The 52,492-nt window shown below is 42.2% G+C and overlaps 4 protein-coding genes and 1 pseudogene across 6 annotated transcripts; 1 reads left to right on the top strand and 4 right to left on the bottom strand.

Moving 5' to 3' along the window:
* Window positions 1–4,330: 4,330 nt before the first annotated feature.
* LOC133925777 (uncharacterized) lies at window positions 4,331–6,469 on the bottom strand. Its single transcript, XM_062371528.1, has 3 exons — window positions 5,742–6,469; window positions 5,350–5,406; window positions 4,331–4,685 (listed from the first exon to the last, which is right to left on the bottom strand). The coding sequence occupies exons 1-3, from the start codon at window positions 6,269–6,271 to the stop codon at window positions 4,676–4,678; spliced, it is 597 nt and encodes a 198-aa protein (XP_062227512.1). The 5' UTR covers window positions 6,272–6,469; the 3' UTR covers window positions 4,331–4,675.
* Window positions 6,470–14,848: 8,379 nt separating this feature from the next.
* Window positions 14,849–20,977, bottom strand: LOC133927532 (transcription factor DIVARICATA-like; annotated as a pseudogene).
* Window positions 20,978–25,747: 4,770 nt separating this feature from the next.
* LOC133925778 (uncharacterized) lies at window positions 25,748–27,800 on the bottom strand. Its single transcript, XM_062371529.1, has one exon. It carries the CDS (start codon window positions 27,776–27,778, stop codon window positions 26,054–26,056), a length of 1,725 nt encoding a protein of 574 aa, XP_062227513.1. The 5' UTR covers window positions 27,779–27,800; the 3' UTR covers window positions 25,748–26,053.
* Window positions 27,801–34,067: 6,267 nt separating this feature from the next.
* On the bottom strand, window positions 34,068–35,956 carry LOC133927533 (uncharacterized). Its single transcript, XM_062374005.1, has 2 exons — window positions 35,484–35,956; window positions 34,068–34,560 (listed from the first exon to the last, which is right to left on the bottom strand). The coding sequence occupies exons 1-2, from the start codon at window positions 35,954–35,956 to the stop codon at window positions 34,068–34,070; spliced, it is 966 nt and encodes a 321-aa protein (XP_062229989.1).
* Window positions 35,957–37,247: 1,291 nt separating this feature from the next.
* LOC133926338 (sulfiredoxin, chloroplastic/mitochondrial-like) lies at window positions 37,248–39,869 on the top strand. Of its 3 annotated transcripts, none has more exons than XM_062372228.1 (5): window positions 37,248–37,481; window positions 38,060–38,252; window positions 39,202–39,251; window positions 39,349–39,442; window positions 39,522–39,869. In XM_062372228.1, exons 1-5 carry the CDS (start codon window positions 37,322–37,324, stop codon window positions 39,535–39,537), a joined length of 513 nt encoding a protein of 170 aa, XP_062228212.1. In that variant the 5' UTR covers window positions 37,248–37,321; the 3' UTR covers window positions 39,538–39,869. The 3 variants fall into 3 exon arrangements, with proteins under 3 accessions (XP_062228212.1, XP_062228215.1, XP_062228214.1); XM_062372231.1 differs by having other exon boundaries at window positions 38,060–38,226; window positions 39,218–39,251; XM_062372230.1 differs by having other exon boundaries at window positions 38,066–38,252.
* Window positions 39,870–52,492: the final 12,623 nt, after the last annotated feature.

A 52,492-nucleotide genomic window follows, 5' to 3' on the forward strand; every position in this document is an offset into this window, starting at 1 on the left:
CACCTTCGGCCATACAAAGCCTCAAAAGGAGCCATCCGAATACTAGCTTGATAGCTATTGTTATAAGCAAACTCTGCTAAAGCTAGATGGTCTTCCCAACTACCTTTCCAAGATAAGACACAAGCACGGAGCATGTCCTCCAAAGTCTGAATGGTCCGCTCTGACTGACCATCCGTCTGAGGGTGGAAGGCTGTGCTAAGAGAAAGTTTCGTGCCCAAGGCACTTTGCAAACTCTGCCAAAACTGAGATACAAATTTAGAATCCAGATCTGAAATGATCGATTTTGGCACACCATGCAACCTTACTATTTCCCTGATATATAAGGGAGCCAAATCATGCGCCGAACTGGTTGTCTTCATTGGAATGAAATGTGCAGATTTTGTAAGCCTATCCACGACAACCCAAATAACATCTCTGCCTCGAGGTGAACGAGGCAACCCAACAATGAAGTCCATAGTGATATGTTCCCATTTCCATTCTGGAATTTCTAAGGGTTGCATTAATCCTGCAGGTCTTTTATGTTCAGCCTTTACTTGTTGGCAGACCCCACAAGCTGCAACATACTTAGCAATATCCACTTTCATCCTTTTCCACCAAAAATTTTGCTTCAGGTCTCGATACATTTTGGTTTCACCTGGATGAATAGTATAAGGAGCCCGGTGAGCTTCTCTCAGTATATCCATTTTCACCTCTGCCTTCTGTGGTACACAGAGACGGCCTTTAAAACGTATTGCACCTTGCTCATCCATACTAAACTCTTTTGATTTTCCTGCTGAAATTCTCTTTCGAACTTCTGAAAGAAGACGATCATGCTGTTGAGCTTCACGTACACGTTCAGGTATAGCAGATTGGATAATCATTTGAGTTTCTTGCTGCACAGTGCCAGCAAAGCAAAAAGATATTCCCATCCGATCCAACTCTGAATGTAAAGACATTATTGCTTTAGGTACACCTGTTCTGCTAAGGGCGTCAGCTACCACATTAGCCTTTCCAGGATGATACTGAATTGTCAGATCATAATTTTTGATTAATTCTAACCATCTCCGCTGTCTCAAGTTCAGATCTCTTTGAGTGAAAATATACTTGAGACTCTTATGATCAGTGAAAATATCACATGACTCCCCATACAAGTAATGCCTCCAACTCTTCAAGGCAAAACCACTGCAGCCAATTCTAAATCATGAGTGGGTAATTCTGTTCATGAGTCTTCAATTGTCTGGAAGCATATGCAATTACCCGACCTTCTTGCATAAGCACACAACCAAGTCCAATCCGAGAAGCATCAGTGTATACTGTGAAACGCTTACCACTCTCGGGCAAAGCCAAAATAGGAGCATTCACCAACTTATTCTTTAAGGTTTGGAAATTGACCTCACAATCATCCGTCCATACAAATGGAATACCCTTTTGAGTAAGTCTAGTCATAGGCTTTGCTATAATGGAGAAGTCTTGTACGAAGCGCCGGTAATAGCCAGCTAGTCCAAGAAAACTTCGAATCTCTGTCACATTAGATGGTCTTTGCCATTCTATTACTGCAGCAACATTCTTTGGGTCCACAGTAATACCATGCTGATTAATAACATGCCCAAGAAATCCGACTTCTTCGAGCCAAAAGGCACATTTCTTTAGCTTCGCATAAAATTTATTCTTCCGAAGAGCCTCCAACACCAGACTGAGATGCACCTCATGTTCCTCTTTTGACTTGGAATAAATCAATATATCATCGATGAAAACCACCACAAAGACATCCAGATATTCATGGAGCATCCGGTTCATGGCTTCCATAAAAACAGCAGGGGCATTCGTTAGTCCAAAAGACATAACTACATATTCAAAATGCCCATACCTTGTATTGAAAGCCGTCTTCTCAATATCCTCATCTCGGATTCGCAATTGATGATAACCCGATTGCAAATCGATCTTCGAAAATATCATAGCACCCCTCAACTGATCAAAAAGATCATCAATACGAGGTAGAGGATATTTGTTCTTGATTGTCACTTGATTAAGCACCCGATAATCCATACAAAGTCTTTTTGTGCCATCTTTCTTTTCCACAAATAAAACAGGGGCAGCCCAAGGCGACGTACTCGGTCTGATAAATCCCTTAGCAAGGAGTTCATCCAATTGCTTCTTCAATTCCATTTGTTCCATTGGAGCCATTCGGTATGGAGTCTTATAAATGGGTTGTGTACCTGGAATCAACTCAATACGGAAGACTGTTTCTCGTTCAGGAGGCAATCCTGGAAGCTCACTAGGGAACACATCCGGATAACGACACACTACTGGGATATCTTCCACACGTAGAGTGACATCCTGCCCTTCAACCAATGACCAAAGAACACCAGATTTCCACATCCTTCGGTTAGGGAAGATCCGGCACAACATGGAAAGCGTATATGGCAAGGCCTTCCCTTGGAAAACAATCTCCACTCCTGATGGAGCTCGCAAGGTGATGATTCTCAAAGAACAAGAGATAATGGTTTGGTACTGGGCAAGCCAATCCATACCAAGAATAACGTCGAAGGACTCTAGATTAATCATCACCAAGTTAGCTGTGAATTCCTCGTCTCCAATATTTATAACACACCCCGGGCAGACATAAGAACTGGATATAAGACCACTGGGGGAGTTAACTACCACAGATTGCCCAATTTGTTGTACTGATAGTCTCGCTCGTTTAACGAAGTCTACCGAGACAAATGAAAAGCTAGCTCCAGAATCAAATAAAACATGTGCATCAAAAGAGTCCACGGGTAAGATACCTGTCACCACGTCATTATGACCTCCAGTCTCAGCACCAGGTAAAGTATATAACCCAGAAGGTGCCTGAGATAAAGAGGTTCCTGCCACGTGGGAAGAAGATGCCCCAACCACCGGTGGTGTCGGTGTAGAAGTCCCCTGAGAAAACACAGGCTGATGTGTCCAGTAAGGCCCAGTGGGAACTGTAGAAGGGAGATAATACTGCATCGGTGGAGCCATCGGGCCAGTGATGACCGTAGGAGCAGGAGTAACAGCCAAAACATGTGCTGATCCCTTCGATGAAGAAGAAACCCCAGATGAAGAAGATACTGGTTCCCACCTGATGCGACTGTTTGGGTTTCTGCGACACACCACATCTTTGTGGCCGGGACGACCACATACTGAACAACTCCCTCTCCAAGAACATTCACTCTGCATATGTGAGTCACCACACTTGAAACACACCAAACCAAAACCGGGTTTAACCACTGTACGGAACTGGGTACTGGTGCCTGGAGAATGCATCTGAGAGGATCCACCACGGTATGGTTGGTGACGTTGCTGTCCCTTGTACTTCTTATGGATGGGACCACCAAAACGACTCCTCTTCTCTTCTGGCCCTTTATGCTGATCTGCTCCCGAGGTCTTGCGAATATCATCAGTGTAAGATTGCTGCAGCTCAACACCAGAAGCCTGCTCAACCATAGAACGAAAATCTGTAACAGGAAAAGCACCAAGCACATGACGAATAAAAGGCTTCAAACCCTGCCTGAATCGTCTGGCCTTCTCCGCATCATCGTGGGCTACATGAGGTACAAAGCGCACAATTTGATTAAAACCCACTTCATATTCTGCCACTGATTTCTGACCTTGCGTATAGTTGTTTAAATCAATTTGCATCTTATCCAGAAAAGTGGCTGGATAGAATCTCCTCTCAAATTGTCTGACAAACTCGGACCAGGTAAGATCTCCATGGGCAACAGTCCTGGCTGACTGTACACCTCTCCACCAGATCTGGGCTTCTCCCTTCATCAACTGTACCACATATCTGACCTTGTCTCGAGGCAGCACATCAAAAGCATCCAGCTGCATCTCTATATAAGCAAGCCAATCAGCAGCCTGAATTGGAGTCCCTGATCCATCAAAAGAGTCCAATTTCATACTGACCCATTCACGGAGCGACACACCACTAGTAGCACCCCCTTTAGGCATCTCACGTGCCACAGCTCTAACAGCAGCAGGAGTATTTGGAACAACCTGCCTCAAAGCTCTTAGCTCTTCTTGTATTTCCTTCATAGTGGTCATCAGCTCCGCTTGACTGATACTTCCTGTCTGTGAGGATTCACCCTCAGCAGCCGATAACTGAGCATCACCACGACCTGGGGCTGCTGTACGACTACGACCCGCCTCGGTACCTCGACCACGACCTCGCACCTTCAGCGGCATAGCTACAAACATCACAACGGATAAGTAAGCATGCACTAACTGCAAACATACTTCCAATAAATAAACTAAAGGGAATATAGCGGAACAAGGCATATGAAAAGATATGCAACCCCTTTCCCATCCTACATGTGCATGTGTGTCAGGTTCGTCATTCCATTACCTAGGATCTAAAGCCTAGGCTCTGATACCAAGCTGTAACACCCTACTTCCAACTGAGCCTAATTATTTGAAAATAGGAAATTTTGGCAGCATTTCCTCTATAGAGCGGTATAACTGACCATAAGAAACAAAGCTCAGGCAGTCAAAACAGATATAACCAACATTTATATATCACATTCACGACGCTACCAGCGTCTCACCACAACATATACCAAAACAAACGGCAACTCATCAACAAAGCTCAACTCAAACACCGGGAGACTATCGGCTTTGTGATGAGGGCGTGCGTGCAACTACCAAAAACCATCCCCGACAAGCACGTCAGCAACTAAACATACCTGTAAAAGATTTAACAGGGGGTGAGAAAAACTCAGCAAGTAACAGCTATGTATATAAACACATCTCACTTCATTTTGAAGGTATTTGGAAATACACATCCTTCTCACATCAACAAGCCAAAAACTCATGGTTTTAAAGAGGTTTTCACTTTCAGAATATTTGTCGAGAAAACAACGACAAACTCCAACCCGTTCTTTCACACAAAATGGCATTCAAACCCCAGAATTCTGTATTCTCCAGATTTCGAAAACAAAGAAATGTATGAATGCCATGATGCAACTCCATTTGAGAGCTGGACGATGCCAACATCTCATGCAACTCCATGTACCGGTACGAATCACGCACGATGGCAATGATCGGCCTTTATCACCATATGAAGTGCATAAATGCATATGTATGCATGTGAATTGACGTCAATTCTTTATTCCTTTTTGAATAGCTCAAGATGAAAACCACAACTGATTCATGAAAACAAACTGATTTCATGAAGATAAAGGTATAGTCCAGATTAATAAGAAAAGCATTGATTTAAATAATCAAAAGCAACGACATCCATAATTTAAATGGATTTAAAAATAAAACCATATACTTCAATTTCTGTTTGCAAAAGAAGTAAGACATGGATATAAACATAGCATAGAACCACACCCCCAAGTTACTTGCCTTTTACCAAAAGCGACGAATCCAAAGCAAATCACGGCCGCCCAGAAGAGGTACCACCTGTACAGGTATGTGATTAGCACTAAAACACATTTGAAGCACATAAAATAATGAAGCATCAACCCTACATCGAAAAACGTCGCATCTACGCCGACATTTCGGACAACTGAACAGAGAGTTGTATCACATGAAATGATACACTATTTCCAATTTAGGGTTGAACTAAAATCCTCATTACTTGGATTTCACTTCGAAGAACTGAATACTGCAACTCGGATGTCGTATCTTCGAGTCAACCACGATTATCAAAATGAATCGAACTATCGATCACATGAAAAGATACGACACGAATTAACTGATTGATTTAATCCAACCACAAACGGCCAGAAAATTACCGAAAAATTCGCCTTCGAAAGTTTGACGACAAATCCGACGAAATTCCGAAAATTTCTAACTTTTTCCCCCTTTTTCCTCTTTTCTTTTTTTTTTCTTCCTTTTCTTTTCTTCTCTTTTCTTTCCTTTTCTTTTTCTTCCTTCTTCCTGGCTTCTTCCTCTGCCTGGCGCTGGCCGCTTCGGCCGGCTGGGCTCTGGCCGCCCGGCAGAACAGAGAGAGAGAGGGGGAGGCAGCCGGCGGCGGGGCCGGTGGTGGCCGGCGGCAGCAGCGTCGGCCGGCGGCGGCGGGCGCACGACGGACGGCGAGCTGCGGCGGAGGGCTGCGGCGGCGCCGAAGCAGGCGGCCGGCGCGGCAACAGGAGCTGGCGCACGGTGGCCGGCGACGGGCTGCGACAGCAGGGAGCGGCGGGTCGGCCGGCAGCTGGGCTCGGCGGCGACCGGCGCGCGAGAGAGAGAGAGAGTTCGAGAGAGAGAGAGCAGAGAGACGCACGGCTCGAAGTGTCTGGATGGATCGGGTTGAGGACCGATCCATCCAGCACTTATCCTCTTTTTTTTTTTTTTTTTTTCCAAAACAACGAACGGTCTAGATTTATTGGGCTCGCTACGGGTCCCTGAGTGCCCGGAACGGACATATGAATAGCAAAATGGGTTCGTCTCGACGAGATGAACGCAACCACGGTCTCCGATCGGTCATCCGAGCGACGGATTAAAAGGTCAAAATTTTGGTCAACTTCTCTCTCTTTTTTTTTTCAAACTTCAGTATTACAATTGCATTTTGCCATATTGTATCATCCCACGAAATAGCAAAGTTTAGAGTTTAACTGATGATACGACGATAATTGGCTTGAAAGGATGGGATATCCCATGCTACTGGAATTTCCCTTTTACAAACAGACCCTACACGTATTGGGCCAAAGACAAAGTCTACGGGAGAGATTCTATGGGGAAAAGTTTATATTGCCATTCTTTAATTATTGTTCGAGTCTATTTATCTTTTGTAATTGTAAAACTAGATATCTTACCTCTAACTATTTAAATTGGTGTAATTTACCTTCTTTAAGTGGTTTTGATGATGATTTCGTCCTATGTGGTGACAACTCAGCATGTCTTGTAACGTTTCGTTGACACGGCATCGATCTTGATGACTCAGCAGCTGGTTAAATGAGCCCATTCCCCATTCGACCAGTCAAGTGAGCGGTAGCGATCTCGACCGCGATTGAGAAGATGACACGAACGGCGACATTGTGTGGGGTGCGGAGGGTGAGGTACGATGAGAAGATTGGATCCTCGAACTAATGGTGGAGCGGATTTGAAGGAATCTTCCAATGTTAGCAATTGTGCACTATCGATTTGATGATATTTTTATCTAGCTCCATGTGTGGTTCTCTCGGATCTGGTGCTGTGGAAGATTAGTTTAGTGAGGCTATAGTAGTTTAGGTGTATTACTCAGTTTCTTATGTGCAATGCTGTGGATATGGTGCTTTATTTATGGTTAGGCAACTATTGTTGGTGTTGGAGATTCAATTATGCAGTTAGTTTATTAAGCTAGAAAGTGATGGTTTGTTTTGATTTGCATGTAGGTGAGTCGAGCATGTCAGTCATGGATGTTGTAGGAACGCTTGCAGTAAGGTTTCACTTCAATGGAGAGTTCGTGAATCATGGAAAGGACCTCCATTACTGCGGAGGGAATGAGGCAATGCCATATATAGATAGAGATAATGTGTCCCTTCCTGATATAGTTAGACATCTGCACGACTATTGTAAAGTCATGAAGGGTACCTTATTGCATTGGTTGTTCCCAGGGAAAGAACTTGCAGCTGGACTACGAGCATTGGTTGATGATAAGGTCTATCAGTATATGGCAGACTGCATTATTGAAGGGGGGGGGGGTGGCAGAAGTGTATGCTGAGGACCCAGCAATACAGGAGGTGTCAGATGATGAGGATGAAGCAGGGGATGAAGGTAGTGATTATGAACAAGAGATTGAATAAATTGCCGATGATGAGTCAGAGGAGAATGATGATTTGCAAGTGGGAGTAGTGCATGAACAAAACTAGCTTGCAGCTAGATCTGAATCAAAGGAAGAGATAGACATGCAGATAAAGAGGATGAGGGAGTTTTACAGTAGCCCAAGTAAAAAGGGAAAGGAAGTTGTACAAGGTACTGGCCAAGTTGCAAAGAAGAGAAAGGAAGTTGTACAGACTAGTGACCAAGCAGCAGAGATTGGAAATGAAGTTGTTGAGTCTAGCAGTGATAGTGATTTCTTGCCTGGAGATTCATGTCCATCAGAAGAGGATGGGGAAGCAGAAGAGATACATAAGAACTTCAAATAATTCAAAAAAGGCTAAAGAATGGTCAAGTTACTAGACTAGATGATGTGATTCTGGATGGCCCAAGGGGTAAGTCAACCTAGCATGTTGACATTGAAGAAGATGGGTATGAAATCTTATATGATGATAGTGATGATGAAGAGTCAGTAGAAGAAATGGGTAGTGATGGGGAGATAAGCACAAGAACTAGCAAGTATCCAAGGTACAAGAAGCATGATGGTGTTCTAAGATTTGAATTAGGGATGAAGTTCAGTGGCAAGAAGCAATTCAAGAAAGTTCAGTGGCAAGGAGGGTGAGGGCAAAGTGTGACTGACAGACTTATCCTTGGGTGTGCCTGTTGTCAACCAACTCAAGGACTGACAGTTGGCAAATCTCAACCTTTGTCAATTTCCATACTTGCCCCCCCCCCCCAGAAGAGATAACAAGCCGGTTACTACCTCGAGGATAGCAACAAAGTATGAGAAGTTCATAATAGTGAACCCTCAATGGAGTATACTACATACGAAGACAACTATACAAGAATAAATGTTGGCTGATGTATCCATCTCCAAGCTGAAGAGAGCCAAGTCCATTGTGATGAAAAAAAGCAATGGATGCAACTAAAGGCCAATATCAGAGGTTGTATGACTACTAGCTTGAGCTTCTGAGGAATAACCCTAGGAGCACTATCGTTGTGAATAAGGAACCTGATGTGGATCCACCTGTTTTCCAAAGGATGTACATATGTCTAGATGCTTGCAAGAAAGATTTCATTGCTGGATGTAGAAAAGTAGTAGATTTTGATGGGTGTTTCTTTAAAGGAGCAACAAATGGGGAGTTACTGTGTACTTTAGGGAGGGATGTCAATAATGAAATATACCCAATTGCATGGGAAGTTGTGGACAAGGAGAAACTTGACTCATGGGATTGGTTCTGTGACCTCTTATTCAGGAACATAAATATTGGTGATGGAAGAGACTGGGTGTTCATATCAGACCAATAAAAGGTTAGGTTCACATATGCACTTTAACTTGTACCTTTTCTTGGGTATGAATCCACCTCAACCATCTTTTAACACTAGTTGGGCTTGTTTGCAGGGTCTTTTAGCTGCTATTTAGAAATGGGTTCCTGAAGCTAAGAACAAGAACTGTGCTAGGCACATATATGCCAACTGGAAAAAGCATTTCATGAACAAGGAGTATCAAAAGAAGTTCTGGAAGTGTGCTAAGGTTCCATACATTATGCTGTTCAACTTGGCTAGAGAAAAGTTGGCCCAAGATACACGTGAAGGAGCTCAAGGCATTTTGAACACTCATTCTCAGCAATGGAGCAGGGCTTACTTTAGGTTAGGATCTAACTGTGACTTAATAGATAATAACTTGTGTGAATCATTCACAAATGGATTATAGAGGCTAGGTTCTTCCCTATCATTACTATGCTTGAGACCATTAGAAGAAAAGTAATGGTGAGGATCCAACAACACAAGTCTAAGTCAGATAGGTGGATAATACCAATTTGCCCAAACATATTGAAGAAGTTGAATACTTATATAGCTGAATCAGGTTTTTGTCATGCCATTTGTAATGGGATTGAGCAGTATGATGTTAAACACCATGCCAATAGATTCACATTCAACTTACATAAGAAAAGAGTGTTCTTGTAGATATTGGCAACTATCAGGGTTGCCATGCTCTCATACAATCTCATGCATTTTCTGCAAGACCAATACAATAGATGATTATATTGCCAAGTGCTATTCAGTGGAAGAGTTTAGACAAACTTATAGTCACTACCTACTCCCAGTTGAGGGCATGGACAACTGGCCAGTCTCTGATAGAGAGCCACTTAAGGCTCCTGGATATGGAAGGATACCTGGAAGGCCTAAGACAGAGAGGAGAAGGGAACCTAATGAGCCACCAAAAGCCACCAAAATATCTAGGGTTGGTACAATCATTAGATACAGGAACTACAAATGTATTGGTCACAATAGATCTACATGTGATAAGAGGAATGGAGAAGGATCATCTGCTACACTTGGTTCTCAGTCCGTTGCAACTCCAGATGCCATGGTAGTGCTGTCAAACACACACCAAAGATCCACAAACACAAGGAAAAGGAAGGCATCTACACTGGGACTTCAAAACAAAAAATATTTTTCCTTGTTTACTTCATCTGTAGAACTTGTCATGACAATTTGGTAAACTTACATTTTTTTTAGGCACCAATGAAGTCATAGAAGATAATAAAGAGTTGTGCCAATGCAAGAGTGGAAACATGCCTTAGTGGTTCAGCTACTATGGACTTGCATGCTGATGTGCCACTGTCTCAAGCTTCTTCAAGTGTCTCAATCAAGATCAATGCTGGGACAGCTAGTGCTCAAATTTTAGCACATGAACCTGCTAGGACCAAGAAAACACAAAAAAGGCTAAGCCTGGACCACTCCTCCACCTTCCTCCATAGGAGTCTACTAAATTGTGATATCACTGGTGGCAGGAAACCTATCTTATCTATTTAATGCTAGGATTTGTGAAATGTGATGTAATGTCATACTATTTGGGCTGCTTGTGTGTGGTATTGTGATTTGAGATTTATTGCCTGTGTGTGGTATTGTGAACTTTGATGTAATGCAAGACTATTTGGCCAACTATATGTGATATAATGCCAAACCTTTGGCTTATTTGTTATGTTATAAAACTACTTCTAGTGCACAATGGTTCAGTTCTGCTTCACATTGATACATTTATTTCAAATTTTCTCTTTTGTAACACATACATACAATTGCTTCAAAATGAAAAAAGACAACTAAAACATATGCATAATGGTTCAATTCTCATAGCATAATAGTCATTATAGTGGCATATATATGATAAACATACATTCATTCCACTTTTGATAGACATCCATACATTCTTAGTTCCCAAATAACATGACTACTACCACGAGGACACATGCCACAAACACAACAATACACACAACTCTCTCCTTCTCTAACCTATTCATCCTGGACCTTAGTACAATATTTTCTGCTTCCTTCTCGTAGGCCATCTTCCTCAGAGATGCCAACTCTTCCCTGAATGCAATAATCTCCCTTCTCCGCTCTTCCAGTTTCAAAGCTCCATCCGCAATCGCAAATGCTAGTTCTTCTTTCTCCCTCTTCAGTGACCTTACCGCATCGCGCAAATCAACAAGAAATTGCCTCAGGAACTTGGTCGTCCACCCTTCATACCAAGCAAAGAAATTGCAGCCACCCACCTGCGATTGCAACCCCATCTTTCAATCTCCAAACAAAGTTCTAGGAAATGAACCAAAATTTAATAAGAAAAGGAATGCACTCACCCGAGCACGAAGGCATTTCAGGTACCGCTGCCCGGGGTTGTCGTCGCTCCACGAGATCCACCTCGCCACCTTCGCATTGCAGAAGCACATCACGGGTGGTGATTGTCCAATTGACCCTCCCTGTACAGGATAGGAGAAGAAGAGGTCCCACCCTTGAAGCTCCGCTGGGAAGAAGCTGCTGCTCCTCGAACTTGCCATGCTCTCAATTGCTCTCCACAGTTCTGTTGAGGTCATTGCCACTCTCTCCACAGCTCCATCTAGGTCACCACCGCTCTACCTAATAGTCTCGATCTAGTGTTTGGCGAATGGGGAACAAAGTCCTCAACGTCGACGGGCCCATTTAACTCAGCTACTGAGTCATCAAGGTCGATGCCGCGTTAGCGAAACGCTGCGAATAACGTAGGTTGAGTTGTCACCACGTAGGACAAAACCACCATAAAAAATAGTTAAGGAGGTAAATTGCACCGGTTTGAATAGATGGAAGAGATGGGATATCTGGTTTTACGGTTACCAAATAGACTCGAGCAATAGGTGAGGGAGGCAATATGAACTTTTTCCTTCTATGGGAGAGGGTCCTAGTCTAGTCTCCATCTCTAGAGGCCCTAGTTGAGATGATGGACATGACATGCCTCTATTTGCCTCAAAACGGAGCCTATCTTGGCCACCCACCCAATGAGTGTGTAGCCCATGACGGGGTGTGTTTTTTCTTTCCAGTTTTCCATTACTCATTATGTATTGTTTAATCTAGATTCTAGATTTATTTTCGAGAAAGTGCAATGCACATATTTCATTAAGAGAAGGAGAACAAACACTTACATGACCAATACAACGTCTAGATGGAGAAGACCATCATAGGCGCAAAATAAAGAAAAGACTTATACTAAAAAACTAAAGCGACCCTAGATTCTAGATCTATAGTCTTTGCTTTTTATATGCACTCAACATAAAACACTTGATGCACCGATTTATGGAATCCAATCCAACACGTGTTCAACCATTTTATGTGATTTGTTGGGATAGGTTGTTTTAATTGTTCAACATGGATATTTCATTCAGTAAATTGCATATAACAATATAGTTTAAATGGTTTTTATACCAAACACTTGGTTCTAAAGATAAATTCTTTTGACACGAAAGATCCCAATTCCACCACTAAGGGTGTGTTTGGTTGTGTGCATAAGCCCCCAACCAGACCAGTGTAATGCAACAACTCAGTGTTTGGTTGCCTGCATAGGAGTCCTAGTTAGGCCAGCTCAATGCAATAGAGGCATGTAAGCCAGGTCAAGGGGGAACGCCAAAAATGAGCGTGCTAGCTGAGTCAGGCTCCGTGGATGCGCCCCCCGCATGCCAAAAAGAATCACACCACCTCCTGTGTGATTTCCTCCCCAAATCCAGACCCTGCGCCCATGCCTGGCGATTAGGGGTGGAAATGGATGGCAGAAAATCCGAATTATTCGATTCCGTATCCGTTAAAATGCGAATATGGATATCCGTATTCGTATTCGTTTCTGAAATGGATACTAAAATGGATATATCCGAATTCGTTTTCGAGATTCGGATTCAAATGTGAATATCCGAATTCGAGATATATCCGATTCGTATCCGTATCCGCCAACCAGGGAACTAAATTTTGCTAAAGTTTTAGAAATTTCAGATATGAACGAAATTCCAACCCAATCAAATTGGAACAATTTCAGTCAAATTTCATCAAATTTCAGTTAAATTTGATCAAAAAATTAAATTTTCAACATGAATTTTGAACAAAATTTGTAAAATTCCGGCCCAATCAAAGTAGAACAAATTTCATTCGAATTTTATCAAATTTCAGTCAAATTTTTTCAAAAATTTAAATTTCGAACCTGAATTTCGAAGATCGAGTAGATATCCGAATGCGGATTCGTATTCGAACTATCCGATTCGTATTCGTATTCGAAGATATCCGGATCCGTATTCGTATTCAGATTAAAATGTGATAAATCGTACTATCCGAATTCGATTCCATGCGTATCCGATCCGTTTCCATCCCTACTGGCGATGGCCTCACCGGTCTTCTTGGTCGTCGTGCAGTGTCCCTGCCCGCCTACACCTACAAGCCCTCAAACCTTCTTGATCCACATCCCCCTAGCTTCCTCAGGCATCCTTCAATTCTGGAGTCAGTGGTTAATGATCCCTTGTCCCTTGACACCCTCCGCCTAGATTCGGTTGGCTCTGCTAGCTAGATCTACAAGAAGGTGGTTACAGTGCCAACAAGAACACTCGGCTGCAGTTCAAGTTCACTCTGTTGGATGTCTAATTTCTTTGATTAGATTTCGATTGCTCAGTTGCCTGCAGCATGCAAAAATGGAGCTAATATGACTCGTAGTAATCATTGTGACTCTTTGAGATTTATTCTTTGTGATATTTGTTTGCATTATGAAACTTGGTTTCTTATGGATGCGAAAGCAATGGTTCAACTCCTCAAACAGTACGTTTTGTGATATGCTGGGGTAAGGTCACCACAGCTTGTAAGGGGTGAGTAAATATGGAGTACATGTAACTAACCAAACATAATCCTATCCAAGCCTGTTTCAACAAAAACAAGTAACCAAACACACCCACCTTGTATCAATTGAGCCTAGCTAAGCCCAGCCTGCAGGTTGCCTAGTACAGACGAGGCTAGAGTTATCCAACAACCAAACACCCTAAATTATCCGTGTATGCCTCTAAGGGGCGTTCGTCCACGAGCTCAGCCGGTGGATCATAAAATTGAGTTCCACACTAAATCATCCACTTGCGATAGTGCAACAAATCAAAATACTTAGGATCCAGGAACATATATCTGCCCATTGGGTTGGTAAACCATACATATAAACACATTTTCATCAGAGACGTCCAGTGAAAATCATGATCTTCTGCTTCTTATGAGCTTCCTATACATCTTTGGCAATCCAGTCCGATAACGAAAGAATCAAGCATACATTACAGTAAAACATACATGGCCGGTAATGAGAATTAATACGTACTTGCTATAACTATATATATGCCCATTGTGATGTTCATACAGACATAATCAATTTATAAACCGAAGGTTACAAAACCAAGCACCACACAATATATAAAACACGGACACATAGATATTACGAACACATCGGCAACAGTTCACTGCAATATATGTTCATTGCAACGAAATTATTCACTCCCCAGTAATAACACTTAACCCAACGCGAGCTAGGTCGCCGTACATCTTTGGATGCTGAACCACACAAACTAGTACATGTCGTTCATCCATTGCTGAGGAAGAAAAGCTCCCTCCTGCTGATCGTCACCAGTCCAGGCCATCTGGCTCCCTGCCTCCGTCATTACCGGAGCTGCAGCAGAAGCCCCCATGCGCTGATCACCATTATTCACCAGTCCCCAGGCCGCCTGGCTGCTGCTCGCCTGGTCGGCGCGGTACAGGAAGGGCGACCAGACCTGGGCCAAGTTGTTCATGGCGGCGCACTGGGTCGAACTCTGACCGCCGGCGCCGAGGCCGCAGCTCGGGTTGTAGCCGCCGCCGGCATAGGAGAGCGTCTCCCAGCCGGAAGAGTTCTGCGCCCAGGGCTCGGCGTCGTAGAGGCCGACGTCGTTGATGCTGTAGCGCTGCCTCCGATCCTGGCGGCGTTCTCCAGCCTACGGAAGTACTTCTGCGCGTGGCTGGAGACCTGCACCGGCGTCCTGGTTTTGACAAAGTACATGGAGACGTTCTTCCAGTCGCCACGGCCGTACACGCGCAGACCGCGGAGGAACAACCTGCAGTGAGACCATACACCATAGGGTTCAGAACGAACAAGTTATTTTTTTTTATCTCCTCGGCTGTTCGAAAAAAAATTCTCTCCATTGCTGTTGAACTTATCCCACATTATTGATTTGAAAATAAATAAATAATTTTTTCTACTACTAGATTTATTTCTTGTTTCAAAAAACAGCTTTGCCAATTTACAATCGCGTGAAAGTTTCTTATATCTTAATCATCTAAAAATTATTTATCGCTTCAAACTTATTTATTTATTGATTCTACGACATAACTATCTATTTATAGCAAAAAAAAGATGCATAAAAAACGTTTTGAAATAACCGTCATCACACTCATGATGAAAAATAAATAAATGGATAACTGTGGATATAACACTTTGCTACACTACTATAAAACACCATATATGTGCCGGTTCAACAGTAACCGATACTATTGATGTATCAATACTGGTTCTTAAACTCCCGTGCGTGAACAACCACTGAGGAGTTAAGAACCAACACTGATAGACACTATCAGTGCCAGTTCCAACCACGAACCGACACTGATAGTGTCTATCAATGCCGATTCCAACCACGAACTAACACTGATAGCGTCTATCAGTGTCGGTTCCATATACCAATCGACATTGAGGTGGCTCTACAGTATAAAGCCACCTTCTCCCCCAAGCGCGACCAGAGCCACCGCAAGCTCACCAAAACAACATCGTTCGCCATTTTTACCATCTCTACAGTTGAAGGAATCAAGATTTGGAGGAGTCAAGTGCTCTAAGGTTAATATGATGTTCTATATTTCTTTTTTAGATAGATTTACTTGGTAGATTGCTCTAGGGTTGATGCTTGGTGCTTGTTCTACGGTTTTGGATTTAGAGATGCAATTGAGATCTAATTTAGGAAAAGTTTGCAACTTTGTCATTGTTAGATGTATAGAGATGATCTACATTTAATTCTTAGTTGAATTTAGTTGCTATATTACTCTAGATTTGAATTTAGATGGTTGTTCTTTGATGTTGAATTTTGGAATTAGCAAGAGCTCCATTATGATATAAATTAGAGAAAGATCGATATTTTATCATTGTAGATGATTTAAGGAGTAGATTAATAGTCACATGTAAATAGATGTGGGTGCATACATTAAAATCTATGGACAATTGCAAATTTGTCACTACTAGAACCGTTATCGCCATTAAAAAATTAAAAAAAACCCACTAGAACTGTCATTCGAGTGGCATCCTTGCAAAGAATAAAAAATTAGGGAGGTATTTGCAAATGCCCCTAAAATCTAGCTCCAATTTTTTAGTATGAGGTTTGCGTATATTTTCAAAGTCTTGAATTTAAATAATAATTTAGTGGATTTTCTCTGTTCATTAATTAACATAGTCAATTTAACATAATTGATAGAATATTATGTTGTAGAGATGGCACATCCACCCACGGGTTGCAATCGGATGCAGAAGCCTTTGGAAGGTGGGTCCCACAACCCGGCCCAAGTACCGGAAGAAGATGAGCCCTCAAATAGGGACGAATCAAGATGCGAGGTAATTCAATGAATTTATTCTAGATTTTCAAATGTTTAATGATTATAAGTTGAATGTGTTTAATTATAATGTTTTGCAGATAGATCGGTCATAGATGTACAAGGATCGAGGGCCAGAGTTCTTTGTTGGCATTGAGGATTTTCTAAGAGCTACCGCAGTGTACAAGAAGCTAAAAAGGAAGCGTGCCGATCACTATATATGTTGTTCGTGTGTCAACTACAAGAACGAGAAGCAGTTTTCAAACATAGAGCAGATCCGCGCACACTTGATTCGCAGGGGTTTCAAGGCTGGCTATACACATTGGACTGAGTACGGTGAATTTGAAGATGTTGGGAGGGCAACCAACAGTCGAAGAAGACATAAGCAACGATATGACAACTAACGAAGACTTCGATATGTCGGCATTTGAAGATACTTTTGTCGAGAATGATGGAGGGGACACTTTTGTTGGCAACAATGAAGACGACTTAGAGCAAATGTTGCGCGATGGGGAGGGGGACTTCACCAGTGAAAGACAACATCAAAAGTTCCAGCGCATGATAAAGGACTCTAAAACACCAGTTTACCCGAACTGTAAAGATGAGCACATCAAGTTGCTGTAGTACAACAAGAACTTATACAGGAGCGTCAGATGACAGACGCTAAAATCAAAGAAGCACTTCAACAAGCAAACATGCAGCAGCAAGGCAAAGAAAATGTTGTGAGCCTTGGTGGTCGTCGGAGCAGCTGCGCGTCCACGGGGTTTGCAGAAGAAGAATCGGCCCGTTACCCTGTGGACGACATCACAGAAAGCAAAGTGTGCAAGCTTGTCGTGCCCACCTTGAACATTACCACCACGGTGGCTATGGGGTAGGTCGACCAATGCGTGGAAGGAGCTCTCTTCAACGATCTTCCGATACCGTGGGGATACGCCAAGGTCCACGTGGACTCTGTGCGAAGGTCGTTCTGTGGCCCAAGCGCTACATAGTGTTTGAAGATGAGACTGACGAGTCGTCTGATGCGGAGTCGGACCCATCACACAGAATTTCTCCGACTCCTCCACGATCGCCACCACCGCCATCGTCACCCAGAATAGAGGCACCAGTGCCACCAAGAGAAGCAACTCCTCCCCCTCCGAAGTTGATAATAGCTGCACAGTCTAAGAATTTGAGTTCATCTTAGAAGTCGGCTTCATCCCAGAAGCAAAGGGCACCTAAGAAGGTGGTAGCACCTGAGAAGTTACCTTATGAACAAACACCAGAGGAAACCAGAGCGATAGTGGACGCCAGTTTCAAGAAATTCTTTCAAAAGCCAGAGCCTGAGAAGAAAAAACCAATTCATGCAGAAACACAGAAGTTTTTCTTGAAGATGGCTAAACCTATTGAGCGTAAGAGTAAATCAGACTATGCGCGCATCAAAAGCAAGAAATACTTGAAAGAGTCTTCTATCGAATAGATACGACAAGAACAAAATTTACAAAGCTTTCTTGAAGATGCTAAAATGACAAAAGAGTAATTTCTAGATGAGTCCCTGGCTCCAAAAGGAGCCGAGACATGGCAATTTAAGTTGGGCGAACTCTTGGTCGTGCCAAATGTGTGGGACAAATTGACCTATCAACTTCGGAAATTCCAGGCGTGGTACATGAAGGAATCACATGATGGTAGAGAAATGTTCGAGGCCAAATACAAGGATCGAGATTTCCTCTACGGGGACGGCTCTATTTATATATTATTTGAGGAAATATATCGATTGTACCAGCAAGATGCCCTCGACGTGTTTATCTTGAGTTGTTGGACTCTGTAAGTGTCGTATACGTATAATTTACAGTATACATTTATGTATCATTGGATTGAATGTCTTAAATTATTCCTTATGTAGAACGGAGATACAAAGATGCAAGATAGAGGTCATCGACCATGTGGGATTCATCGACCCACATCATGTAAACCCGACAATGATGCAATCCGATCCAAAAGGAACCGAGGACTATGCATTGAAGTGTATTCTAGAGCTACAATTGAAAAAAATACATACTTTTGCCCTACCACTTTGGGTATGTGTTTCCCTACATGAATGTTCTACTCTTTTTGAGCAATACATAGTTAGAAATTAGGACCAACTAACCTATGGTGATCTATGTGCAGTTATCACTGGATCGTCCTTGTCATCCAACCATACATCAGCAAGATCATTGTTTTCGAATCACGGAATAATAAAAAAGAAACCTACCAACCCGTCATTGACTTGCTACAAAGGTAAAACCCGACTATTTCATAATTGCCCTTGTAATATTTGATTAGATTGAATCTAAATATGCTTATGGTAATAATCACACACATGCAGAGTGTACCTACAATACATCAAGAAGAGTGTCAGACACCGGCCATTCATGAAAGAATGGATTATTCGACATGACTGTCCTTGTAGGAAGCAGGACTTGGGCAATATTTATGTGATTTTTATGTAATGGAATTCATGCACGGATTCAATGGAGACGCGTCGTAGCACGTGGTCGATGCTGAGGTATGCGACATACATCTTGATGACTAATTTTTAGGTCCGACACATGTTCATAAGGATTGATTTCTTCAATTATTGAAATTGCAGCTCCTCGCGCTGTTCAGAGATCGACTCATGGCCATTGAAATGATCGCACTTCAAGAACAATTCGTCAGGTTCATCAATGACTAAGTCATCAGTCCAACCGGCGAGTTCCATGAATTTGGCTCCTCTCTCTCGTTACCTTCATCCAACAAGAAAAAATAGAGTTCAGAACCTTCAATTAGCAAGAAACCTAAACTCTTTTTCATTTTTTAATGAAACCTCACATGTATGCGGTGTATATATACTATGATGAGACTTTATGTTTTAGAAATGAAATTTATATGTGCTTGTGTATATATGCTATGATAAAACTCGACGTCTCGTAAATTAAATTTATATGTGCGCGTCCATAAATATACCGTATACTATTATCGGCAACCGCCAAAATTTGAAAATGCCACAAAATTGACGGCAACCGCCACATTTTGAAAATAACGGGAAATATCTATCAGTGCCCGTTGGTAAAACAAACCGGCATTGATAGTACACATATCAATGCCAGTTTGTTTTACCAACTAGTACTGATATGTATACTATTAGTACCGGTTCCATCCACAAATCGTTATTGATAGTGATTTTCAGTGCCGGTTCCATACCTGGCACTGATAGTCACGGACTATCAGGGCCAAATAATCAGTGTCGGGTCCAAAACCGACACTGATGAGATTTTGGAACCGACATTGTTCACCTGTTTTTTATAGTGCTAAGGCCTAAGAATAGTATCTTTTTTCTAGGAATACTTTTTTTTTCCAGGAATAATATTAACACCTTATTTGATGCAGTAAACATATGTAGCCACCACAAGTTCTATACAGTTTTACTGCTGCTAATTTATTAGTGGATAACCTTCCTATTATCTCATGTGAACAATCAATAGAAGAAAAAAATGTTAAATTTGGATTTTGTTCATACTCTCAAGATTAGTGATACACAAACAAAAAAAGGGGGAAATCAAAGTTGACCTTATTAACCACTAAAATACCTGTAGCAACCGATATTTCCCTAAAAATTGAATTCGGATCTTGTCGATCCATACTCTCAACTCAAGATCAGTGACAGCAAAAACCAAATCTTCCCATCTCATGATAATCAATACCCCACACCACATCCTTAATTAATAAGTGTATTAATAATTCATATGAGAGACAAGGAAAGCATCTCCAAAATAATGCAAAATAAGTAAAAGAATCCGAACTCATGCGTATGTGAGTGAGAGAAAGATTCAAGGATATCCAACAAATCAATAACCTGTACTCCTCCGCTGTCCAAAACCTCCCCGTGCGCCTCTCCGGCTGAGGAGCCAGCAGCCACTCCAACGCGGCTACCTCCGCCGTCTTCATGGCCCCCGTCTCCATAGTCAGAGAACCAAGCAACATTTCCATGCTGTCCATGTTTGGATCCTCCACCGGCATCCCAAAGTTGTTCACAAGGCACTGCCCGCCGCCGCAGGCTGGTAGAAGGCGTCACCGGCGCCGCTCTTCCCTTGGCACTGCGTCATCTGCATCATCTCCACCACGAGATCAACATACAATGCAAGTCAATTACCTGATGCTTCTTCCAAGGGAACCTTGCTTGGAGCACATCCACAATGTCGTAATGCTTCTTGTTCGTGTCGTCGTAGCCGTTGTTGTTGTGCCTAGCGATGAGTGATTTTGCCATCTCTATTTCGGAGGGTTTCCACTCCCCATTGAACATGGGATCCATGTAACGTGCCATGGGGGCTGAGGGTTGAGTACTACACAAAAGTTGGTAGTATGAACTATGAAGAGAGTTGTTAGGATGAGAAGAATGGTGAGCACAAGGCAGGGTATTTCTAGGCCCTGTGGTACGGTGAATATTTTAGTCCTGGTTTCGATTAACTGAAAATTTTGGTAGCAAGTCTAATGGTGAATATTTAATAACAAAGTCAAACATACGGAATTAAGTCTGATCTAGCATGCATCAACGACTCGGATCAACAAGAGTGAGATATCGACGCGATGGCCTAGGACTCGTGAGATGACAGATCAACAATTGTATTAAAAATGACCTAGTGGTTTGATTTAAGAGAGCCTATAGCACAAGTAAATGCCACTTGCACGCAGCCCGAGGCAGGAATGTCCAACTGATAGCAGCCTCGATCTCTGGTCTTTACGTAATAGTGTAGCTCTTGAGCGTAAGCATGCAGTGCATGCACACCAGCACGTGTTCAGTTTCGTGTGATTATTCTAAGGCAACAATTGTTGCAAACATTGCCAACTTGGCAGTGCAAACACACTTCTCGCGCGCAGGCCTAGATGATTGAACACACGTACGTGTACTTACGTTCGCATGCATGGCCTTTAGAATAGAGGCAGACAACACTCGTGCCAACCCAGCTTTGCATCGAAAGACATGCTGATGAGGTTTGTCAACAGACAGCGCACACGCCTGGAGTCACACGTGTGGACGTGCAACTGCCATGCAGGCAGAGACCATGCATACTGCCAGTGTCCCGTTCTCCAGCACAGCGGATGGCTGAATACCGGTGCCTGGTTTGGCTATTATCAGTTGACTATCGTCAGTAGTGAAGTTTCATGACTGCATGCATGCTTCACTCCAACTCATCATGTTGATATCTTCCGCAAAAAAGATAAATAAAATAAATAAACTCATCATGTTGATATGTGAGCCGAATTCCAAAGTGGGCTTGGTAAGGGATGCTTGTTTGGCCATATTCCAGATCTATCCGTATTAATTAGACTAAGTCTTATTTGTCCATCATATATATACTGTTATACATCTTGTAAGCCGCACGGGAAGATAAGATGGCTCAGTGTAATCCCCTGTGTTTGTACACAACTCCTCAAATAGTAAAGATCGTCGATTGACGTCCATAGTTTTTTCCTACAAGAGTTTTTCACGTAAATTTTTTATGTCGTGTAACATCTCTACCGTGCATTATTTATAACACATCACATCATATCTATCTCTAACCGAATGCTTTGGTGTGTTACTACAATGACCATGAACAGTTTGAACTTTTGAATCATATCTGCATATCTTTTCGCATGATATGGCATTCATTAGTCTAAATTAATGAAAATGTTTAATAACTTAGCCTAAATTGATTTTCTTGTGTTTAATTTAAATTATCTTTCATATGTGTTTATGAATAAAGAAAATAATATATTTAAATTGCTAAGTGGATGTATGATTTAAACAAATGAAGAAAAGTTAAACACATAAAAAACTACAAGTAAAAGTAAACTTGAAAGAAATATATCCCCATATTTAAGACACATATGAGATTATGAACGAACATCGACAGTGTCCTCGTCCAATGAGGTAAATGGTCAAATCTACAAGCAAGGTTAAAAGGACTTTATTATTTAAATATCTAAGTAAATGGATTAAAATTGCAAAGTGAATGTATGATTTAAATTCTCTTCCAAGCATATTGTTGTGTTTAAACACGCACCTACATGCCTCATATGCACTTCCAAGCATTGCTGTGTCTTAATATCCTTTGATTGTGCAGTTAAGTCTTATGTTTAAATATCTTAAGTGAATGTATGATTTAAATTTGTTCTTGTGTTTAAACTATCTTGTGCTTAGATTATCTTATGTTTAAACTTTGACGTCAAGTGAATGTATTACTAACAGGTTAAAACAAAAATATCTTGTAACCCTAGCATGAAACACAAGTTAGCTCGGTTGGTAACAAGATCGAGTCATTGGATGAGGTTGTGAGTTAGAATCTCAGGTGACGCATTCGCGATGCTTGGTTGACCTGGTGATCGTTCATTTTTTTTTCTTTTTTGGTTAGTTTTACTATTTTTTCCGTCTTTTGCCAGGCTCTCTAACCAAGTATCACACATAATTTGGAGAAATTTATCTCTAACAGTTCCTACTTAGCACCGTTTGAGATAGAACTTATCTCAAATGGCGTTTTACCGTCTAACATAACTGATCATTATCACTAACACAATTACTCTGATGGCTCATAAATCATCGGAGATGAGGGTTTTCAAGACATCTGAGATGACGCTCTATGCGATAGTGTAACATTCATATCTGCATGGAATATATCCTACGACTAGTCTCTTAAAAATAGAATGTATTATTTTGTGCTAGGTCGACTCGAAATGTAAAGGCCCCAAATTAGCTAGTGTCCATACTACACACAGACCTAGTTTTTTTTTTATGAAAAAGCTACTTAATGTTAAAGAGAAAAAACTTTTAACAGCTGAAGGTAAAGTAGTCTGGGCGTGCCAAAAGCAGACCGATGTTTACATGTAGTTTCAGTATAAAAGACCAAATTGTAACGTTACCTTTGTTATTTTATTTATTTATATGACCCTAGCATACACCCCGCTGACATGAAGCACATGAAGATGGTACGGACTGTAGAACCAAGAATAACGATTAGAGGGGGTGCATAGACGCCGTACCAATTTCTTCCTAAACAGATGGGCTTCTCCTGTTTTCTCACCCAAGGCACCTCAAAACAAAAAACGGAAGAAAAACCGGAGCGAAACAAGTTGCTATGAAAATCTCCAAGGAATAATATGACTCTCATGGATGGAATTGAATCCTAGGTTCTATAGAACACCATTCCAAGAGTTATAGCCATACAACTTGCAACTTGTATCGGGAAACAATTTGATCCAAAGATTTTGTCACCGGGTGAAGAAATTCTTCAAGTTGATATATCTAGAGGCAAAGGAATTCAAGATCAACTTGTATGTGAACTTTATGCCTGTAGCGACAAGAAAAACAACTCCAACAAAATGGAATATTTCAGCTCAACAACCAAAACAAAAATCGCAACCGAAAACCAAAAAACTTGCAAACATGCAAAGGAGCCAATAGAGGGAAACTAGAATAAGATGAACGCAAGCATAAGATAAAAATAAACTTCAATACTTCCAAATGACAGACCTATTTTTGGTGAATTACAAATATTTTTGCATACAAAAGCTCCCACTTAATACATAGGCTAAGCACTACGCTCTCCCTCTTCTTAAAACACTTCCACACAACTCACAAGTGACTGGCTCAACCCTCTCCCATAGCCTTACCCCTCTATTCTAAGGAGGTTCCTTAGCGCTTAAGTTTTCTTGTTCCCAAAATATCTCTCACTTCCAATGCACTCCTACCTACCACTGGGATATTTTGATCAAATTTCTTCTCTGTCCATCGAACGGCGGTGGCGCCTTCATGACTTAGCTTTGCCTAGACGTAAGCTTCGTGATGATACCATATGCAGTCCATCCTTCCACAGTTTTGAGGTCAAACTGCGAAACTGTCTTGCACGCTTCTTAAAGCATGACTCAACACCACTTGCTTACACCTTAAGCAAGCAACCCGATGTCTACACGTGTAGTCCATCTTGCGATCTTGACTGCCGGTAAATCCCTCCTGCTCTTGATCCCTCAGGCCGTCTTGTCACTTGCACCGGCATCCCTTTCATTTGACTTTGTCAACACGTCTTCTTCATCCTTCTTCTCACGCTTTGCTTGATCTCCACATATGTAGCTAGGGCCACCCTTGACTCTGTTCGGCCTCCTTGATCGTTCGACATCAAGCACCCTGCTAGCCCTGATAATCCCGCTATTAACCGTTAAGTTGCATCCATCACCTGCACATTATAAGATAAGCAAACACGTATCTACAACTCTATTATAGATTAGTCAAAATCAAAATCCTCAGACGACAAGCTCATCTCAGCAAAAACGTCAACACCAGATATTTTGGTGTGTAGCCTTTGAAAACCGGACTATCCGGTGTGTGTAATGCTTCCTCCTCTGGAACCCTCCTGGAAACCCTCCGATGAAGCCTCCGTTGTGTACAAAGCCCTTCACTAGATCATCTGGTGAGTACAACTGCATCAGATCCCATTTTGCAATCTCTCCAGAATAAATGATCCGACGTACCCTCCGGTGTTCATCACCGAACCATCCGACGAGTTCAAGTTCATTCTTCTGCAGATTGCACTTCTCCTGGAAAATAGCCTGGTGTTACCCAAGGATGTTGTTTGGTCGCTCGCAACAGCATCAGTTTGGAGAGCACCATCACAAAGTAAAGCAAGCTTGCGCTCTGGTTGCTTAATAATTTCTACTAAGTTGGATGAGTTACTGATGGATAGAAGAAATGAATGTAGCTACTGCGACGCTGACAGAGCCATTACATGTGAAGAAATTAACGTTTCGAGGAGGTTTTGCATTGCCAATATCGGAGAAAAGAACCATGACATCAAATTATACTACGCACAGTGAAAAATGGAGCTCTGAAGATGGACTTGGGCTTGCGGAAGAAAAGGCTGAAGATCATGAAGTATTCAACTAAGCCAAAGGAACTCGACAAAAATATGGCTCATATTTACGGCCTTAGTTCTAGGATAGATACTAAGTCACCACGTTATGAACCGGAAATACTCAAGAGAAACAGATAGTTGTTTGAACTCATCACTGCTTGTTGTAAGAACTTAAATGTTTTGATGATTATTATGTATATATATCAAAGTGAAGATCAATGCATTGATCCCTTTCACAGAGATTTAATCACATCAAACCAAACTGAATTATTCAGCGCTAAACAAGGACATAATAATCCAGCACAACCTTTATAAACAGAAAACAAGCCTAATATAAAATCATAGATCAACCAAAGTTTAATATCTGGGTAAATTAAACAGGAGGTCCACCTCATTAAGAGAGTGGAATTTGTTCACACACAACCACCATAAGCCACCTTGGTCACGCCACTGGACTCTGCTGTGAGGACCTTCATGTTGCCACCGCGAACTGCAGCTAGCGGTCAGACCTCAGACTCCTGAAGAGTTGGAAACAGCAGGCTGCAATCTTGTAATTCAACTTCTACTAACTCTTGCTTCGGCTTGGCAGGAACCCGTTCTTGCTGCTTTTGCCACTGCTCCGCAAGATCCTCGCTTCCTCCCTCAGCATCTACTGCAGATATGCTATAGATCCTCGACTCTTCTTTCGTTAGCTGTAGCTGTAGATTCTTTTTCAGTTGCACAAGCAGTGTCGAGAAAAAGGTAATGCCTTCACCATCAGTATTCTTACACAAGATGTGGTATGCCCAGTTTGTTGTCAAAAGCTCAGAGGATGATATATCATCACAATGGACGTCCACTGAGACGCCAAAGAGACCAGTCATAACCTTCCCATCATCCAGCAGTATATCAAGCTTATCAACAAGGACCTTGATTGTCAAGACTTTCGCCTCACTCTGTGACACCATCAGCACGGAGCTCCGTGTGCGCCCCGATTTATCCATGAAACGACCTCTCGTCGGCCCAAATCCCCAGGATCTTAAATCACAGTAGCCTTCCACAAATCCCAAAGTTTCAAGGGCCTTTGATGATGCCGATGCCGGTGCTGCCTTAAAAATGGGAAGAATAAACTCGCCATCGTCCACCCTCCGGAGCATGTCTTGAAGGCCTTCTTGACCGACGCACTTGCAAGAAACTTGCTTGTTGCTGTTCATTGATAGCTTGAACTTGGAGTAACAATGCACCGCTGCAGGCTGCACCTCACTGATCTCCCACAAGGCAGCATCCCATCCCAGAGGAGTGCGCACAGGTCGCTTTGCCACCGCCTCCTCTCTTCTCCTCTCCTCCTTTCGCTCGTGTATCTTCCTCCTCTCCTCCTCCTCTAGCTTGCGCATCGCCTCCTCCTCCTGCAGCCTCCTCTCCCTCTGCTCCTCCGTCTCCCATCTCCGCCTCTCCATCTCTTTCTCCTCCTGCTGACGCATCGCATATAGCTTCTTCACCAGGGTCTCCACCGGGGCGGCAATGTCGACGAAGTGTAACCCGTCCTCCGCGTACAGCCTCTCCTCCGTCCACCCGGCGGGGAGGCAGAACCAGTTCTCGGAGAAGCGGAGGTCCACGGTCCCGTCAGGCCCAGGCAAGCGGAAGAGCATGTCATGGAGCCGCACGACGAGGTGCTCGACGTGGGACGTCACGGTGATGCCGCATCCCCCGGGCAGCCCCCGGATTACGGCCACCTCCTTCCACGGCGCTGACGACCCCTCCTTGTGAATCACGTCCCTCTCGCGGTCGAGCTCAAGCAAGTAGTACCCTGCTTCGTGGATGCCCGAAAGAATCCCCGGCCGGTCCGGCTCGCTGACCTCGCCCGATTTGTGTACCACCTGCTCTACCTGGTCGTGCTCCACCGCGCGGCAGAGCGGGATGGGGAAGGCGGGCCCTCGCCGCTCCGGGACGAAGCGGCGGCTGCTCCGGTGAGACCAAGAGACCCGCGCTTTCTTGACGGACACCTTCATGGTGTAGAGGACGCAGGGGTGGGACTGGGAGATTGCCTTCTTCGTCTCGTACACGCACTGGCACCCCGGGCCGAAGGACGTCATGAATCGCTCAAGCAGGCAGCGCCGGCGGCGGCGCATCTCCTCCTCGTGGTCGTCATCTTTCACCCCGCCGGGCACCTCCCGCACCCGCAGAGGGTGCGACGCAAGTTTCCTCGCCTCCGCCTCGAGGAACACCACAGATGTCGCCGGCGCCGCCATCGGGGGGCGGATTGGGGAAAGACACCAGGATAGGGCAAAAAGCCGGGGAACAAGATATCTAGGTTTTATAAGAGGAATCGGTAACTCCAGAAGTTGCGGTTAATTACTTTTTTGCCACCTACCGGATGATATTCCAAAACGTCACCGTATCGAAGTTCTTTAGGTTATGAGTTTCTTTATAATACTTATTTTTATAATACTAATAAATGAGCGTTAAAAAAACTTACTCTTTCATTTATAACATATATAGGGTGAAAGATAATTTTAGAAATTATTATATTATATTAGAGGAATATTAGTGAATTTTTTCAGATTTTTTTAAAAAAATTTATGAGACCTTAAAAATTGCTAGAAGTTGTAAAAGTAACACATTTGGAGAATTTTAGTTTGAATTCTACACAATATTTTTAGATGAATACAGTTAAAATGGGTTGTTTATGAATTATAGAGTATGTACAAAAATCGACACATTTTTTATGGGTTTTTTGAGCTCTCAGGTACTGTTTATGGAGGAAACCGCGGGTGGCATTTTGGAGAGGAACTCCGATAAGGTGGCATTTTGGAATACACCATCCGATGCTTTCACAATCTAGCTGTTTATTTGCACAATCTGGTTTGTAAAACACAATCCACAATCCGAAACAAACAAATCCTTAGTAGAACAATGTGACCGACGCCAATGAGGTGGAGATGTGCCACCACCACCTATTTGAGGGATTCATGGCAGTGTCCTATGGTTCGGGGCACATGTAATTATATGAGGCTCTGAAGACGTGCACACGCCTCTATGCTCTCTACAACAGGGTGTGTGTCAAGAAAACGAATTATGAACAAAAAGATCTTCACCGCATCACCTGTGAACTTTAGGTGATTACTTGGACCAAAATAATCTTATGCCCATAATAATTTCTCCTTATTAAAATGGTACATTTGAATTGTTGAAATAGTACATTTAAATGTTAAATTTTAAAAAATAAAGCATGTTTATATTGAATCTTGTTTTGATATATCTATTATCTTAGTAAAACAAAGTTAAAAGGAACCACTATGTCCTCTTAAAAGGCCTAGAAATTATCACATTATTAATAGTAAAAAAGAGAGAGAAGCGCACGTACCCTCCATCGGAAGGAAAAACAAACGAAGGTGCGGTGGCTTCGTCTGAGGAACGGGTAGAGGCTTGATATCCTGGGGCAGCCTCCTCGAACAGGCAGTGGCTTCGCCGACGCAAGTACTGGCGCACGCAAGGGAAAAAAGGGAATGGGCAGCGGACGAGCCTGTGGCTCGGTGGTACGACACCATGGTGGAGTCAGCTGGTCGGGGGCTCGAACCCGCGGCCTCGTATTTTCCCCGTCAAATAGCCTCCAGGAAGGCTTCGGGAAGGGGGCCCGGTTCTAAAAAAAGGAATGGGCAGTGACATCGTATGCCAGATGCAACCGCTTGAATCCAAAGGCAACAACGGTCCTAGCGGAGAACGGGAGACAACATCTCAAAGCTGAGCACCAGCGCTGCGGAAGGCGGCGATCCCTGCGGCGGGACACGGAGAAATTCGATCCTAGAAAAAAGAAAACCTGAGCAGTGTAGAGGCAGCGACAGTAACGGCTCAAATCCGAGCAACATTGGTGTGGAAGGCATCGATCCCGGCAATGGATCAAGATAATTCTGGCCATGCATCATGTTTCTCCATTACCTCATCATGTTCCTCCACCTATCCTTCAGGTCCACCTACAGTATACAACCAGTCAACACTTCGTGAAAGATTAGTAATCAGAGAAACTTCGGTCTAATAAACAAGTACCCACCGCTGTTTTGCCGATGAAGATGTCGGGATTGTTAGTTAAAATATCCTTCCGATTGCCACTACCATGCCTACAAATGAAACAAGTAGAATAAAACAGTGAGGAACATACAAGAAAATGACAGAAATTGTCAGGAGGCAATTTGAACAGCATTAGTATAGAATGAGAAAGTTGGAATGTCAAAAACTAAATTCGAACAGCAAGACAAAATAACATACTGTTCAACACCCTCTCTTAATGTTTCTTCTAACAAGCACCACTTACTTGCCATTCTACGCTTATTTTTGTTTTCTGACGGTTGCAAAGGAGAACTGGCACTTCCTTGGGCTAGGGAAGTGCGGTCTACGTATCTGAGGTTCTGAACCCTCGGGATCAGGGGACTCCTTCCACTGCAAACAAGCGTTTACTTTTCAGCGACATGACCAAATCTAATGTTTTTGTGGTTATGCTACCAAACTAGCCTACAGGCTAACCAAAAAGGGTTTTAGTACCCAAGACATTTAAGTTGCACGTCATTGTAAACCAGACAACAGCAAAGTTTACTTCATGAGATGCACACAGACAGTCTTATGCCCTTAGGGACTGTAGTAAAGATTATTCATGATTCCTTAATTCTAATTTCCATAGCTACCTTACTGAATGCAGACTATAATACCTAGCAAAACAAATCCCACCAACTATTAGATTTTGTAACTTACATTCGATCATTTCTTGCCATGGTCAGAGCAACTTATCCAACAAAGCATATGTCCTCCATGTATTTCATAATGTATTATCCAGATTTTGCAGAAAGCAAAGCAGGAGCAGAAATGTAGCAACATAGAGAACAATTTATATTGAAAATTCAATCGAATAAACAGAAATGTATACAGATGATGTTTAATACAAATATTGACATGATAAAGGCACTGATAATCACATAGACTCTTTCAACTATAATGATAATCAAGGCTAGCTAGTATAATCACAAATTCAATTTAACATTCAAACTGAGTGAGGTATGGACTAGGGCTGTAAGTTCGGTTATTTCGGTTCGGTGTATTCGTTATTTCGGTTAATACGGTTTTGTTACTTCGGTTAATACGGTATTTTATAAAAATACGGTTTGGCATCGGTTAATACCTATTTATTTCAGTTCGGTGCGGGTAAATACCATTCCTATCAAATTTGATGCGAATTGAGAAGACGTGAATCCTAGACTGACCGATTACAAGGTCATAAAACGTGCAACTTCCGATTGCAGTTCGCCTGTGCCTCAACGACATTCATTTTTCGTGGCAGATGTTGGGTTCACAAGCTCACCGTCAATCCATAAAACATGTTTGTTACAGCTTTTATGATGTGCACAACCAGTCTACAGCAAATGTATACAAGCATAAAGACAGTGGGACTGCTAACCAACTGATGATGCAGGCCCTAAACAACAAGCATCCCAGAATACTATGATGTGCTTTTATTACATGGAAGGCTGCAACTTCAGAGTGAATTCATTTTAGGTTCTTGACTTCTTGTTGAACCAGTCGATCATGTCAGCCAAGGCCTCTTCAGCACTCTTCACGGAGGAAGCAACAGGCCAGCAGCAGCGCTGCAGCAGCACACCAGCACGCTGCACGCCCGTCGCGCCTAGCACTCCAGCAGGCAGCAACAGCAGCACTGCAGCAGTTGTTCCGGCCCAGCACGGCAGCAGCAGGGGCGCGAGTCTTTTTTCCGAAGTTCAATTTCACTCCTACTTCTCTATTCAAAACAGTGATGTTCTGTTGCTCCAAAAATCCTAAACTTTTTTGTACGTGTTACATAATATATGTGCAACCCATTTTAATTGAATTCACCCAAAAATACTATGTATAATTTAAACTAAAATTCTCCAAAAAATGCTACTTTTATAACTTCTAGCAATTGTTATGGCCTCAAATATATTTCTAAAAATCTGTTAAAATTCACTAATATTCTTCTTATGTGATTTAATAATTTCTAAAATTATTTTCAGCCCTATATTATATGGTAAAAAAGTGGATTCCTTTGTAATGCACCATTTATATGTATTTTTATAATTTCATGTGATATTCTTCTTTTAACTTAATTTGAATTCAAACATATATAAAACTAGTTCTAAAAATAAATTTAGAAATTATAACATCACATAAGAAGAATATTAGTGAATTTTACCAGTTTTTTAGAAATTTATTTGAGGCACTAACAATTGCTAGAAGTTATAAAAGTAGCCTTTTTTGGAGAATTTTAGTTTAAATTCTACACAGGATTTTTGGGTGAATTCAATGAAAATGGGTTGCACATGGATTATGTAACATGTATAAAAAGTTTTAGGATTTTTGGAGCAACCAAACATCACTGTTTTGAATAGAGAAGATAGGAGATGAAACTGAACTAGCTGTAAGCCTTACCCGCCTAATGAAAAGGTGGTAAGAGTCTGTAGGTCTGTTTATCGTTCTTTTATGAGGTGGTAGGCACCTATTTTTATAAAAAAATTTATTCGGAATATATTTAAATAATTTTTTATGTTAGAAAATATAAAAATAAAAAAAACTCGCAGGAGCACTGCAGACCAACGCCCAGCAGGCAGCAGCCTAGGTCCAGCACGGCAACAGCCCAGGGTCAACACAAACGGTTTTTTCGGTTTTCAGCCGGTTAATACCGAAAAAACCAAAGTTTCTGTAAACCGAACCGAAAACCAAAAACCGAAAAAATTGGTTTGACCGGTTCGTTTCAGTTAATTCGGTTTGGTGGTGTTCTGCACAGCCCTAGTATGGACAGTGTTCAAAAAGCAAAGGACATGTGATGAAGAAAAGAAAACTCACCTGAAAGGTCCGTGCTGTTGGGTTCCAATCCAAAAGGCTATGAAGTGTGTCTTTACTCTATCACACCTAGTTTTTAAGGGAACAAATTAGATGTATTCTACATATATGTAAGGATCAAGTTTTCATACATGCAGTGATATCATCAGTAATAACATAATTATGTCATTAATTAACAAAAATATTCCTTACAAAAGGACCTGCAGGTCTAAAAGAAAACACTAAGAAATCTTTCAGCGGCAGCAGGACTTCCATCCATCCACAGGCGTTGTCCGGAGGAATGCCAACCTATGACATGGTCTTCAGAGCGACGTCTTCCTTCACCTAGAACTCAGCACCATCGTCCAGAAGGTCTTCGAAAACTTTGCCTTCTGAGAAGCATCCAAAAGATGGAAGAAGGCAAGCGTGAGTACATAGAGTACTCAGCAAGTGAGGAAAAACATGATATGCAGTCTTCATGACAAGGAAAAGCTGGACTCAGGATACCTGCAACTATGCCAAACTAAACTAGGACTCAAAAGACATAGCAACCTATTTACTAGGTTATGACTCCAACAATAAAGGAAATAACTTATCGGATTCCATCCGACTACCAGATTCACCAGATATCTCATATCCGGCTACCGACTCATCGGGGTTTCCACCACCCAACTACCCAAACCAACCATTCAGGATCCCCACTAATTATAAAGAAGTCCAAACCCGCTCTTAACCGTGAGCACGACTGATCAATCAATTTTATTACCCTGCAGAGTTTACACACTTTTACCCATGAGTCGTGATTCCCGTTTTGCTTTATACTTCCGGGGTGTAGAGTCGCACTACAATGCCGTTATAAAGCGCCTCCAAATCTATATGCACCCACTAAGATTTCACCGCTAACAGAGATTCCATCTACTGCAGAGGCTCCCTCTTGTATCACTTAACCGTCCACTGGTGCGTACAGAACATGAAGGACAACTAATTATTTGGTCAGACCGTACTCGTATAGACCTCGCGGTTGTGCTGTTATGTCGGGTAACATGCTTCACAAACCCGTCCTTAGAATCCCACATAGGAAAAAACACAACCCTATTATACAGCTCCACACAACAACAATGAGTGTGTGTTGTGGCGGCGGCCTTCATGCTGCCGCAATTTTCTGTGCAGGGCAGGGCGAGCACGTGCAGGCGAGTGCGACAACGGTCAAGCACGACAGTGGCGTGCGGCCGAGCGGCTGCGAGCGTGCACGTGCAAGCGAGTGCGGTAGTAGTCGAGCGACTGCGGGCGAGCGTGGCGGTTATTGTGCCATTGACGCTGACGAAGCTCGCGCGTGGCGGCTCTAGCTCGAGCCGGAGCCGGCTTGTTTCATTTTTTTTTTGTTTTTTAAGGAGGCATCACTGCTGGATGGGAGCCCGGCAGTGATAGTGCTCAGACTATCACTGCCGGTTCTAAAACCGGTAGTGAAATAAGTTGTCAGTGCAGTAGTGTTATGTATATGCCCATTTTTAATGTTGATACAGACATAATCGATATAAAAACATGGACACATACATATAATAAGGAACACATTGATAACAGTTCATTGCAATGTTTATCACAACGAAATTATTCATTTCGATCCACAGTACTAAAACTTAAAACTGCATTGCCTTAAACGAGCAAGTTCGCCAGGCATCTTAGGATACTAAACCATACCAACTAGTACATGTTGTTCATCCACTGCTGATGAGCAAAAGCTCCCTGCTGATCATCAGTCCAGGCCGTCTGGCTCCCTGCCCCCGTCATTACCGGAGCTGCTGGAGGAGCCACTACCATCTGCAGATCACCATTCCAGGCCGTCTGGCTGCTGCTCGCCTGGTCGGCGCGGTAAAGGAAGGGCGACCAGACCTGGGCCAGGTTGTTCATGGCGGCGCGCTGGGTTGAACCCTGACCTCCGGCGCCGCTCGGGTTGTAGCCGCCGCCGGCGTAGGCGAGCGTCTCCCAGCCGGAAGAGTTCTGCACCCAGGGCTCTGCGTCGTAGAGACCGACATCGTTGATGCTGTAGCGCTGCCTCCTGGTGGCGCTCTCCCGCCTACGGAAGTACTTCTGCGCGTGGCTGGAGACCTGCACCGGCGTCTTGGTTTTGACAAAGTACATGGAGATGTTCTTCCAATCGCCACGGCCGTACACGCGCAGACCGCGGAGGAACAACCTGCAGTGAGACCAGGGTTCAGAATAAACAAGTTATATATATATATATATATAATCTCAACGACTGTTCGAAAAACAATCTCTACTCCTGTTGAACTTATCCCACTTTATTGATTTGAAAATCAATTAATTAACTTTTCTTGGGTCCCAAAACAAATTACTAGATTTATTTCTTGTTTCAAAAAACAGCTTTGCCAATTTACAATCACGTGAAAATTTCTTATATATATCTTAATCATCTAAAACTTAATTATCGTGTCAAACTTATTTATTTGTGGATTCTATGATATGAGTAGTTATTTATAGGGGAAAAAAGGAAAAGGTGCATAAAAAGTTTTTGAAATAACAGTGATCACACCATGCACAAAAAAAAAAAAAAAAATCATAACCATGGATATGATCACTTTGCTAAGTCCTAATCTGTTTTCTAGGAATAATCATAACACCTTATTTGATGCGGTGAACATATGTGGCCAATACAAGTTATATACAGTTCTCCAATTTATTGCTACTAATTTATTAGTGGAACACCTTCCTATTATCTCATGTGAACAGTCAATAGAAGAAACAAATGTTGAATTTGGATTTTGTTACTCTCAAGATCAGTGATACACAAACAAAAAAGGGGGAAAATCAAAGTTGACGTTATTAAACACTAAAATACTTGGAGCAACCGATATTTCCCTAAAAATGGAATTCGGATCTTGTCGATCCATACTCTCAACTCAAGATCAGTGACAACAAAAACCAAATCTTCCCATCTCATGATAATCAATACCCCACACCACATCCTTAATAAGTGTATTGATAATTCACATGAGAGGCGATGAAAGCCTCTCCAAAACAATGCAATATAAATAAAAGAATCCGATCTCGTGTATGTGAGTGAGAGAAAGATTCAAGGATATCTAGCAAATCAATAACCTGTGCTCCTCCGTTGTCCAAAACCTCCCCGTGTGCCTCACCGGCTGAGGAGCGAACTGCCACTCCGGCGCCGCCGCCTCCGCTGTCTTCATGGCCCCTGTCTCCTTAGTCAAAGAACCAAGCAACATCTCCATGTTGTCCATGTTTGGATCCTCCACCGGCATCCCAAAGTTGTTGTTCACGAGGTCACTGCCCACCGCCGTAGCCTGGTCGAAGGTGTCGCCGGTGCCGCTCTTCTCTTGGCACTGCGTCATCTGCATCATCCCCACCACAAGATCAACGTACAAGTCGGTTACCTGATGCTTCTCCTTCCAAGGGAACCTTGCTTGAAGCACATCCACAATGTCATAGTGCTTCTTGTTGGTGTCGTCGTAGTAGCCATTGTTGTTGTTGTTGTTGTTGTGCCTAACGATGAGTGATTTTGCCATCTCTATTTCGGAGGGTTTCCACTCCCCATTGAACATGGGATCCATGTGACCTGACATGGGGGCTGAGGGTTGAGTACTACACAAAAGTTGGTAGTATGAACTATGAAGAGGGTTGTTGGGATGAGAAGAATGGTGAGCACAAGGCAGGGTATTTATAGGCCTCGGTAAATCTTTTTGTCCAGGTTTCAATTAACTGGAAACTTGATGGCAAGTCAAACAATGAATATTTAATAACAAAGTCAAAGATATGGAAACACGAAACTCATATCTCCATGTTAATATATTACAAGCATCACTCTCATTCCATAAGTCTAATCTAGAATGCATCAGCAACTCAGTTGAACGAGAGATATCGATGGCTTTAGGACTCGCGAGATCACAGATCCACAGTCGTATTAAAAATGACCTGATGGTTAATTTGATTAAGGAGAGCCTATAGCACGTGTAAATGCCAATTGCACGCAACCCGAGGCAGAGAATGTCGAACTAACAATGCCTCGATCTATGGCCCGTACGTATAAGTATAGTAGTAGCTCTTAAGCGTAAGCATGCAGCACGCACATCAGCACGTGTTCAGTGTCACACGTACGTGTGATCATCCAAAGGCAGCAATTGTTGCAGGCCGGCCTCGACATGCATATTGTCAACTTGGCAGCGCAAACATGATAGAACACACGGCGTGCAGGCCTAGCTAGATGATAGAACACACGTATGTGTACTTATGTACGCATGCGTGTACTTGAGAGTAGAGGCATGCAGACAACATCGGCGCAGCCCAGTTTTGCGTCGAGAGATTAGCTAATGAGGTGTGTCAAGGGACACGTGCACACGCCAGGGGTCGCACGTGTGGACGTGCACTGCCATGCAGGCAGGGATCATGCATACCACCGCCAGTGCCGCCGTCCTCGAGCACACCGGAAGGCGAGTACCGGTGCCTGGTTTGGCTACTATCACTTGACTCCATCGTCATTAGTGAAGTTCCATGACTGCATGCATGCTTCATTTCAACTCGTCACATGATCTCTCTCTCTCTCTCTCTCTCTCTCTCTCTCTCTCTCTCTCTCTCTCTCTCTCTCTCTCTCTCTCTCTCTCTCTCTAACCGAATGCGTTGACGTGTTACTACTACATAAATTATCATGAACAGATTGAATCATATCTGCATATCTTTTCTTGAGATTTCTTGTGACATGGCACTCAATAGTTTTGTCTTAGATATGGCTAGCTTGTTGGCCCAACAAGCCCAAAGGAACGTGGTTGATCGAAGAAGGCCTCGGCCTACCGTCCCAGATGGCCCGGGATTAAGGTCCAGAGAACTCTTGTGGCACACATCGTCGCGACACTGCGTCACGCCACGGCCTCGGGGGGAGGGAGACGGCCAGAACAAGAAAGTGGTTTGCAGCAGCGCGAGCCATGGCGTCGAGTTCGAGCCTGAGTTTGGCGAAGACCATGGCCTCCGGCATCCTCCTCCACCGCCGCGCCGTCCCCAACGCCTCCTTCCTCCGGGGAACGGGAAGAATAGCGGACGCCGGGAGGAGCAAGAACCATGGCTTCTCCGCTTCCTCCTCCAACGGTACCTCCGTACCTGCTCCCCTCACTCCATATTTTCTTTGTTGTCAGTAGGCTCGAGTTGTTGGTGTGCGGTTTAATTCAGTCCAAGAAATCGGTCTCTCTTGATCTAACGAATTGACGCAGATAGTGAAACCTTGGGGGTGTACCATATGCAAGGCTTGATCCATCCTAGCCATACTGAACTTCCCGTGGCCTCTAGGGTGTACCTTGTGTTATGTTTCAAGAAAATTAGCAGCTTCTTGATTTCTTGCTTCCGCTTCCAACTAAGTGGAAGTTCAATTGAGTCTTTCTAATTCCATTCAGACGACATGCTCTGGAATTAGCAAAGAAGAAATGCATTTGGGGATGAGTTTCATGTAAACATTGTAGTATATTTTGGGATTTGGGAGAATTGAGATCATGAAGCCGAATTTGTATCTTGGGAACCGAATTGCTCTGCATGCCTGCATTTGTTACCCTATGTTGTGTAAATGTCCAAATCAGCCTTTTTCTTGTGCAGGAGATGCTTATCTGCATTTTTCATAGCGCTACTAGGATTTAAGCTGAATGTAGAACCGGGTCAAAATTTCCATGATGTAGGTGCAGCTGTGCCGTCCCTGACGAGTGACTCAGAGAAGAAGGGCCCTGTGATCATGGAAATTCCACTGGACAAGATCCGGAGGCCACTGATGCGAACACGTGCAAATGATCCAGCCAAGGTGCAAGAGCTCATGGACAGTATCCGTGTCATCGGACTCCAAGTACCTGTGGGTATCTATATAATCCTGATCTAGTAAGAAAGAATTCTATCAGATTCGATCTTTATTATTAGGGATTTAGTACACATGTATCAATTTATAACTGAATTTTGATCTAATGCTTTTACCTATTCCACCTCGATTGAATTCAGTGAATCCCAATCAATTTGTTTTTAGGCATAATGAAGCTGATTTGCGATTTTATTGATGTTTGTTGGAATGAGATTGCGCCAAAGTTGATGCCAATTCGCTTATGTATGTGTGTTGCACTACTTTATCCAAAAATGTTACTCTTTACTTTATTGTCTACATATAACATCACAGAACTATGACCCATTTGTTCCTGACCATCTTACAAGAGCTGTGCCCATTTATTTCACATAGTTATCTTGAAAGCCGGAATTGTAAAGTTGGCATCATTGATTGATAAAGCTGATGCACTGACTCTCTAAAGCTTCCGTTGAGCTTAAGAGAGCAGGGAGGCACTATTTTGTTTAGAATGAGTTTTGCTAGGATCAGTTGAGTTCTGTATTGTGTCATCCTACAGCTCACAGAAAGAAACGAAATCAACATGCATTTTAGTGTTGGGTTTTGTTGGGTAATATGCCGCTTGCTATACTTGATCAACGAATTTGTAATATTGAACTACTCATGAAAAAGAACTGAACTTCTTTTCCTTTTTTTTTTTTGTTCCGAACAATGTACTTTCGGAGCTTATTGATTATGGTTTTTTTGTGAGTCTAACTAGAGTCATAATATACTGATATTATTTTCCTCAGAGGAGTAAAAGGAACTGTTGGATTTCATTTACTGGTTCATGATATGAGATTCAGAAGGGCTTCTTGAATCTTGAACATAGTTATATGACGTAGGATACATGGAGTTCAAAAGCATCTGCATTTTGTTATTTCATCTGCATGCAAGAACTTATGTTGACTTTCTAATATTGTCGATTTACTTTGCAATGATTCTTACTTGGTTCAGTTTCTTCAATATACAGATTGATGTGCTGGAGGTCGATGGAGTTTACTATGGTGGGTAGTTCAGCCCCAATTTGCCACTCCCAGTCTCATCACTTTAAAATATATGTCCATTTTCCTTATGTTGAATATGCTCCCATGCGACCTTCAGGTTTTTCTGGATGCCACCGCTACGAGGCTCACCAGCGCCTAGGCCTCCCTACCATCCGCTGTAAAGTGCGTCGAGGGACAAAGGAAACACTGAGGTGAGACCATCCTCCTCGAGCATGGATGGTCCATTGCAACTTCAAATGATTTGATGCACTAAGCAGTCTGGTCTTTCAGGCACCATATGCGATGAATTGGATGGTACTGATGACCGATGAACTTCTTCAGCCAGAAAGTGTTGTGTATCTAGTTCTAAAATGACCACCTCTTCTTCATCGTCTTTTGTGATCCTTCATAGTTGTAACTTGTAAATGTTACCCATAAGATCGGTGAACAGTACTTCTGAACTCTTCAGCAAAGGAAATGTGGTGCCTTGCCTAGAAGTTCCTTTTACATGGAGTAGGATGACTGGAAGAGCAACCGAATGCAAAGTTGGGTGGATGTGTAGCCAGCCAGTCAGGAGATGACTCTATTCCTCCCTGCAGCTTGATTAATACATTTTAAGAGAGAAAATTGGGGTTTTAACTTTATGTTGTTTATACAAGTAATACACTTTCAGTTTAAACTCAAATTCTTATTAGTTGTAACATTTCTAGAAACTCAAAAACAATAGTCTCTAAATGAGCAAAGAAAATTTTCGGCCAAAAAAACTAATTAAAGAATATATGTATCTTGTGTTATCAGGCAACATCACTTTTCTTTTTAGAGAAGTTATGTCAGAAAACATCTTTTTGTGGAGAGAAATATCAGAAAACATCTGACCACTCAAGTGAGTGTTCATGAGAATTTGGCCAATAAATGTAAGGCGGCTGTGGCCCAGTAGACCTTTTTTGGGCCTTAGCATGTGGTCTGTAAATTTTAATTGCATTTTTCCTTTTTTATAAGGCCCAACTAACTGGCCATTTTTTTTTGGAAAAAAAAAATCCATATTTCATCTCTCGATTTTACCTGCAGTTTAATTTTAACCCCCAACTCTTGTTCCAATCAATTTACGTCCCTCATCTTGTTGTACCATTCAAATTTGCTCCTTAGCCATATTTTTGTCCCAGGTGGCGCGCTGACGTGGAACCTAGAGTTGGCTCAGCCTGGTTTCTTTCCTCTCTCTCCTTCTTTCCCCATTTGCCGACGCCCTAATCTCTAACTCATACGGCGTGCCACCACCTCCCCTATCGATTTCTCCTTCGATGCTAGTCGGGCTCACCAAACGGTGCTCACTCAACTCGTGCTCCCGTTCTATCAAGACTGCTAGGCAATCCGATGAGCAATCAAACAGAAACGAGAGAAATCAAAGCAGATTCAAAGTGGATAGGGAAATTTGGGGAAGAATGCTATTGTTCATGATGAACTCATGGTTATGCTACAAGCATATGCAAATGGAATAATGTCTAGAAGCTTCCCCGACTAGGTTATAACCATCCCAATCCGATTACAACTCACGTGGAATCAACAAAAGCAAGTAAAAAGTAACCAGAAGCTTAACTAAATATTATCCGGCAAACTCTATTGTTTATCGAATGAAACTACCGTTTAACTGACGATCCACGCACGCATAATTGAGCCGAGTTGTCGGGATCATCCGATAGAAGTGAAGCGGTATCCTTGCATCCATGCCATCCCTCCACCAGGGTCATGACAAATGTCCCCTCCTTGAAAGAGCACTTGCCCTCAAGTATTGTTGCCGAACTAAAAAACTAGAGAACTGTTAGGACTTTCGTCTGAAGAATGGTCCTGCGGCCACCATTTCCTAATGATGCTTTGGTAGAACAATGGAAATGTTGCTTCACAAATATTTTATCCTCCCAAATAGCCTCCTTAGGTGGGCTGTTATCCCATTGCACGAGCTGTTGGGTTACCACTGCATCGTTCCTTGGTAATGCTCTGGTATCCAAGACCTCAACTGGAGAAAACTTGATTTGTCCATGGGTATCCACCAGTGGAAAATTAGCACAAGGTATGGCATGAGCTGGCTGACATGCAAGACTAGATGGATCTAGGCGTCGACAGGAAACTGCAGCTTGTATGCAACAGCTCCTATCTTCTGGATGATCATAAATGGACAATAGTACTTGGATGTAAGCTTGAGGGAACCTCTAAGTCTCAAAGCTGCTTGATTGTATGGTTGCATCTTGAGATACACAAAGTCTCCACATTGAACTTTCTCTTAGAACAATTTTTGTCAGCAAACTTCCTTATTCGTGCTTGAGCCTACAAGAGATTTTCTCTGAGTTTGGATATAACTTCTCTTTTCTATGCTATGAAATCCTTTATTGGGGATTCAGGTCCTGGTACCGGGACTTCACTAATGAGGGGTGGTGGATAACCATACAAAGCTAGAAATGGTGTGCACTTTAGTTATGTATGATGATTAGTGTTATACCACCATTCGGCAAATGGCAAACAATGAAACCACCTCTTTGGCTCCCCAAACACCATACACCTTAGATATGTCTCTAGGCATTGATTAACCCTCTCAGTCTATCCATCACTCTAAGGGTGGTAAGCTGAACTAAATCTGAGAGATACTTTGTGAGATTTGAATATTGCTTGCCATAGATCACTGAGAAATATTCTATCTCTATCTAAAATTATAGTAGTTGGTAACCCATGCAGTCTAAATATATTATCCATGAATGTTTGTGCAACATTTGCATCAGTAAATGGGTGGCTCAAGGTAGGAAATGGGAATATCAGGAATGGGCAGAGGGTTAAGCAAACCTAGGTAGTGGCAGTGTTCTCCTTTTGACCTTTGACAGGTTGGGCATGTTGTCACAAATTCTTCAAATGGCTTCTTTAGTCCATTCGAATAAAAAAGCCTTTTGACTCTCTGATAGGTTGTTGCTATGCCTGAATGTCCCCCCCCCCCCACAAGTAGAAGTGTGCAAGGATTTTAGTATATTATCCTAAATTTCCTTGCCCAGTCCCATATGTAGTCTTCCTTTGTACTTGAGTATACCATTATGTAATGTGTAATCTGAGTTTGGATTTGATGAGACTGCTAATTGAGAAAGCAGTTGCTGACATTGCTGGTCATTCTCATAACTTTTCAAGACTTCCTTCACCCAAAGTGGTTGAACTATGGAGATGGCTTGACAGACATTCTCAATCCTTGAGAGAGCATCATCAGCCTTGTTTTCTTTTTCTTTCTTATATTCCACCACATAGTCCAACTGGAGCAACTTTGGCATAAGCTTGTGTTGTATCCCCTTAGAAAGTCTTTGTTCAGCAATAAACTTGAAGCTTTGCTGGGCGGTTCTGAATATAAGTTTAGTCCCCATAAAGTAGTGCTTCCACCTTTTGACAGCTTCAAGAATTTCTAGGGCTTCTTTTTCATATGTAGAATGTGCCCACCCCTTTTAACTCAATGACTGGTTGTGATAAGCAATGGCCTACCCATTCTGCATAAGTATAGTTTATATCCCAATTCCACTTGCATCTATCTCCAAAACAAAGGGCCGAGAAAAATTTGGTAGAGCAAGGACTGGTACTAATACAAGTTTTTCCTTGATTTCTTCAAAAGCCTAAGGTTGGGATGTTCCCCAATTGAATGAGTTTTTCTATACAACATCATGTAATGGCTTGCAAATAATACCAAAGTTTTTGACAAACCTTCTATAATACCCAGCAAGTCGCAAGAAGCTTCTGAGCTCAGTAGTATTTTATGGAATAGTCCAGTTTTTAACTTCCTCTACCTTGGTCTTGTCTGTTGATAAACCTACCTCATTGATCACATGATCTAAGTACTCAATTTATCTAACAGCAAAAGTACATTTTATCCTTTTTGCCTTGGGCTGGTTCTCCTGAAGGATCTGCAACACTATAGCTAGATGATATTTGTGTTCTTTCAAATCTTTACTATAAACCAGAATATCATCAAAGAATATCAGTACAAACTTTATGAGATGAACAACAAAGACTTGATTCATCATGGCCTGAAAGGTGGATGGAGCATTTGTTCATTAGGATTTGATGGAAGCTTGACCTTAAATCAGCTTGGAGAAGTATATAGCTCCATGTAGCTCATCAGAAAGGTCATCAACCACAGATATTGGGAATTTGTTTTTAATGGTTTGATCATTTAACTGCTTATAATCCACATAAAACCTCAAGGTTCCATCTTTCTTCATGGACAGAGTTGAGGGAAAGGAGTAAGGACTTTCACTATGTTGTATTAGCCCTTGATCTAACATATGTTTGGCCAGCTTTTCAACTTCATCTTTTTGGTAATGGGGAATCCTTTAGAACAAATTAATCATGTACCACTAAAAAATTATCAAATCCCTTGATATGTCAATGACATATAAGGGAACAATAAAATTCATAGTGGCACAGGAGAAATTCTCTCAATCCTTTAAGGCCTCATATTTAGGGGTATACTACTAGGCTTCAGTGGTATGGAGTGGACATAGTTTCTACTAGGGGGTAACCCAGTAGACTCAGCAAACACCTCTATAAATTCTTCCAACAGTGCTAAGATTTCTGAGTCCAACTCTTCTCCTACAGCTTTAATTTTAGGTAATGCACTTAGTTGGAGTATATAGCCCATTACTCCTTTACAAAGCATCTTGTCAAACCTCTTGGCCTCTGGGGCACATCCTAGTTCAAGTTGCAGACAATCCTTGAAACTTACTTGATTTGTTCCATTTGTGTATATAGTTAATATCCTTTCCTTCAAATCAATACTAATTGGAATGTGTTGGTATATCTAGTCACATCCAAGTATAACATCATAACTCTTCAATTCAAGCAATAGGAACATGTCCTGGAACCTCTCCTTTGTATTTGATAAGCACCATGTGGTGAATAACCTCCAGAGTGTAATTCTCCCCCTCCAACTACCCTTACATCCTGGAGAGTAGTATGTTTAATCAAACAATCTGCTTTGTTAGCAAAGGACACATCCAGGAAACTATTGGCGCTTCCACAATCAACTAGAGCTACACCTCTTTATCCCCCAATTATCAATGGAAAACAAAAAGTATCCATAGTCCTAATACCCTGAATAGCATGCCTGGAGATTTCCATTAAATATGGGGTTGATATCTGGTTTTTGACTTATGTAGCTATCATTTCTTCTTGCCCACCATCATGGTTACTCATCTCTTCAGGTTCCATGGTCATAGCATGAGCTGCATTTTGGTAGTATTTGCACTTGGTCTTGTTCTTAGGTGTTCAAGGAGCTAAACATTTCCAACAGATTCATGGCTCCTTATGTTTGACAGAAATCAAAGGTAGCTTATCAGGTCTGTTCACCACTTCCAACTTGGGTATACCTGTATTGTTCCTGTTCTAAAAAACAACAATAGGAGCAGTCTTGTTTGGAGTTATTGAGAAGGGATAGAATTTCCTACACATGGTTGCCTTCTTCAGTTCCTTAGTAATTCCATATGCCTCATCTAGAGTATTGGGCTTATGGGGCTTAAGAAAGTGTTTTATCTTATCCTTCAAGCCTCTGACAAAGCACCTAACATAATAGTCTTCTTGCAGACCTAGATGCTACCTCTGTATTCCAGCCATCAATTCTTCAAACTTGTCAATGTTATTAGCAACACTTGTCTCCTGGGCTAAAGAGTGGAAGATCTCAACACTGTCAAACATGATGTGTTCTGAGAAACGGTTGTAGACCATGGTGCAGAATTGATACCACCTAACTTGTTTGGTTGAAAATCTCAAGCCTAACCACCAGTGATCGTCCTTCTTCATACAATGTGATGTTGCTTTTTTTTTCCCACATCTCCATATGCACTAGCCAATTCAAAGTACTTTTCACACTGTCTAGTCCACCCATTGGGATTTTCTCCTTGAAAAGATGGAAGCTCAAACTTAGGCATAGAAATGGACAGACTGAAGGATCATTCCTGCCCCTTTGAACCTGACTATCCTGGTGATTCCACTGACCATGCTTACCAAAAGACTCATGAAATCTAGCATGAGGGGGCACATATGCATTTGGATGAGTGGACTTATGATGCTATTGGATATGAAAGTGTAGTGACCTTTCTTGAAGAGATTCATGTTCAGCATCTAGGACACCAAGCTTAGATGGTACAACAGTATACACATGGCCAAACGATGTACTATGCTTATGAGTTTCATGGGGAACAAGTGTTTCAGCCAAATCGGTACTCAGATTCACAGGTAACTTACCCTCCTTCTCCATGAGGTGAGATCTACCAACTTTTTCCTCAGCTTCCTCGCCAGGTCCCTTTACAAATTCCCTCAATACCAGGTCCTCAACACTCCTATTGCTCTTGATCAGCTCCAGCAGGGAGGCTTGTATGGTGTTAAGCTGATCTTGCATATGTGTAAGATGCAACTCCATATTACCCACTCTTGACTTCATATCTAATACTTAGTCTTCCATACTTTTAGCAAATCCTTGACTGAAACCATCCATCTCATCTTGATTAGTGATCCTGGTCATGGAAAAAGATGCAGTTGTCACTGCTACTGCCGCCTTGGTGTCGCGAGTCATCCTTCTCCAGTCAGTGCAAATTGGTTTAGAGCTTCCTCCTCCCCATTTGAGTCTACATTTACAAGTCTACTTCTGCCTAGATTGGAGATCGGCCAAAGAATTTTACGCCCGAACAAGTCTAGCAATCCAAGTTTGAATCCAATCCACTGCTATCGCCACCGCGATTCTGATCGACCCGGTTCCTAGAATTTTACGCCCAAACAAGCATCCAGCAAACCTCACCATGGTCGAAATTCATCGTTGTATTGCCAAGAACCAACTGGACTTTGATACCGGTTGTCAAGACTGCTAGGCGATTCGACGAGCAATCGAACAAAAAAAAGAGAAATCAAGGAAGATTCAGAGAGGAGAGGGAAATTTGGGGAAGAACGCTATTATTCACGATGAACTCATGGTTATGTTACAAGCACACGCAAATGGAATAATGTCTAAAAGCTTCCTTGGTTGGGTTATAACCATCTAGTCCGATTACAACTCACGTGGAATCAGCAAAAGCAAGCAAAAAATAACCAAAAGCTTAATTGAATATTAACCGGCAAACTCTATTGTTCATCGAACGAAACTACCGTTTAACTGACAATTCACGGGCACGTAACTAAGCTGAGCTGCAGGGATCGTCCGATAGAAGCGAGGCACTATCCTTGCATCTAGGTCATCCCTCCACTAGGGTCATGACACGTTCCCACTCCCATCAATCCCCATCCCCATCCCCATCCCCATCCCCACCCCTATCCAACATCGGTTGAATCCAATGTCCCCCGCCACAAATCTCCTCCCATTAGTAGCACCTGTTGAGTGACGGTCGGGTGTGGAGTTCATGATTGCATCACCAAGAGAACAAAATGGGGCATGGCAAATGGGGAAAGAAGGATAGAGGAGAAAAAGGAGAAGGAAGGTAAGAAACAAGAATTGACCAAAGAGAAGAAAAAGGAGAATGCAAGGAACAAGAGCAAAGTTGTGTTGTCTTTCTATTGCAGTGCAGGCATAACGGAATGTGTCTTCTCGCCATAACGGCAGAGGAATGGCATGGCGTAACGTAAGGTGTCTTCTCGACCCATCTTGTGAGCCAAGTCTCCAAATCCCCGAGTCCACCCGTGGACTTCAAGTCTTCTTTGGAAGCCAAACCAATTGGGGCCCTTCATATTGATGATGACTCCCTTAGGCACTCAAATATGTTGGTTCCACCCCCGGCCCTTTTTTCCAACCATATGTGCAATCACCTTGCTATTGTTCTTCTTCTTGAGCTTGTAGTAGTTACTCTTGATCTTGATCTTGTAATTAGGCTTGGTGTAGAGGTTGGAGGTCTTGTTGGAGAGGTTCTTCATCTTATTTTTTTTTCCTTGGTTTCCTTTTTTATTTGCTTGCAATGGAAGAATTTGTGTTCTTCTTGATGGCACTTGAAGCATGTCACGCTAGATCCCTCCGCAAGCTTGTTCACCATGTTTTCACGTTATTTTGAGGTGGTTGAACATGTTCTTTATTCTTTAATCTTACCAAGTCTTCTTTCAGCTTCTTCACTTCTTACTTGAGCTCGTCATTCTTTTGTGCAATAAGTTCATTAGATGATTCTACAAAAACATTCTCAATACATATCTAATTGCAGAGGGGTGAGCTAGATAAATCATCATAAGAAGTAGAAGCATCTACCTTAGGATTGAAATTTAATAGAGATGTGGATTTCTTCAAAGAGACCTTAGGTTGAGATTCAATGCACTTAAGTTTTATCTTAAGCTCTTCATGCTCCTTATTTAGCAATTTGAATTTGCTTAATAATTATTTATAATTAGAAATAAATGTAGCATGAATGTCATTAAGGGAATTGGATTTCTTAAGTTCTTTATATTGTTTCTTTAAGTCCCTTTATTGCTCATTGATTAATTCAAAAGTTTTTTTTGGGAGGGTGAATCCTCATCAGACTCATCATCCTTATATCGTTTTCTATATCTTTGGACATAAGGCACTTGTGTGATGACTTACGCGATGATGACTTACATGATGATAACCTTGAGAAAGAGTTTCTCTTGGAGGAGTGAATGGTGAAGCTCTCATCACTTGAGCTTAAATCTTCATCTTCACTCACCTATCTTCCTATTGCTTGCCAATATTTTGCCTCTTCTCTTTGTCTCTCTATTGTTCTTGATCTTCTTTTCCTTATTGATATGATCAATTGTGTTGACCAAGTCTTTCATAGAGATTCTATGATCAATCTTGGTATTAATCCTCTTGATGTTCTTCTCCACTTGTGACATAGGATTGGCAACCTTTGAATCAATCTCTTCATCACTTAAGGTGATTTTCTCATCTTCTTCATCGCTCTCTTCATCTTCATCACCATCATCTTCGCTTGACCTTGACTCTTGCTCTTGTCTCCTCATCTTTACTTTCATATGTGAGCATGGTGCTTATTTGCTTGTGAGAGCAAAGTTTTTGGCATCGGATGAGGACAAAACTTCTACCTCCATGTTTATGGTCATCTCATGTACGGTGATCTTGCTGAGTACTTAACTTAGAGTCACTTGGTAATGTCGTTGTTGTCAAAGATGTTGGAGACTATTACTTGTACTTTGAAAGAAGATATTGAAGTATTTTTTTCACCACTTGATCATCTCCAATTAGTGTCAAAACTAGCCTATTAATCTTATTGATAAGAATATTCAAACGTGATTACATGTCATTAGCACTTTCATGAGCAAGTTATTTGATATTATTGAGCTTAGAGGCTAGCACATGATACCTTTCACTGCGCACATCCTTTGTGTCTTCATGTATTTCAATGAGGCTAGTCTAAATATCATATGTATTAGTGAGAGAATAAACACAATTGAATGCATCAACATTTAAAGAAGATAAAAGAATATTCTTTGCCAATACATCGCATTGTCTCTCCTTGTTTGTGAGACATGGCCTCATTTCCTCCTCAGTGACTCTCCAAACATCTAAACATTTAGCTTGTAAATAACAAGTTATTATAATTTTTCATTAGGAGAAATTAGTGTTGACAAAGTGTGGAGCGCTATAAGTATGCATCCCAACCCCAGATATCATAACACTAGGTGGTTAAACCTATCAAGAGCACGAGGCTCTGATACCATTTATAAGGGATTGGTGACGTCCTAAGAAGGGGTGAATTATGACATTTAAAACTAATCGACTCAAAAAAAACTTCATAAGATAAAACTATATCAATTCTATTTAAATATGCTCTAGGTTTATCTAGTGGTCTACTCTACCGTTCAAAAGAAATTATAACCTATCTAGAAAAGGTAAATTGCAAGTATGTAATGCGAAAACATAAATAAGGTAGTGAGAGCAAACTCGACATAATAGATTTTTATCCTGTGGTATCGATGGCATAAATGCCACCCCTAGTCTACGTTAGAGCTCCACCAAGGATATACTCCCGGATGGCACCCGGTCACAACCCTTGAGTCACCAATGCATCAAGTAGGTAGAGCCACTAAGTCACCAAGGTAAGGCTTCACCACAAGCCTCTCTTCCAATCATTTTCCACCGTCTTCACTTTGGAGCTTGAGCCACCAAGGCAAGGGTTTCCGTATCCCCGTACAAGAGTCTTTTCGCCGCTCCACACCAAGTCGAATGGTCAACAAGCTTGAGCCACTAAGACCCAATGTACTGATGGTTCACCAAGATTCTAAGGTACCAACATACCACTTGGTACAAGTTAGGATCACTCTTTGATCCCCTCTCTAGGCAGCAACACCTAGACACAACTTTCTTTAGGCCAATTAGCACTAATCACTGTCTAATTATGTACTTAATTATCTTAGATGATCACTTAAGCACTTTGATGGCTTGGATGTCTTCTCAAGTGCATGTGAGCTTCTCTGGACTCTAGCACACTGTCACACCTTCAAATGACCTAGTGGAGGGGTATAAATAACCTCAAACCCACGGACTAGCCATTGCCTCAATGGCTAAACTTTAATGTATACGTCGGATAATCCGGGTGTAAACAACATTGTACTCACCAAACAATCCAGCGTGTACATTCTTAAAAAACTAGCTATTGGAACCCCACTCAAATCCTCTGTGAACACCAGACATTCTGGTGTACTCTTCAACTCCATTGCCGGACCTTCTGGTATGTACTCTTGAGCTAGGTCGCGCCGCTGAAACCTTCTTTACAATAAATGCTCTAGCATATTGATCTTCAGAGCGTCGGACCTTTTGGTGTGTTGAACTTCATTCTTCACCACATGCAACCTCCTCTGCAACAAATACTCCGACGCAACCATCCGATGAGTAAAATTCAGAATCTGGCGTGTATCATCTTCATCTCCTTCTTCTGTCAAAACACTCTAGCATTGTTAACTTCATACGCTAGACCTTTCAATGTGTACATTGGTCTTGAGCTGAATCATTACTCCTCTATGTCGGACCATCTGGTGTAGTTTTTTTTTTTGACTTTTCCAATTCAATCAATCTTTGTCCCGACTTTAGTGTCTTCTTCATGTATTGCATCCATGAGACCTACTAATACATATACTTGACAAAGATGTTAGCCTCATTGACTATGTTGCCATTAATCATCAAAATCACATACATGTCCTAAGAGGGTCATGTTCACTACACCGGCGAGGCGAGCGAGCGCACACATGTGTTCTCATAGTCCTCTTATCCACACATGTTAAGTGGGTGAAGGACATAAATCCTTTTAAGTTAGTCTCCCTCCACCCCCACTAGCAAAGTGGAACTAAAAGATACACCATCACCTCCATTTAGTTTGGGCTTTGAGATCTACTTAGAATTACACAAATATAATAGGCCATCCTCATATATTCTAACAAGATACTTCATCTATTTTGGAGAGAAGGAATGCAACAAATTCGTGCTGCTAAAAGAGGAGCGACACCAAAAGTTCCGGAGTAGACCTGAACTAGCCCATGAAAACTCCAATTTTGTGGGCTCCTTTGCAGTCTCTGCTGAAGGTTGTGGAAGCAAGAGTGGGATGTCAGCTAATAGAACATTTGATCATCAGGTTGGTGATCTTCTAGGTACAAACTCAGAGTCCAGGACTAGTTTCATCGACGACTCCTTGAGTGGGTCTGCTGAGGCTTTCAGTACCTCAGCTTTGGGTAGTGAAAATGTGGAAGTCTATGCAGAGCTGCCTATACTTCAACATGATCCTGGGGAAGTGATGAAACTGTTGCGACCATCATTCTGCATGCACAACCTGCAGCACAGCTTGAAGGGAGTATATCCACCAGAGCGACAAAATTGCAGGTGAGCTGATCGTTGTTTGTTGTTAGAATATTGTTTTTTTTAAGAACTTCAATAGGGGAATCCCCTACTGTAAAGCAACCAATATATTAAAAGTGAAAAAAGATTGTACAGCGTCTGAAAATAGGCAAGCCTCAAGAGGAGACAAAGAGAGCAAAGAGCACACTACTACGAAAGGCTAATCCATTGAGAAAACTCGTCATGAAAGGTTCACATCATTCTATGCAGCTACAAGAGCACATAGTCATTGAAAGCATTCTTCCACATTGTTAGAATGTTGTTACACCCTTCGTTTGTTGTTAGATTGTTATTCCATAGCAAAGAGTATATTCGGACTATGGAAAGTTGTCAAAAGTATTGTGACCCTGGTTGTGTGTGGTGTTTGTTGTTTACTATTCTAGACCTGTGTTTGTACTACAGATGGCAAAGCCTGAGTTATCTCACTTTTTAAGCATATTGGCAGGTGCTATGCCATTTCATTTTATAAGGAGAAGTGTTCAGAATGAATACAAACTAGTTTTTGAATGGCAGCTCGAAACTTCCCAGAAGAAGTTACAAGAAAACCTTATAGGATAGCTGGTGACAACATGACATTATACTCAAAACAAACCATTAGTTCTCATGAGCCTCACCCGTCACTGCCATGTGCCAACTGTTGATGTCTTCTTTGACTCTGAACGTCACCTTCTCGAAGTCTTCCTCGCGTCCTTCAAACACACATTGATTTCGTTCCTTCCAAATGTTCCACTGAGCGTACAAGATTTTCCTAGTCTTCATGTTGCGCTCCTTGCTTGTTCCTTGCGTCACAACCCTATGCAACCACTCTGTGAGAGTGTCCTGCAGCTCGGGTGGCACAAAATTTCCTACAATGTGGCATCAAAGCCATACCTAAGAGGTCACAAGCCTGGCATAGGAGCACTGGAGGAGCAGATGTGTAGCTGTCTCTGGTTGCTAGTGGCACAAAGCGCACACAATCCTGTTCTTCATGCCTCTCAACTCTAAGATGTTAGCAGTGAGCAATTTCTCGTGTATGGTTGTTCACATGAAGAAGCGAACCTTGGGCTTTGCATTCGCCTTCCAGAAGAAGAACGTGTCCCTGAAAGACATACTTGCGCCTTCGAACTGTATCTCATAAGCAAATTTAGTCGTGTAAGTTCCGGTGGAAGTCCACTTCCAGGTCATTGCATCCTGCACCCCTGGCTGCAAGGACACCCTTTACATCAATTTCCAGACCACGACAAACTCCCTCGATTGTTGATTGTTGTGAATGCGCTTAATATTTGTGATCCATCTTGTGTTGGTTAGCTCCTGAGACACTATCCGGTTCTTTTGTTTAACAATGCTATATAGATTTGGACCAATTTAGGCTAGGCAGCCTTGGCCAAACCATATGTCTGTCCAAAACATGGCTTTATTCCCATCTCCAATTTGAAGA

The sequence above is a fragment of the Phragmites australis genome, chromosome 8 (genome assembly GCF_958298935.1).
Source record: "Phragmites australis chromosome 8, lpPhrAust1.1, whole genome shotgun sequence".
Lineage (NCBI taxonomy): Eukaryota > Viridiplantae > Streptophyta > Magnoliopsida > Poales > Poaceae > Phragmites > Phragmites australis.

Bases quoted from the DNA above. Each gene is read 5' to 3' on its own strand.
- LOC133925778 (XM_062371529.1), bottom strand. From the start codon at position 27,778: ATGGCGGCGCCGGCGACATCTGTGGTGTTCCTCGAGGCGGAGGCGAGG.
- LOC133926338 (XM_062372228.1), top strand. From the start codon at position 37,322: ATGGCGTCGAGTTCGAGCCTGAGTTTGGCGAAGACCATGGCCTCCGGC. The intron at 37,482-38,059 runs GTACCTCCGTAC...TCCATGATGTAG, and splicing joins CTCCGCTTCCTCCTCCAACG to GTGCAGCTGTGCCGTCCCTG. The intron at 39,252-39,348 runs GTGGGTAGTTCA...TGCGACCTTCAG, and splicing joins GGTCGATGGAGTTTACTATG to GTTTTTCTGGATGCCACCGC.
- LOC133925777 (XM_062371528.1), bottom strand. From the start codon at position 6,271: ATGGATCGGTCCTCAACCCGATCCATCCAGACACTTCGAGCCGTGCGT. The intron at 5,407-5,741 runs GTAATTTTCTGG...ATACCTGTACAG, and splicing joins TTTCGAAGGCGAATTTTTCG to GTGGTACCTCTTCTGGGCGG.
- LOC133927533 (XM_062374005.1), bottom strand. From the start codon at position 35,956: ATGGATCCCATGTTCAATGGGGAGTGGAAACCCTCCGAAATAGAGATG. The intron at 34,561-35,483 runs GTTATTGATTTG...GTCTCACTGCAG, and splicing joins TGGACAACGGAGGAGCACAG to GTTGTTCCTCCGCGGTCTGC.